This window comes from Primulina eburnea, chromosome 16 (genome assembly GCF_022965805.1).
Source record: "Primulina eburnea isolate SZY01 chromosome 16, ASM2296580v1, whole genome shotgun sequence".
Classification (NCBI taxonomy): domain Eukaryota; kingdom Viridiplantae; phylum Streptophyta; class Magnoliopsida; order Lamiales; family Gesneriaceae; genus Primulina; species Primulina eburnea.
The window spans coordinates 12832500-12904588 of NC_133116.1; the positions used below are offsets into that span (position 1 = coordinate 12832500).

Here is a 72089-nt window from a genome sequence, read left to right on the forward strand (position 1 = left end):
ATCATAGCTTTGGCTGATTGAATTCAAGTAAATTTATCATTCGTTCTATTATCAGATCTGTTTATTCTTTCGTTCCTTTTTCAGATATGTTTTTGTTCTAACGCTCTTCGTTGGTTTTGGAATTTTGGTGAATTTTTTTGTTGGGATTTTCGAGTCTTACTCAGTCTTGCAAAAAAAAAAAAAAATAAAGTACAAAAAATCCGAAAATTCACCATTATTTTTTTTTTGATATTTTGTTCTATTCTCAATTGTGAGTCATATTCAATTGTCTCTCAATATCAAAAAAAAATCTTCAAATTTATAGTCTACGCACTCCAAGTGAGTCGGTCACAATTGTTCACGAGTTGAACTTCATTGTTGATATTTACAAATAAAAAGCTTGAGCACCTTGAGGGAATCTCGAATTTGAGTGGAAATACTTGAGTGCGAGTGATTCTTCTGTGGAGTGACCGGTGAGTATTTGTTGTGAGCAAAAAAAAGGGGGAGATGAGAGACGAGCGAATTTTATTTGGAGTGACCGTGAGCATTCATGTGAGGAATATCTTTTATTTCTACTAAAGTTTTCTTGCAGGTACAAAATCTGAAAGTAACATGGAGAGGGATGTAGGAGATAGTTTGAACCAGGGGTTGTCTAAGATTCAAATGGATGCGTTGTTTGGACATTTTACTAGGATGATGAGGGTTGAGTTGGAGCGTTACATGAGAGGATGAGTAGGCTTGAAGTTAGTACTAGTGGAGATAAATCTAAGCCTAAAGACTTGGGTAGAGGAGAAGAACATGAAGAATATGATCTGGGAGGAGACGAGGTGAGCCAAAATGAAAATTGGGGTAGGAACGGACAAGGTAGAGGAAGAAGAGGAGCCGTACGGGGTAAATACGATGATAGGGAAGATGGTAACATGGGTAGTATTAAGATCAAGATTTCATCGTTCCATGGGAAATCTGACCCGGGAGCATATTTAGAGTGGGAAAAGAGGGTAGAGTTTGTGTTTGAATGTCACCACTACTCCGAACAAAAGAAGGTTAGGTTGGCGGTGGTTGATTTTCTAGACTACACTCTCATTTGGTGGGATCAACTAGTGACCACTAGGAGGAGATATAATGAGTGACACATTGAAACTAGGGATGAGATGAAGAGGGTCATGAAGAAGAGGTTTGTGCCCAATCACTATTATAGGGAGATGTTTAAGAGGCTACAAACTTTGAGACAATGAGTAAAGAGTGTCGAGCACTACTATAAAGTGATGGAAGTAGTCGTGATTAGGGCAAATATAGAGGAGGACAGTGAGGCGACGATGGCACGTTTTCCTTGTGGTTTGAACATGGAGATTCGAGATCAAGTGGAGCTTAGGCACTACTTGGATCTAGATGAGATGGTGCAAATGATCATAAAGGACGGAGCAACAACTCAAGAGGCGAGGAGTTGGCTACACCACTCAAATAGGGAATGAATCAACATCTTGGCATTCCAACATTGTCAAACGCGAAGAAGGAAAAGTGGTGGCCAAGACCAAAGTAGACATTAAGCAGGAGGCGCCTAAGCAAGGAGTGCAAGGTAAATCTGAAACTCTTCTTAATCGTTCTAGGGATATTAAATGTTTTAGGTGTCAAGGTTGGTCATAGTGCTAGCCAATGTCCTAATAAGAGGGTTATGATTTTGAATGGTTATGGTGAATATGAATCAGAAAGTGAGGGTGATGACGAGGGTGATGATAATGAGATGCATCCGTTAGAGGATCTTGATGAGGGATATGAGGCAGTTGTAGGTGAAGCACTATTGACTAGGCGGATCATGAGTGCCCAAGTCAAGGCGGAGGATACTAACCAGAGGGAGAACTTGTTCCACACTAGGTGTTTTGTAAATCAAAAGGTTTGAAATCTAATCATAGATGAGAGGAGTTGTACTAATGTGGCTAGTATTGAGATGGTGGAGAAATTGGGTTTACCTACATTGAAGCATCCTCAACCATATTGGCTTCAATGATTAAATGATTATGCGGAAGTGAATGTGAACAAACAAGTTTTGGTTTTTTTTCAATTGGGAAGTATGTTGATGAGGTGTTGTGTGATGTTGTGCCAATACATACTTGTCATTTTTTGTTAGGGAGACCATGGCAATATGATAGGCAAGTGACGCATGATGGGTTTAGGAATAGATATTATTTTGTACTAAAAAATGAACCTATTGTTTTACTTCCTATGTCCCCAAAGCAAGTGTTGAAGGACCAATTGAAAAAAAAAAAAAGAAGAAAGGCGAGGCCGAAAGAAAGAGTGAGCAAAAAGGTGATATGGCCTTTGAAAGAAAAAACGAAATGGCTGAAAAAAGAAGCGATCAAAAGAGTGAGACGGCCATACGAAAGAAAATGAGGGGAAAGAGGCCAAAATGAAAACGTATATGACCCAAAAGTGTGATTTGAAACAAATATTGCACACACATGATCCACTTGTGTTGATTCTTTATAAAGAGATCCTCTTGAACACAAGTGAAATAGCCGGGTCCCTTATGAGCATTGTTGTTTCACTTTTACAGGAGTTTGATGATATATTTCCAGAGGAGCTGCCTCAAGTATTACCACCATTGAGAGGAATTGAGCACCAAATTGATTTTGTGCCCGAGAGTGAATTGTCAAACTGCCCAGCTTATAGAAACAATCCGGAGGAAACTAAAGAGCTTCAACGTCAGGTAAGTGAGTTGTTAGATAGGGGTTTTGTGCGTGATTCCATGTCTCCTTGTGCTGTACCTTTTTTATTAGTTCCTAAGAAAGATGGCTCATGGCGTATGCGTGTAGATTGTAGGGCAATCAATAATATAACCATCAAGTATAGTCATCCCATACCTAGACTAGATGACATGTTAGATGAATTGCATGGTGCATGTATCTTTACTAAAATTTACTTGAAGAGTAGCTATCACCAGATTAGGATGAGGGAAGGTGATGAGTGGAAAACAACATTTAAAACTAAATATGGGTTATATGAGTGGATAGTTATGCCTTTTGGCTTATCTAACGCTCCTAGTACCTTTATGAGATTGTTGAATCATGTCTTGCGTTCTTACATAGGTTAATTTGTTGTGGTTTATTTTGATGATATCCTTGGGTATAGCAAAAATCTAGAAGAGCATGTTGATCACTTGAGAATTGTGCTAATCACACTAAGCGCTGAAAATTTATTAGCTAATCTTAAGAAATATGATTTTTATACAGACAAACTTGTCTTTCTTGGTTTCATTGTGAGTTCCTTGGGGATACAAGTTGATGAAGACAAGGTAAGTGCTATTCAAGATTGGCCAACGCCTACTACTGTTGGTCAAGTCCGAAGTTTTCATGTCCTTGCAACCTCCTATAGCAGGTTTGTAAAGGATTTTAGCACATTGGTAGCACCGATGACAACAGTGATAAAGAAGAACGTCCCATTCCATTGGGACGAAGAACAAGAGAAGTTGTTCAATATTATTAAGCAAAAATTAATTAACGCTCCTTTACTTGTTTTTCCTGACTTTGCTAATACATTTGAGATTGAATGTGATGCTTCAGGTGTAGGAATTGGCGGAGTCTTGACGCAAGGAGGACGGCTGATGGCGTAATTTAGAGAGAAACTCAATGGAGCATCCCTGAACTATCCCACGTATGACAAGGAGTTCTACGCGCTTGTGAGGACTCTAGAGACGTGGCAGCACTACTTGAGGCTTAAGGAGTTTGTGATTCATACGGATCATGAGTGCCTAAAGCACCTTAAGGGGCAATAGAAGCTGAACAAGCGGCATGCCAAATGGGTGGCATTCATAGAAACATTCCCCTACATAATCAAGTACAAACAAGGTAAGGAAAATGTAGTGGCCGACGCACTATCACGGAGGTACGTACTAATCTATACCTTGGAGTCAAAAAATTTGGGGTTTGAGCATGTGAAAGGGTTATATGTGCTAGATGATAATTTTAAGGATGTGTTTGAAACATGTAAGCATGGTTCACATGAAAAATTCTATTTGCATAATGGTTTCTCGTTTAAAGAAAATAAGTTGTGTATCCCTAAATCATTCATTCAGTGAGTTACTTTTAGGGAGGCACATGTGGGTGGTTTGATGGGACATTTTTGTGTGGCTAAAACTTTGAATGCTTTACACGAACATTTTTATTGGCCACATATGAAGCGTGATGTTGAATGAGTGTGTGAGAAGTGCATAACTTGTAGACAAGCTAAGTCTATAACACAACCACATGGGTTGTATACACCACTTCCCATCCCTAGTGAGTCTTAAGTTGATATTCTATGGATTTTGTTTTAGGGTTGCCTAGGACAAAGAAGGGGATGGATTCTATATTTGTTGTTGTGGATAGATTTTCGAAAATGACGCATTTTGTTGCTTGTCATAAAACTGATGATGCATCTAACATTGCGGAGTTGTTCTTTAGAGAAGTCGTTAGGTTGCATGGCATTCCTAGGACTATTGTTTCTGATCGTGATGTTAATTTTTTGAGTTATTTCTGGAAAACGTTGTGGGCTAAACTTGGCACAAAATTGTTGTATTCTACTAATTGTCATTCTCAAACGGATGGGCAAACTGAGGTTGTTAATAGAATTTTAGGAACACTTTTGCATGCTATACTTAAGAAGAACTTGAAAATTGGGAAGAATGCTTATCGTTTGTTGAGTTTGCTTATAATCGTAGTGTGCATTCTACTATAAATTATTCTCCATTTGAGATTGTTTATGGTTTTAATCATTTGACTACATTGGATTTGATGTCTTCACTTGTGAGTGAAAGGTTAAACATGGATGTAAAAAGAAGACTGAATTTGTGAGGATTTTGCATGAAAATGTCAAGGCCAACATAGAGAAGAAAAATGAGCAATATACCAAGCAAGCCAACAAGAGAAAGAAAAAGGTGGTGTTTGAAAAGGGTGATTGGGTGTGACTACACTTGCGGAAGGAAAAGTCCCTTGAGAATAGGGATGGCAATTTTCCCCACGGTTTTGGGGCCCCGCGGGGAAAACCCGAAACGGGGATGGGGATCCCCGATTTTTTCGGGTTTGGTTTCGGGTTCGGGGATTTTTTTAAATCCCCGATGTAGTTCGGGGCGGGTATGAGATTATTATCCCCATCCTCGAAATCCCCGAACCCGTCCCGAAAATAATATCAAATAATAAAATAATAGTATTATTAGTACTAATAATATAATAATATTATTATTTTTTAAAATATTAATAATAATATTATTATTAATTTTGATATTGTCATTAATATTAATATTATCTCTAATAATAATAGATAATAATAAATTTTGGTTTGAGAAAATCTTCGAATCCATCATCGTCTTGCCATATTAATATTTTTGAAACGGGGATGGGGACGGGGATGGGATGTTGATCTCCGAAGTTTCGGATAAGTTTCGAAAAAGCGGGGAATGGGGGTGGGGATGGAATTCGGGGATGGGATGGGATGGGGATAGCAAACTCGCCCACGCCCCTGACCATTTCCATCCCTACTTGAGAAGTGACGTTCAAAGCTACTACCTAGGGGTGATGGACCATTTCAAGTCCTCGGAAGGATCAATGACAATGCCTACAAACTCGATCTACCAGGTGAGTATAACGTCAATTCTACTTTTAATGTTAGTGATATTTCTTTGTTTGATGTATGTAGCGCCTTTACCCGAGCCACTACTAAACAGACTAATAAACATGCAACATTAAACTTAATAACAAAAATTAAACAGCGGAAACCAAATACTTAATCATCTTACGACCCAAATGAAAAACAAAACAATAACGGCAGTCTTAAACATTAACACAACCATAACAAATACATGATTCTAAACGAGAAAACGATAAACCACAGAAAACCTCCACTGGATCACCACCGAAAACCCAACTGTTCTAGTCACTGCCCTGGTCGTCCGAACCGTCCTACCTAAGACCTGCCCCGTGGAATGGGGTGCCCAAGATGAAAACAAGGACGTGAGCGACAATCGCCCAATACGAGAATGTACGAGTATACAAACTGATATGATGCATGCAAAATGCAATATGCTCGGTTATCAAGGATCAAGTCAAGAATCTCATGCTCAGTCTAGAGGTGCCTGAGTATGTAGTCTCTGATCTGCCCTAGGCATGTTTTGGCTCCCACACTTATCATCAAGACGTGGACCTGCAACGTCCAGGTCATCAGAGCCCGCGGGTCCCGTCGGACACTGTAGCTCTCGATGCCCCATCGTCCACAATACAGAATAGGGCTGAGCGGCCCCAACAAACGAGGTATATCTCAAAAGATATCAGGCTCAACATGATATGTCATGCATAATATGCCAAAACAGTAAACATGTATCATGCAACAGATAAATATGCAACACATAAGTGTGTATACTACGCTTGGATATCTTAGTCAGTACATCACGTACCTCACTAAAATAATCTGACAGAAAGCTCTGAACCTAGACAATACCAACATAATGAAATCACTAACAAACCAGATCAAACATGCTACAAAGATCTCCCCGATGATCCTTAAATCACTATCTAAGGATTTAGGATTATACCTGCGTCCGTCGTTAGCCCGTTGATGATGTCTCGATCTCAGTTCACCAACCCTCCTCGAGTCGACACTGCTCCGAAACTTCCCGACACCAAAGTGCCCTGGAAACTGGCTAGAAAACCTAAGGTACAACTAGAGCTCTCTCTGAAGAATGCGGTGAAGAAAACAAAAGAATCGGCTTCCATTTATAGGTTGCATCCGCACTATTCCAGAAAATCCAAACCAATCTTATCTGCCACGTGTCAGAATCTCATTGGTCTAGTTGGATTTCTCGAGATAATGTAATCCGAAGTAGGTCGGGTTAGCCATTTAAAATTCGGTGGATACCAACAGCTTAATCCCGAATTATCAATTCCTTAATAATACTTAATTAACAACTCATTAATTATGTCTTAATTAATACTTCATTCAAAATAAGAATTCGGGTCATTACATCCTCCCCTCCTTACAAAGATTTCGTCCTCGAAATCAAAACTGAAGTACAATACAACTGAATAAATACAACTCAAAACAAATGAGGATACTCTGAGCGCATACGACTCTCTAACTCCCAAGTCGCTTCTGCAGTACCTCGGCATTGCCATTGCACTAGAACAAGTGGAATGGTCTTGTTTCTGAGCTTCTTTTCTTTCCTATCCAGGATTAAAAGCGGCTGCTCAACATAAGTAAAGTCTTCTTCAAGTTGAACATCTGTCGGACTAAGAACGTGCGACTCATCTGCTACATACCGTCGTAGCAACGATACATGAAAGACATTATGAATGCTGGACAAATACGGCGGTAAAGCCAATCGGTACGCCAAATTTCCAACACATTCCAAGATCTCAAAAGGTCCGATGAATCTTGGGGCTAATTTTCCCTTGAGTCCAAATCTCATCACTCTGCGGAACGGTGAAACTTTAAGGAAAACTTTTTCCCCTGACTGAAACTGTAGAGGTCTACGCTTGGTATTCGCGTAACTCGATTGACGATCTTGTGCAGTTTTAATTCTCTTCTTGATCAATTCCACTACGTCAATCGCTTGTTGCACTAATTCAGGTCCTTGCACTTTTCGTTCTCCTACTTCGTCCCAAAACAAAGGAGTACGGCAACGTCTACCATACAATGCTTCGAACGGAGCCATACCAATGCTACTGTGGTAGCTATTGTTATATGAAAACTCCACAAGCGGCAGATGATCATGCCATGCTGGTCCAAAATCCAAAGCACAAGCACGCAACATGTCCTCGAGTGTCTGAATAGTCCTCTCAGACTGACCATCGGTCTTTGGATGATAGGCAGTACTCAGACTCAATGTCGTTCCCAACGCTTTTTGAAAACTTCCCCAGAACCTTGAGGTAAAGCGTGGATCTCTATCACTGACTATACTTGTTGGCACACCATGATATTTAAGAATCTCTTGGATGTATAGTCTTGCCATGCGATCGAAACCATATTCCCGACTATACGGAATGAAATGTGCTGACTTAGTTAGTCGGTCCACAACAACCCAAATTGCATCACAATTCTTAGAAGACAGTGGCAAGTGGGTGACAAAATCCATCGTTACATGCTCCCACTTCCACTCAAGGATAGGAAGATTCTGAAGTAATCCTCCTGGTCGTCGATGTTCAACTTTCACTTGCTGACAAACCAAACACTTGGCTACAAACTGGTAAACACTTCTCTTCATACCTTTCCACCAAAACTTGGTCTTCAAATCCTTATACATTTTCATGCTTCCAGGGTGGATACTCAACTTACTCCTATGAGCTTGAGATAAAATCTCATCTCTCAATTTAGAATCTTCTGGAACTGCGATTCTTCTTGACAAACACAAGGTTCCATCTTTTTGGAATGCAAAGCCAGATGTGTTGTCTCCGTTAGCTAACCTTGCTAACTTTTCCACCTTCGGATCAGAAAACTGAGCTTCTCTGATTTTGGCAAACAATATCGGTTCAGATAAAATGCTCGTTACTCGAATGTGTTCCATTCATTTCTTATGACGGAAGTGAAATCCCAGATAACAACAATCTTGGATTACACTTGATATGAAACTTGTCTTAAGTGCAGATAATCTCACCTTGCGACTAAGAGCATCAGCTGTAAGATTCGCTGATCCTGGATGATACTTGATTTCGCAATCCTAATCCTTTAACAAATCCATCCATCTTCTTTGGCGCATATTCAACCCTGCTTGAGTGAAGATATACTTCAAACTCTTGTGATCTGTAAAGATCTCAAATCTCTCTCCATAGAGATAATGTCGCCAAATCTTTAAAGCAAACACAATCGCTGCCAATTCCAGATCATGAACTGGATAATTCTTTTCATGCTTCTTCAACTGTCTGGATGCATATGCAATCACATGACCATTCTGGGTTAAAACGCACCCAAAGTCCTTGAAGTGACGCGTCAGTGTACACAATGTACCCTCCTGATCCAGATGACAGAGCTAAAACTGGTGCAGTTGTCAAACGTTGACGCAGTTCATTGAAACTATTATCACAATCATGAGTCCATTCGAACTGCACATTCTTACAGGTCAGTTGAGTCAATGGTTTGGCAATCTGAGAAAATCCTGAAATGAATCTCCGGTAATAACCTGCCAAACCTAGAAAACTTCTTATCTCTTGAGCTGATTCCGGTCGTGCCCAACTCAACACTGCTTCGATCTTGCTAGGTTCCACTGATATCCCATCTTTGGATATAACATGTCCCAAGAAGACAACTCTGTCGAGCCAAAACTCGCACTTGTTCAACTTAGCATACAGTTGGTGATTCCTTAAGGTTAACAACACAATCCTTAAATGTTGTGCATGCTCTTCAAGGCTACGAGAGTATAGCAGTATGTCATCAATAAAGACAATGACAAACTTGTCAAGATACTCCTGGAATACTCGGTTCATCAAATCCATAAATACTGCTGGAGCATTCGTCAAACCAAACGGCATCACTAGAAACTCATAATGCCCATACCTTGTTCGAAATGCAGTCTTAGGGATATCACGTTGATGAACTCGAAGTTGATGATATACAGACCGTAAATCGATCTTCGAGTACACTGAAGTCCCTTGCAGTTGATCAAACAAATCATCAATCCGGGGTAACGGATATTTTATTCTTGACTGTTAATCGGTTCAACTGCCGATAATCTATGCAAAGTCGCATAGACCCATCCTTCTTTTTAACGAACAACACTGATGCTCCCCAGGGAGACACACTGGGTCTAATGTACCCTTTGTCAAGAAGATCTTGTAACTGTTGTTTCAACTCTTTCATCTCTGTTGGTGCCAATCTATAAGGCGCTCTGGAGATAGGTGCGGTTCCTGGTACCAACTCTATCTCTGCTTCCACTTCCCTCTCTGGAGGAAATCCAGGAATTTCATCGGGGAAAACATCAGGAAATTCATTGACAACTGGAATGTTGTTCACGTCGATTACATCATTTGATACGTCAACAGCATAAATGAGGTATCCTTCTCCTCCTTTTGCTAAAGCCCGTTGTGCCTTTACAGCAGACACTACTGGCATTGGTGGTCGAGCTCCCTCACCGAAAAAGAACCAATTCTCGTCTCCTTAACAGTCTACTACAAGTCGCTTAGCTAAAACCTCTTGTCCCATCGGTGTAGACAACGACAAAAAAACATCTAATGACACGTAGGGTAGTTTATGCTTCTTAACAAACATTGATGCTATGAATGAATGCGATGCCCCAGTGTCAATCAATACATATGCAGGAATACCACATAAAAGAAAATTACCTGCAATGACTCTCTCGTTATGCTCCTCAGCTTGCTCTTGGTTTAAGGCAAACACTTGCCCCTGAACTCGTGGGCGTTGCTGAGATCCTTGTGACATTCCTCCACGACGAGAACCTTGAGCAGGAAAACCTTTCTGTTGAATAGTGGCCTCAGACTGTTTTCCACTATAAGACCCTGTCATAGAACCTCCGCCTCCACTCTGATTCTCCAAATTAGGGCAATCCCTCTTCATGTGACCAAAACCACCACAATTGAAACATGCACCTGTTGCTCTTCGACAATTCTCCGTCGGGTGATTGCCTCCGCAGTGGCCACATTGCATCTTTTTCCTGCCAAAGCTGTGCTCCCCTCCAGAATCGGAAGAAGAAGAAGATACAGACTTCTTGAAAGACTGACCCCTTGGTCCCAACGAACTAGAACTTTTGCTAGCTTGCATAGCATTCCTCCTAGAAATACTGATCTCGGCTTGACGACAACGATTCACTAATCCTTCGTACAAAATAGGATCATCACAGACAGAAACCCGGTCAAAAATCTCCTGGTTCAAAACATTCAAAAAGTGAGAATATTTTGCTGCAGAATTCTCACTAATGTGAGGAGCGTATGGCAACAGATCTGTAAAACGCTTCTGATAATCCTCAATGTTCGAATCTCCTTGCTTAATGGTCAACAGTTCCATCTCCTTCGCCGGACGAAGAGCTGGTAGAAAGTGATGATTGATGAAGGCCTGACGGAAATGTTCCCAACGAATCCGCCCATGCTGCTGAACTAGAATGGCAGAAACAGGTTTCCACCATTTCCGAGCTTTTCCTTGGATCATGAAATCAGCTACCTCCATCTTCTCATCCTCGTCATAGTGCATCACTCGAAAACACTTCTCCATGATATCAACCCAAGCTTCAGCAACATCAGCATTCTCATCTCCGGTCAACGGTGGAGGTCCAATCTTCATGAAATCCATAATGTTGACACGGTTCCTACGTCTCCTTTCATCATGATCTCGGTGACGCCTTCCGTCACGATCTCTACGACGATGTTCTCGGCTAGCCTCATCGTCGCCATAACGGCCATGTCCCACACTATCGTGATTGCTTCCATCTCCTGACATCTGAAAGGAAACTAAAATCAACTTTTAAATCCTCAAAACAAAATTACTAATGTCCCAAAAATCTTTGCATGCTCTGATACCACCAAATGTATAGCCCTTACCCGAGCCACTACTAAACAGACTAATAAACATGCAACATTAAACTTAATAACAACAATTAAACAGCGGAAACCAAATACTTAATCATATTACAACCCAAATGAAAAACAAAACATTAACGGCAGTCTTAAACATTAACACAACCATAACAAATACATGATTCTAAACGAGAAAACGATAAACCACAGAAAACCTCCACTGGATCACCACCGAAAACCCAACTGCTCTAGCCACTGCCCTGGTCGTCCGAACCGTCCAACCTAAGACCTGCCCCGTGGAATGGGGTGCCCAAGATGAAAACAAGGACGTGAGCGACAATCGCCCAATACGAGAATGTACGAGTATACAAACTGATATGATGCATGCAAAATGCAATATGCTCGGATATCAAGGATCAAGTCAAGAATCTCATGCTCAGTCTAGAGGCGCCTGAGTGTGTAGTCTCTGATCTACCCTAGGCATGTTTTGGCTCCCACACTCATCATCAAGACGTGGACCTGCAATGTCCAGGTCATCAGAGCCCGCGGGTCCCGTCGGACACTGTAGCTCTCGATGCCCCATCGTCCACAATACAGAATAGGGCTGAGCGGCCCCAACAAACGAGGTATATCTCAAAAGATATCAGGCTCAACATGATATGTCATGCATAATATGCCAAAGCAGTAAACATGTATCATGCAACAGATAAATATGCAACACATAAGTGTGTATACTACGCTTGGATATATTAGTCAGTACATCACGTACCTCACTAAAACAATCTGACAGAAAGCTCTGAACCTAGACAATACAAACATAATGAAATCACTAACAAACCAGATCAAACATGCTACAAAGATCTCCCTAATGATCCTTAAATCACTATCTAAGGATTTAGGATTATACCTGCGTCCGTCGTTAGCCCGCTGATGTTGTCTCGATCTCAGTTCACCGACCCTCCTCGAGTGGACACTAGCTCCGAAACTTCCCGACACCAAAGTACCCTAGAAACTGGCTAGAAAACCTAAGGTACAACTAGAGCTCTCTCTGAAGAATGCGGTGAAGAAAACAAAAGAACCGGATTCCATTTATAGGCTGCATCCGCACTATTACAGAAAATCCGAACCAATCTTATCTGCCACGTGTCAGAATCTCATTGGTCTAGTTGGATTTCTCGAGATAATGTAATTCGAAGTAGGTCGGGTTATCCATTTAAAATTAGGTGGATACCAACAGCTTAATCCCGAATTATCAATTCCTTAATAATACTTAATTAACAACTCATTAATTATGTCTTAATTAATACTTCATTCAAAATAAGAATTCGGGTCATTACAATGTAGGTGATGAACAAGATTTGAGGAAAAATCCTTTTCAAGAAGGGGAGGATAATGTGAACACGGATGGTGAAGCTCCAAAGAAAGCACAAGATCCTATAGAGTTGCCGGAGGGACCAATCACAAGAGGACGACTGAAGAGATTCAAGGAGGCACTACAGGGAGTTATGAGAAATCAAAAAGGACTTACAAGCAAGGTGCAGAGTGCCGAAGGGTTCGTGATGCATCTTAACAAGTTTGAGAGTCATATGAATGTTATTCAAGTGGTAAATGATGAGGAGTCCAGAAGCCTTGGAGCCCGAGCGGCCAAATCTTACCGCCCGAGCGCCACACTTACTGTTGAAGGAAGATTTCTATAACACTCCGTGCTCGAGCGACCAAATCTTACCTCCTGAACACCAAAACTCTAGAACACTCGGTGCTCGAGCGGTCAAATTCTACCGCCCGAGAGCGAATATTCCAGAATACCTGCCACTCAAGCGGCCAAACCCTACCGCCCGAGCGCGCCTAGCTGCAAAGAAAATACTTGTTTCCTAGTTTAGAGTTTTAATGGTTTTGGAAACTAGATTTTTCATATCTTGTTTATTTTGTAAGCATCCCAGTACAAAAGCATGAGTATACAAGCCTATATGAAATGCACATGCTATGATATGATACCAGGGTAGTCAAGAAACAGGAGTCACAAAAGATCTCAATATGCTCAGTCTAGAGGCGCCAAGTGGATAGTGCCGCGCGGTACTCCTCTGGGTCACTGCATCCACTACAAGATCAGACGTGGACCTAAAATGTCCCGGATCACCGAAGCCCTCCGGACCCGTCGGCCACTGTGTACTCTCGGTGTCCATGCGTCCACAAGACAGGGCTGAGCGGCCCCACAAGATATAGCTTATCTCGAAAGAGATACAGCTCAACAATAAAGGCTATCTCGAAAGAGATACGGCTCAAGATGAAATGTAACATGCAGTAATAAACGTGACATAATAGCATGCATCATATGACATAAATCAATGCACCAAATAATCATGCAACACATATAAGAATGTATACTCGACCAGGATATCTCGGATAGTACTTTCGTACCTCAAACCAGCAGATCCTAACAATCCGCCCTAGAATCAAGCCTGCGTCCGCAGCCCACTGATGTCGCTATCTCCCAACTAGAGCACAGCTCCGCTACAAAACCAGTAGCTCCCCGCTAGTGCCTGAACCTCGGGAAAAGACTAGAAACCAATCGGAAACGACTAAAATGCTCTGGAACGCTCGGACTTGGCGAGTAAGAAGTGAAGCCTCGCGCCTCTATTTTTAGCAACCGTTCGGACGATCCGATCCACTTCGGAAGCTCCGATCCGGTACACTTCGGACGATCGAACCCTGCATGTCTCTACGTGTCCAGCCACCTGCTCGGACGATCCGAACCCTGATCGGACGATCCGAATCCTGTATGTCTTCCATGTTCATCCACCCTGTCTCGACGATCCGAATCCTGATCGGACGATCTGACCCTGATCGGACGATCCTAAACCTTTTCGGTCCTTCGATCCACCGAAATATAATTAATCCATATTAACTCAAATTAGGCATCGGAATTACTCACATATATGCATGAATTTTGAGCATTATTTTCATATTTTTGATTATTGAATTGATTGTTCTCGAGTTTCTCTGAAACAACCCAAAAGCTTCTTCCTTTGAATTTAAAATCAAACTTATCAAAGTTTACTTTGTGACGTTTGTCGATGGTTTTACGCGGATTGTCAAGGGCTTGTTCTTTGAAAGTTCGTTCGAATTTCGGGTGTTTTCTTTGTGAATATTTGTTGCTAAAATTTTCATGGTTTAGAGGTGAAAATCATGCACACACTTGATTCAAAGGATCGGGACACAACACAAAGTCTTTTTAACGTTATTGAATTGAGGGCGCAGTTTGAATAATCGTGTTTGCTTTTCGTTCGTACGAAGATTCATATCAACTATTGTGCAAAATATTCACCATCCTCAAGGTCCAAAAAAGAAATATCTTGCAATGAAAAAAGAGTCCTACAGGAAAGATGTGGAGTTGGCATTTAGCGTTCTTCAATCACGATTTGCAATTATGTCATCCCCAACACGTGCTTGGAAGAAACATCGTTTAAACTATCAAACATCTTTTCATTTTGACTCTCGGATACAAATAACCACCGCTTCAAATCTATATCCTTCATATTGATAGTTAATTTTTATGTTTCGATCATTAATGGCCATTATTTTATTTGCAGATGCGAAACCTGATTCTAAAATAATGAAATTGCTTCATTAGACTTCAAAATTGTCTATTTTAAAAAAAATCATTCATTCTCAATCGATTTAAAAAGAATTATCCAACCTCGCCACCGAATATCGAACATTGGTAATGTTTGCACGTGCTCACTAAAAATTTGCAAAAGAAAAACAAATAATATTTTTTTAAATATTTGCAAATACTACCATAGTATTGTAAAATCGAAAGCTAAATTACAGAGCAAGTTGAGTTTAACTTTTGGTTAACTTGATCATATTGCAGGCAAAGGTCCTTAAATCTGGGTTGGAATTATTGGTGACAGACAAAGAATTGAATTGGTAGGCAGGATTTGTTGAATATTACATATAGAAGGAAACTGCTGATACGCGGTTTCACACTTGACGGGGAGCTACCTCCCCTCATTCTGAAATCATCATTTCATCGAGTTTCTCTCATCTTATAGCATTTGAGTGGTTAGTTCTATAATATTTAAGAGGTGTTTGTTCTCTAGTATTAAGAGAAATAGTGTTCTATTACACCATAAAATATTATAGTGGAATATTTTTAATCTCGTCCATGGTTTTTACCCTAATAATTTTTTGGGAGTTTTCCACGTAAATCTCCGTGTCTAATTTATTCTTTATTTTCATATTATTATATCAAGTTGCCGCACGTGGGACCAAAAAATGGTATCAGAGCCTTGGTTTAAAATTTCTTAAAATTCTAAGTATGCTATATGGTTGTAGCTTAGACTGATCTTCTACATACGAATTTTTTTTTAAAGATTTTTTGTTAAGGCGAGATTATTGTGTCCAGTATACTAAATTGTTGCAGACATAATGGCGGGCAGGTGCGAGATAACAAAGTTCAATGGAAGCAATTTTATGTTGTAAAAAATAAAGACACAAGAAGTTTTTAAAAAAGAAAATTGATTGGAGGCTATTGGAGATAGACCGATGGAAATGACGGACAAGAGAAAGTGGAATGAGATGAATGATAATGTTGTTGTCAATTTACACTTGGCTATAGCATTGTCAAATATCTCTGACATAAAAAGAGAAAAAGTTATCTGGAATACTCTGACAAAGATGTACGAGGTCAAGTCACTACACAACAAGATTTTCCTAAAGAAAAGGCTTTATACTCTTTGGATGGCAGAACCCTCATCGATGACTGACCATATAAATACACTAAATACTCTATTTGCCCAACTCACTTCAATGGAGCATAAAATAGAGGAAAATGAATGTGTGGAGCATCTGCTTCAAAGTTTACCAGATTCATATGATCAACTATCATCAACTTAAACAACAATATTCTTATGGGCTCTCTAAAATTCGACGATGTCTTAACTGCGGTTTTGGGAAAATAAAGTCGGCGCAAGAATAAGGAAGATAGGTTGGTAAAATCGAAGCATGCAGAGGCTTTATCGATGATAAGAGAAAGAATCATGGATCATGAGTCCAGTGGGAGCCAAAGACGAGGTAGACCGAAGTTGAGAAGTAAGAAGAAAAATATTTACTTCTGTAAATGTGGCGGTAAAGGGAATTTCAAGAAAGAGTATACGAGCATCGAAAAAAATATCAAGGAAATATGTCCAGTACTTCAGGTGGTGGTGACATATTATTCAGTAAAGCGGCAACAGTTGTAGAAGGCAGACACAAATTTTGTGACACGTGGATTAAGGATTTAGGAGTGACGTGGCACATGATGTCTCGGAGAGAATGATTTGATAATTATGAACCAGTCTCAGGGGGATCTGTATTCATGGAAAATGTTCATGCATTGGAAATATCTGGGGTCGGTACTATAAAATAAAATTTTTGATGAAAGCATTCGCAACATACAGGAGGTACGACATGTGAAGGAACTGACAAAAAATATTTTGTCCTTGTGACAATTGGATGATATCGGATGCAAAACCCGTATCGAGAACGAGACCATGAAAATTTTGAAGTGTGCGCTTGTGGTTATGAAGGCATAAAAGTTGCTGAAAATCTGTATGTACTTTTGGGAGAAACACACAAAGAGGCGGAACTAGCTATTGCATCAATTGGTTCAGGAGAAGAATCAACGGTGTTATGGCATAGAAAGCTCGTGCATATGTCAAAACGAGTGTTGAAAATTCTCTCAGAACGGAAGCTGTTGTCGGGACTTAAAAAAGTGCCATTACCCTTTTGTGAGCATTGTGTTACCAGTAAACAACACAGATTAAAGTATAACACTTCTACTACCAGAAATAAAAGCATATTGGAGCTGAGTCATTCGGATGTTTGGCAAGCACCAGTTGTATCCCTAGGAGGAGCGAGATACTTTATCTCGTTCATTAATGATTTCTCTAAGAGATGTTGGGTGTATCCAATCAAGAAGAAATAAGATGTTTTCCATATCTTCAAAGATTTCAAAGAGCGAGTTGAATTTTATTCTGAAAAGAAAATCAATTGTTTGAAAACAGACAATGAAGGAGAATATACCATTAACGAGTTTGATTCATTTTGTCAACATGAGGGCATCAAAAGACAATTCACAACGGCTTACACACCTCAATAGAATGGAGCGGCGAAGCGGATGAAAAGGACCTTGTTGGACAGATCAACAGCCATGTTGAGGACTGAGGGTCTAGACAAGTCATTTTGGGCGGAAACATTCGAAACCACTTGTTATATTATCAATCGTTCACCTTCAGTGGAGATTAATCTGAAGAATCTGATGAAGATGTGGACCGGGAAGCCGGCAAATCATTCTCATTTGCATACGTTTGAAAGTCATGTGTACGTTCTATACAATGAGCAAGAAAGATCGAAGTTGGATTCAAAATAAAAAAAATGCATATTTTTGGGTTATGCTGATGGAGTAAAGGGGTTTCCCTTGTGGGATCCTACTGTCCACAAGCTTGTCATCAGCAGGGATGTTATCTTCGAGGATGATAAAAAACAAGTAGACAAATGTACATTAAATTCAGAAACTACTATATTTAATGTAGAAAATAAGACGGACGAATGTCAAATTTATTGTGAAGCAGTACCAGAGCACGAAAAACAAGAACATGTTGAGTTCGGGGTTTCCAATGCGAGGCAGTCAACTCGAGACATAAGACCACCTAGTTCGTTTTCAGATTATGTCACTGAAAAAAATATTACATATTGTTTATTATCAGAGGATGGTGAGCCATCGAATTTTCATGAGGCTACTCAAAACTTGTATGTACAAGAAGAGCTGGAGGAATTAGAAAAAAATAAAACTTGTGGATCTTGTTACACTATCACGAGAGAAGAAAGCCATTGGTAACAGATGAGTTTATAAGATAAAGCGTAATGACAATAATCAAGTGGAGCGGTATCATGCTATATTGGTGGTAAAAGTCTATGCTCAGAAATAAGGCATTGACTTCAATGAGATATTTTCTCTTGTGGTTCAGCTTACAATAGTCGAAGTAGTGTTGGCATTATGTACGGTGTTTGACCTACATCTAGAACAGCTAGATGTGAAGACGACATTTTTTCTTGGAGATCTTGAAAAAGAAATTTATAAGCTCCAGTCAAAAGGTTTTGCAGAAAAAGGCAAAGAGAACCTAGGTTTGCATGTTGAACAAATCTCTATACAGTCTCAAATAGGCGCCGAGGTGTTGGTACAAGAGACTTTATTCCTATATCATGAGCCTTGGATACAACAGACTGAGTGCAGACCCTTGTACATATTTCAAGAGGTCTGGTGATGATTATATTATTTTCCTGTTGTATGTGGACGACATGTTGGTAGTAGGACCCAACAAAGATCAGGTACAAGGATTGAAGGCACAATTGGCTAGGGAATTTGATATGAAATACTTGGGACTAGCAAACCAGATTCTAGGGATGCAAGTTCACCGAGACAGAAGTAATAGAAAGATTTGGCGTTCCAAGAAAAATTATTTGAATAAAGTCTTGCAACGCTTCAATATGCAAGATAGTAAGCCAATTTCGACCCCTTTTCCTGTTAACTTCAAGTTATCCTCTGAAATGCGTCCTAGCAGTGAAGCATAGAGGATGGAGATATCTCAAATACCATATGCATCAGCAGTGGAAAGTTTGATATTCGCCATGATATGTACAAGACCGGACATTGCTCAAGCAATGGGAGCAGTTAGTCGGTATATGGTGAATCTTGAAAGAGAGCATTGTAGTACTGTTAAGAGGATCCTTAGATACATTAAGAGTACCTCAAATGCTGTATTATGTTATCGAGGATTAGATTTTACACTCAGGGGCTATGTCGATTCAGATTATGCAGGTGATCCTGATAAGAGAAAATCTACTATTGGTTATGTGTTTACACTTGCAGGGGGAGCTGTAAGCTGGGTTTCAAAACTGCAAACAGTTGTGGACATTATCTATAATGGAGGCAGCATACACGGCAACTACTCAAGCTTGCAAGGAGGAAATATGGATTAAAATGTTATTGGAGGAGATTTGACACAAACAAAAGAATGTTTATTTGTTTTGTGACAGTCAAAATACCTTGCACATTGCAAGGAATCCAACATTTCATTCTAGGATAAAACACATTGGAGTCCAATTTCACTTCGTACAAAAAGTAGTAGAAGAACGAAGTGTTGTGTTGGAACATTTTATGTTCGCAATCTTCATTTTGATGTTAACAAAACTTGCTATTTTGTTACTAATGGTTTATCGTAGTGAGCAGGATACTGTAACTGATCGGAAGCCGAACTGATCAGTTATCTCGCCTAACTGAAGCTTTCGAGAATGCCAACTGATAGTGTCAACTGATTGCCCAAGCTGAATCAATCCAACTGATGTATCGAAGAACACTTGAAGCGATTGATCAGTTGTTAGGTAATTCAGCAGAAGATCTTTAGAAGCTCGGTCAGCTGATGAAGTGCTCAACTGATGGAAAGTCCAACTGACTAGTTCAACTGAACCATTGTAACCAATTAAGCTGAAGAGCCAACTGATTTCACCAGACCAGTTCAATGCATCAGTCAGGAATCAATCAGTATGGAAAACACAACAAAGCTTATTCAATGGAATCCAGTTGTGCACACTGGGTAAATTATATGTACTATCTGTAGTACAATTAATGGACGTTACAGCAAAGATTAAAGCCGAGAGATTCCTAGAGACTTGTCGGAAAAGTCGTGAAACAAAGTCCTAGGAACGAATTCAAGCTGCAACAGATACAATTATCGAGTCTCACTCTACGATCAGTTTCCTGCCTAAATATAGAAGATCAGGTTGAGACGAAAAAAAGAGAGAGGAAAATCAAGAAGAGAGAGCATATCAAGAACACATCAATTCAAGTGAGAAAAGAGCACGCTCAATGCTTATCAGCTTTCAAGAAGCAATGAGACCAGAGAGACACTTCAACGTGTTATCAGCTTAGTTTAGAAGCTCTTTTCCCTCAGTGTGTTGGAACACCTTTCTGGTTATTCCTTGTTCAGTTTCCACACACACACACACACTCACTCACTCTCAAATACTTTCTTGCACAAAGACGTTAAACTTGTGTATGTAGTCTTTGACACACAGACGTTAAAAAAGTGTTAGCTGAAAGGTGCTGCCTTCAGTCTAGGCTAGGAGTTCAGTTGAGGCAAGTAGTGTAAGTTCTAAGTGAGTGGGTTTGTACAAGTAGTTGTATAAATCAAAGTCTTTTAGTGGATCCTACCCGATGTGGTAGAAGAGGTAACGTAGGAGCAGTTGAAGTCTTTGAACATCCATAAACATATCTTGTGTACTTAAATGATTAACTGTTGTTTTCAAACTAACTTGATCAGTTGGAGCATCCGCCAGTTCAGTTTTCACCATAACTGAACTGACATATGTTACAACCGATTCTTTGCTTTTCAGTTATTCAGTTTACAAAAGTTAAAATGTTTTCTAATATAACAAGTTTCTTCACGAAGAATTACTTCGAGTTTCTTCGGCTTGGTTTTTAAAAGCAAACTCGATTTAATTCATCGGTGTTAACATTCTTAGAACACGAGCTATTGCAACTCATTCGAGAATATAGTGTTTGAAGCATCTTCGAAGGTGCTAGCACACGATCCTCATGTCGATATACAAAATATCCATACAAAGAATAACATAGCTAATGTTCTGACCAAACCAATAAACATTGAAAAGTTGGAGTGGTGTAGATCCTCAAGTGGCCTAGTTGAAACGTAAACATCAGATAATGACAAGATTGAAAGGAAGTGAGGAGATGTTTGATTATCAATAGAATTTTCAAGTGGGAGAAATATTGGCAAAGATCATTAAATGTAGGTTGGAATTATTGGTGACAGACAAAGAATTGAATTGGTAGGCAGGCTTTGTTGAACATTAAATATTGAAGGAAACTGCTGATACGCGGTCTCACACTGACGGAGAACTCTATAAATAGAGTTCACTACTCTCATTCTGAAATTATCACTTCATCGAGTTTCTCTCATTTTATAACATTTGAGTTCTTAATTCTATAATATTTGTGATGTGTTTGTTCTCCTGTATTAAGAGTGTGTATTCTATTTAAAGCACAGTGAGTGGTTGTAAACAATAAAATATTACATATAAATTATTTTCATCTTGCCCGTTGTTTTTACCCTAATAATTTTTTGAAGATTTCCACGAAAATCTCAGTGTCCAATTTATTCTTTATTTTTATATTCTTATCTCAAGTTATCGTAAGTGGAACCAACACATATCAATTATTAAATACTCAGGCTTAGTTTGGTTGAGCTGATAGGACAAATGAAATGATTAGTACCAAAATGATTAAGTATTTGATATACCAAGATTTGTTAGGTTTGTTTCTATCCTTTGTTTCGTTTGGTTAGTTTTTTAAGACTGGGACTTGCTAACTATTTATTTGTGTACTACCAGAAATACCCCTCGCTATTTTCATTTTTAAACTAAGACCTATTTCATCTACCCCACTCCTCTTCTTGTCGTTCCCACAACAAAACCCTAGCCGTCCACACTGCGCATTGTTGTGGTAACCTTTAACCAAACATGTGGAGGATTTAAAGTCGATTCTGCAGGTGTTAAATGGGGCGACATTGCGAGAGTATGTAAGTTAGCACACATTGCGTACAAGGAATTTTGATAACAACCATCTCGAGGAAGTGTGAGTAATTGTTCGAAAATTAGACAATTTTTTAGATTTACGACCGTGTGTGGATATCCGTAATTTCGTTTTATGGAATTTTTTTAGAAATTCTTCGTAGCATGGTATATGATAAATTCTGATAATTGTTTACAATATTTTAGAGTCACGGTGTTGTTGGTTTTAAGATTTCATATGATTTTTAACTCGTTCCTGGAAGGATTTATGCTGAATTTTGAGATCCTTATGGTATGCGAGGATTATGTTTGTATGTTCATTGGGTTGGATTGATGGACATTTAAAAAATTTTACATTGCTACTGATTTTCTTGTTTCCCTACGCTAACTTCCATTGCAATTGACGTTAATTTTTCAAAAGTGGCTACAGTCCATCTGAAGGTTGCCTAATGTTTGTAGACAATTTGTACTTCGTACCAGGTTTCTTATCTCTTTAACTTGAACCCTTTCCATGTTAATTTGTTTGCCAATCATGGCATATTAAATCTGAATCAATGCCTTTAAACGTGGCTTTTGACTTTGTTCCTGTTTCTGTAAATGTGGGAATGTGTTAGTTTCAACAACCTAGCAGTAAAGTATTTTTAACATGTTTCTCCATTGAAGATCGAAACTTGTTTACAATTTTCTTGGTCTGCTGAAGTTTATGGTATTGCGAAAAAAGTAATTCCGTTTCACATGTAATTTAGTCCGATATGTCTACATATGTAACTCATTTAGGAAATCACTGAATGATTCTTTAGCGTATCTTTCATGGATTTGAAGACACCACCGCAATGCGAGTGCGGCAATGGGTTTATGGTTTTACGTGAAGCTGGTCCGCATTCGACACGACCCGGCCACTATTACTTTTTATGTCCAGCCGGGTTGAAACATCGTAACCGATTCTTTTGGTACGATGAGTATGAAAAAGTATCTTCAAGCAATGAACCATCATCTAACATCGAGATGGGTTCAAAATCGTCGCAAAATCCTCCTTCCCCTTTTCTCAAGCGTCGGCACACAGAAGGATACACTGCATCTGGTAGTTCACAGTCTTATAATTTGCAGAATGCTGATACACTTGACACGGAACAACACGTCCGAACCAACTCAGTTACTGCCTCCACCACATCAGCTCCATCAAATGATCCAGTGGATCACAACCCTCTATCTGTCGAACAAGCTTGTTGTTGCTTTGGTTGCATTTGTTCAATATTGTGTTTAATGATGTTCTTCATCCTTGTTATTGTAATCAGTAAGTAAGAAAAAATTTGTGTGTATGTTTGTTATGTTGTGAAATTGTTGTGTGAAATGTTGTCCACGTTGATGATTCATATTGTTTGTTTTGTCGACTTTTATTTTTTTTTGCTTACGAGCTACAAAAACACTTGGTATTGTAATTATTTGCTGCTTCTAGTAGTTGTAATACTCTACTACTTTGTTATTGTACATGTTTTGACGTTCAACATCGTTCCGAATGTATTTTGTTCGTTAAATCTATCTTCGTAGCTGCTTAAGTCAGTGTTATTTCATTTGTAACCCCAAATACACACCGTGCAGTGAAGCGATGCTGAGATGACAGTAACAACCTCATTCTCACATTTTAAGATGTATAGATTTCGTTTTAATATGCAGTGTATCGTGTTTTATATAACTGTTTGTACTTCACTATCCACGGGGACTCGGAAAAATTATTCGAAAAGATTAAGGTGCATCAAGCTTTTGCGGATGAGCTTCTTTTTTTCGGCTGCAAAGTGAAGTGCATCTGCCATTTTGCTGCATGCGAAGGTGAATTCTATTGTTATGTATGGTTGTGGGGATAAGAACATTTAGCACACACTTTCATCTCGTTTGTGTGCACCTTCGCCGTTGGTATTTCAGGCCAAGTGGTGGGATTGATGTGATTGGCTTTAAATGCATTTGTGAGTATTTAGGCTAATTTTCGGGTCCAGTTCCACAGTTTTGGAATGAAGGATATTGAATGCAAACAGCTGCCTATGTATAGTGGTTGACCTACACTGCCACTACACCAAATCATTTTATTTTCTGTTTGTTTCAGGATACGACATTTAATTTGGGAGAGTTGTGAGCCTTTAATTCGCTTCATCTTCTACTTAAGGCAATATTTGAGATTCAATTTGATTGTCATATTTGTCTCACTAAACAGAAACAATATTTTTTCTCAGCTACGAAGATGTCCGTCACTTGCCACAGTGGGTCTCAAGCTTCTGTGAACAGCAACTATGTAGTACCCCTCATATCACTGTTATCAGATGACGAAGGCGATGGTCTTGATCATCCTCCAGCACCTGCGACGGGGAAGGAAACGGGTGGTTTGGTTCCTCCTCTTTCGACTAAGGAAACATCATCAACCAAGAAGCCTAAAGACCCTGTGGCAGACATGTATTTGAAAGAACTAATGAAACATCTAACAAGCAAGAAGCGTGGCTGGAATGCAGACACGCGTTCGACGAAGAAGCGTGCTGCGGAAGAGAAATGTGTACCGGTTGTCGTCATTGACTCTTCAAGCGAGTCAAGTGGGTAATCATGTAAGCTTTGGGCATCATGTGAATTGGTCTTGCAGCCACCCTTTTGTTGTTTTGCAGTGTTTTATAGTTGTATATGTAGTCGACGGTTTGGTGGTGAAGACTATTTCGCTAGTGTCATGTGCCACTGTAATGAAATGATGCTATGAAACATGCACATTTTAAAATATTTTGTTGTTTATGAAAATGAGTAGCCCATATGTTTCGTACATGTACTACAAATATTTTGTGCTGTTTAACAATATTCATTTTATGTATCATCCACAATTATTCTCGGAACAATATAATTTTCGTACACGGACAAATAGAAAAAAAGTACTGGTATCAGATATGTGTGTTCATTTCAGAAGTTTGGTAAAAAAATTTGGTGCAAATATGTTGGGACTTTCGTAATTCCCTGCCTTAAAGATTTCACGAATGGCTAACAAGGGGAGAGGGCCAATGCATAGCTCCAAATTTCAGTATCTTTATTAATCCCTTCGGCAAACACAAGAGTCGCACAAATCAATTCAAATCAAACACATGACTCTGAAGCAGCAAGGTTGGTAACAAAGTTTGCGATGCATACAAATTCAGCAACTCCTCAAAATACAGGCAACAAAATGAAATATTACCCCAAAAGTGACACATGATAATTCATAACCTCAACCTCCTCGTAGCAACCGTCTGGCTAAGCTCAATCTGCCGCCCTCACCCAAGCGCAAGAACAGTGATAATTTTGCAGGGTTCTCCACCAATTCTTCAATAACCATAACTTTCTCGTCTTCGGTCAACTCAGGAATTGTTTCCATAACCTTTAACACATTGTCTTGGTCATTGCGCATCTTCTCATGGACGGCTTCCTTTTGTGTTGCTAATTGTTTGATGAGGTCAGTCATCGTGTCTTTGGTGATGGTTGCAAAATTATTTATGGCTTCCACTATCGCATCGTCAGCAGCATCTACAATTTTTCGTTTCTTACTCTTTGATTGCGCAGCAGATGTGGGTCGAGAGGACGGTGTGACATTTACAGAGATGGACTCATCACCTCCCTCACGAACAGAGAACAATGCGTCCAGATTCATACCTGTATCGTTAGCCACTTCAGGTGTCATGGTAAGAACCTCTTGAACTGCAGCAACAAAATGTTCAGCTTTCTCCCCGGTTGCCCGATCATTACCGAAGATTTCGCACCAATCATGGTAATATGTCCACCTTTTGTGTCTCATTGACCGTGCGTTGTGGTCTGCCTACGAATATAATATCACCTCGTAACGACATAACTTATTCTTATGCAATAACAAAAGACAGGTAATGTTGGAAAAAAACATACCTTTATCAGCGCATCCCATATTTCGTTTGAAGCTTCAATGGTCTTCTCTGTGTCGTTCCATCCGACTCCACTTTTACTCAGTAGTGTCACTAAAGATCCGTACAATTTCTTCCACACATGAACTTTAGAGTTAATATGTGGGTTCCCACGTATATTTGTGTCAGGAAATGCAACTTTCATTCGATTCTCAAGGAAAGCTAAATAGCCAGGCCGAAATCCGTTTCCGCTTTTCCAACCTTCTGCCGACGCCTCTTTCAGTGATTGTATTAGACACTCTTCTTCACGTTCACTCCAACTACGTCTTGTCTTATCAGCTTTTTTGCCTTTGCCAACAAAGCTCTCGGATGTTGCAAAACTATCCAGAACTAGGATGTTGCCACTGCCTGTAGTCCTGTACCTGGTAGTAATACACCACAATGGTTAGCCATGTCATACTAGTTCATATTACATACCATCACGGTTCGTAGTAAACAAGAACTATATAATTGGTTTGACTAAATTGTAAGCAAATGACATCAAGCATTCAAGTTACGTACAAATAAAAATCAGTAACATCAAATGTGACAAGTACTTGAATGCCAAAGTTATAACGAAACATTTACAAACAATGTAATTATTTAGGTTAGATTCATCCACATAGACATAGCAAGGTTCTCCCGCCAACTATCCCAATCATCCGACGCTTCCAAGCTAGTGATGAAATCATCTTGCATCTCAATCACTGGACTGACTACGTCATCGTTCACTTCTTCGATTGGATCGTCGGGCATCTCAGACCTGATGAAGTTATGCAACAACATACACGCCATTATGATTCTGTTCTGTGTTCTTAGTGGATAGAACGAAGGACTTCGAAGTATGGCCCATCTTTTTTTCAACAGACCGAATGCTCTCTCGATTATGTTTCGGGCTTGCGAGTGTCTCCAGTTAAATAACTCCTTAAAATTCTGTGGCCCATTTGCACGGTTTCCCCAAGCATCCCTATGATATCGTACTCGCCTGTAAGGAGTCAAGAACCCCTCTACATTGGGATATCCATTGTCACATAGGTAATAACAGCCTACAAATAAGAAATTAGTTAACAACGTTTGCGAACACTATTTTAAAAACAAGTGTACTGAATTCACAGTTAATAATAGCACGAAAAGAAGATCAGAACCTCTTGGAATTTTCAGTGTATCGTCACGAGTCACTGCATCTTTAAGAACCCTGGCATCAGCGGCAGATCCCTCCCACCCCGTAAGTGCATATATGAACTTCATGTCACGGTCGCAAACCCCAAGGACGTTGACTGCGATAGTACCTTTTCTTGTTCTATATCGTGCCTTGTCCACGGTAGGTACATGTACACTTACATACGTTCCGTCTAATGCACCAAGACATCCCTGTACAATTTAACATTAATAACTTCAATAAAATGTATCCATGAAAAAGGAGTAATGTGTGTATCTACTCTGTTTATTTTGGGACATTACCTTGAACCATTTCCAAGTTTCGTTTGTGCAAGTCTCGTCGATTGGAGATGGTTTAACAAGTAGTAAAGGATGTAGCATGAGAATGCATTGTAGCACTTGATGGAAATGGGTGCTGATTGTATGGCCACTACGTACGTAGTCATGTCCAACAACTCTATTTTTCTTGTGATGAGCCAGGACAGAGAGAAACATGCTCACCTTCTCTTCAACACGGACATATCTAGACTCGACTAGTCCTCCAACATTAGTTAGCAAATAACACAAGCGTAGAAATGCATTCCTGTTCATTCGCAAGTTCAGCACACATTGAACGTCTCCTAGCTCGATAATCCTGTGCAAATGGTTCATTTGCACGCGTATTCTTTCTGTCATGCTATAGGCCATTGTTCTGGTACGCTTGTTGCAACGTCGTTGTGCACGTAACTTCATTATATGTCGTCTCACGAGTAACATAACCAACAATGCTCGACACATTATTTGGTGCAGCAACACAAACACAGTAATGTGTGTACGCATAATGGGCAGCTAAGGAAGATACTTCAGCAAGAAATAAAATTCAACTTCGGGTTAACAATGAAATATAGAAACGGAAAAAAAAAAGGAATCACAAGTACTGAAGATACTAACTGTTGTCTAACATCTAATTTATTGTGTACGGATGAATGGTTACAAGTGGTTAACAATGAACTTTAGAACAAAAAAAAAAAAGAATCAGAAGTACTGAAAATACTAAGTGAGGTTTAAGAAATAATTTATTGTTTACAAGTGCTTGGGTAGAAAGACGTTAACACATTCTTCCAACAGTGTGAAACTTGCATTACGATCAGCTTTAATTTAATGCCCAAAACAAAAGCTTGAAAATATTACTTAGAATTCCAGTACTCAGAAATTCGACATTGTAGTAAGTAAAAAAACAAGAGATGTTTACTCCGCTTTGGTCTTAATGTGCGATGTTGTTATGTAAATGAGATGGAGAAGATGCTTTACAGAATATAAACGTTACAAAACATAAATACAAGTAGTACAGGCAAACAAATACAGTACAAACACTGAACAACGCAAAATTGCAATCAACGATTGGAAACCACAAAGGAGACAACCAACATCGTTTTTCCGAAAGCAGGATAATTAAAGAGATGTCGTTTACCAAGACCGTCACAGCCTCCTCACAACTGTCGAACTTCGCAGGAGACACCAGCAAATTTGAACCTACAAAAACTTAATTTCGAACACAGCTTACAAAACGTAAGCGATGAGAGAGGTCGTGGAAGAAATGTTTACCTGATTTCTGAGGTGTCCACAGCACACAACGAAAACCTAGCACATCGTTTCTGTTAATAGTACGATGTCCTCAAGATGAAGGATGAATTATTGTTGGGGCTTTCGAGGGTAATTTGGGGAAATGCCGCTTTGATAGGGACAAGGATTAATAATCTGGGCCTGATGTGAGGGTTTATTTTAACCCACTTTGTATAGCCTTATCCATTGGAGAAGACATTAGGTGGGTTTAGTAAAAAATACACCAAACAATTGACTAAAGTAAAAAAATCACCTTAATCCTAATGAATCCACCGTACCAAACTAAGCGTCAATGTTTTGATAATCTCTCGTCTGATGTTGATACTGTTTGTTTTAAAAAATAATAAACTGGAAAAATTTATAAAAATGGAGGAAAACATCACAATTTATTTCTATCATTGCTTAAAACATTAGAATTTTTTTTAAAATGTAAACCATTAGAAGTTGAGTGAGTCTTATGTGAGACCATCTCACGGATCATAATCTGTGAGACGGGTCAACCCTATCCATATTCACAATAAAAAATTATACTCTTAGCATAAAAAATAATACTTTTTCATTGGTGACCCAAATAAGAGATCCGTCTCACAAATACGATCCGTGAGACCGTCTCACACAAGTTTTTGCCTTAGAAGTTTGTTACACAGAAAGTCCGGAAGCTGTATTTCATCTCTCAATTCATAGGACTTTCCATATTATTGTAGACAATTTTTTAAAGAGTTGCCTACATTGTAGATAACATATACTCTATTTTTCCAAAAATGAAAATACAATGAGAAGTAATGTTCAAACAATCCCCTGAACAAGAGCACCAGTGATCAATCTGTGGTTCAACACAGCCTCTGCAATCGGCCTCTGTCGAAAGTCTTGATTTAGCATGGCCTGCACCAATTTATAGACTGAAAAACATGAGCGACCGCTAGGATTTCAAAATAAACGCCTAATGATTCTAGCAATAGTAATATCTTCCATGTATTCAGAAGAACAGTAAAATGAACCTGAAGCAACTCCCAACCAGCGTGGTCATCGAGATCTAGAAATTTAACAGCTTCAACCAAGCGGTCATCGGCTAGACAATATCTGTGAAAGAGCAAGCAAACAAGCCTTGATGCAACCAAGGAGAAGTGTCCAGAACTTGAATATGTGGAGAGAAATATGATAATGTGGTGGATTTTGAAAGCAAGAAGAATCAGCAGGCTTTTGATTCTATTTCATTCCGGGGTTGGTCCTAGTTTCATTTTCCAGTGAAAAAAGCTATTACGAAGATTGAGTTGGACTGAAGGTGCACTTGTAAGTTCAAAAGGCCACATTACTCGAGACAGGTATATGAAAGAAATTGTAGTCCTCACAAATATAAAATTTCAGGTTTTAAGTCTGCGTGTTCTTCGTGAACTCAAAACACCATGATAAAGTGGAAGATGGTCCACATTCAGAAAGACTGAACATTGTAGTCATAGATATTTGTGATTTCACATGTCATTGCCAAATGTCAAGGCAAACAACATGTGCACAACTTACTCTCTCATAGCTTCAATATCAAGTCGGAATGTGTTCTCTAAAAGCCTCTGCAAATTTATTGCATGAATTATTAAAACAGCAACAAAAAATCCAGTTGTTGAATTTAGAAAGAACATGAACTTAAAATGCATGCATGACTTACTCGCAAGGAAAGGCTGTCCATGACTCCTGTTTCACAAAATGGAACAAAAGCTAAGTACGCAAAAAGAAGCCCTGCTTCGTATCTGTAAAGAGCCAAAAATGTATCAGAGTCTAGATAAATCTTTCAGAAAAAAATAGCTTGTCCCCTGTATTTGGAGAATAAGGTACATGTCATCTGCTATTCCAAAGGCTCGCTTCTCCAAAGGTGTGAAAGCAGCAGCAGCAGTTGCCCTTCTCCATAGTCCTTCAGATAGCATCGAACGTTCAGCAAGCTCCGAATACCTAGAAAGTAACAATTTTCCCCTCTTAGAACTAGGTTAAGCCAAATTATAGGCCATCTGAACGACTACAAATTATTAGAATAGGGATCCTCCTATCTCTGTATAATTTCTGGGCTCAAGATCCTTAAAGAGAGAAATAATCTCCAATCCTTTGATCTGGAACTTCCTCATTAATGCTAATGTGTTTATTGTGCCAGGTCAAGAATGTAACATTCTGGCCTTGGCAGGTGAGGCCGACCTAATCTTATGGTTTTGGGACAAGATGACAGTGACTAACATGTAGTAAATCCCACCATGGTCACATGTTGTAACATTCTCCATCCAAAACATTTTGTTTCCAAGCTTTTCTGTTGGCACCCTCTCCAAGTCTTACGACAAATTAGGCAAACAAGCATATGATTTAATTCATGCATTCATATTCACAAGTGCCGTATCGGTCCTCACTCGAGTTTCATGTTGCAGAACCGTATTAGGTGGCTATCACTTCTATAGGTGGAATTGAATTCCGAGACATATAAAATGATAATAGACTTATATTTTGCCTCAAGTGCAGGTGCTGAATACTAAAAAGAGACTAAATTCCAAGGCTTGTGAGAATTTACAATTTCAAGCCAGTACCAATTATGCACAAATCCGCATTATATGTTAAGCTATTGTGATGGCTAATTAGGTATAAATATTGGGGAAAAACTATTTCTCTCCTCCGAAAAATCCCACAGAAACAAGGTGACTAATCCAGTTAGTTCTAAGTAAAAAGGACTGAAATTCTGGCTAAGATCAACAGGCATACAATGTGTGCTTAACTTAATAATCTATATTAATGCATACCTTATATCAACTGAAAAGGCAAGATCTCGAAGCTGTGGAACTAGATAAGTAGCTTCTTTCTCAACCATTGTACTACCATTTGCAAAACAGACAGCTACATAATGTTCAGATGAGAAGAAAGATAAATTCTGGAAAGAACAAAAAATAGCAGTTCAACTGAAATATTGGATCTATACTTGACAACAACAGAAACAGGTCCAAGACTTTGGTGCAATCTGTCACGGTCGTGCATGTAAGCCAGGCCTCTCATAGCACCCTGAAGAAGTTTAGCAACATACTTCCTTCTACGCTTGAATATTTCATCTTTCGCGTAAGGGTTCCAAGAATTTTGATCTCCATGTTCGCGAGCCTTGGACAACTTCTCACTCGTGACTTTTGCATAGTCAGCAGCAGTGTACTTTCCATCATTCCGGAAAGCAAGCCACTGTCGAAAATATGGGATATATAAGGTTTCTACAAATATAAGCACGAAAAAACAGTTCATCAGGCAGCTGAATATCAGGGATAGACACCTGTTCACCAGTTTTTGTCTCAAACCCTCCCAGAAGCATCAGGATATTCTGGCAGACTATGGCATTAGAACTGCCCTGCATGCAAGTATACATAAAGTAGTTAAAGGAAGGTCCATAGAGTTTAAATTCATCAGAGAGTGGGATTCAGATCAATGTTTAAACTAGAACCAAAAATTACTTGTAGGGAGGCATGGGCACTCAGCTCATTGGCAGCCATCAAGTCAGACTCGATTCCACCAACTTGTTTTCCAGGATATACCTTCATGACATCATCGTGTCAGCTTGGTCCGAGAAATTAGAGGAAACAGTACCTAGAATCTATAGCGTGACAGTGCAATTTTGCAAGAATTTTTCGTTGAGCTCACACTCCCATATGGCATCATATTCCAAAATATTAACAGGGAAGCATGGCCTAAATACTGATGTCAATATTTAGTGAATAAACAAATCACCTTAAAAATAACAGGAGTTCGTCTAAGCGGACCTTGAACTATTCTTCCTTCATAAAGCCTGCAAATAGCTGTCACATGCTCTATAAGCGGCAAGCATTTTGTTAAATCACATTCATGTTCATGCAGAAGAAACACAAAATAAAAAACTATCGTCAGCACCTGATCTTCACATCCCCTTCCCCAATATCTTGAACTCGCAATTTTCCCGCATCAGGGGCAGAAAATTCCAGGTTCATCGGGGATTGCAAACCACCCGAGTAACTGATTATGAGGAAAACTCTTGAGTAAATGCTTCAAAAAGTACATATATTCATTTCTAATCAATCTGATCACTTTTCAACAGTACCGAATAATTTTAAAAATGTTGTTGATTTATGTGTACCGATACAGTAGTGGTAACAATTGACGATAACAACAGCAAAAATGATTAGGAAAACAGGATGAATCAGTTGACAAACCTGGTTACATTAAGGAATCCATAGATTGGCTGACGATAACAACAGCAAAAATGATTAGGAAAAAGGATGAATCAGTTGAAAAACCTGGTTACATTAAGGAATCCATAGCTGCCAATCAACCTTCCAACCTCGAAAGAATCAGGATTCGTGATCAGGCTGGCATTACAGCATCTCGAAACCATCGGGCGACGGTTCTTCGGGGCCGAATTGGGGCTCAGTCCTCCTCCTCTAAAGAAGGAAACACTAGAATAAACACCGGACGCTGATACAACCATTTCTCTCTTCAGGGAGACCAACTGAGTATGGCGCCACTGAAATGAAGGATATGGTGGTAACGTGGTTGGTTCCAAAAGGAAGGCCAATTACTTGATATTGATCTAAGTTAATATAACTCAGGAAAGTGTGCTAATAACTACTCAGGAAAGTGTGCTAATAACTCTTTGGAAGAGGTATTTTATTTGACCATTTATGTTTTCATGTGTGTTGATTATTGTAATGTCCGAAATTTAATTATTGTAATTAGAATTGAGGTTATAGGAACTCAAATGAAGAAGTAGGGCATCGTTACATTTTACACCAAGATGTTGGGCCGAACATCTGGCGCCTCAGCGGTAAATTATGACCGCCCGAGCGCTAGTGTTCAACATGAAGAGGAATCGGCAGAAAGTATTGCGCCCGAGCGGTAATTTTTGACCGCCCGAGCGCCAGGAGATGTTCAATTGAACATCTTGACAGAACATGCCGCGCCCGAGCGGTAATTTACGACCACCCGAGCGCCGCCTGGAAATCATGGAAAATGAGCCACGTTTCTTTACATGCACGTTTGATATATATTAAGTCATCTTTCCTCATAATCAGAAAAGAAACAAGCGAGAGTTCCCTGGAAATTCTTTAAACATCTTGCATCATAGAATTGAGGTTTTGCAAGATCCAGCTACCCGGTTTTAAATCCGATTTCAGTATCGTGTTTTTACCAACAAGAGCTTCGACAGGACGTAAGTATTACTATGTTTTGAAATGGTTTGGAAATATGTTATTGTTAGAATTGAATAGAATTCATATATGTTGTTCTCGAAATATTAGACATCGTAGAATCGAAACCGGATTGAAGAATAGATACTGTACGGAATTATTATGATTTTTAGAAAGAATTGATTGAGAGTTGATATCAGACTTGTATCGTTCCTGATTACGAATGGAGATTTGACTATTGTTATGTGTTCTGGATATACTGACCAGTATATAAACGAAGTCAGATCGAAGAACAGATTGGGTATGGAATTGTTATGAATTTTTGATTATATGGACTGAAACCCGAACAGATTTAGATTATTGATTGATTACATATTGTATCGGATATGGGTTATGATTTGTAATTGATATTTGTAGATATGGTATTTACGGGGATATTGAGATTGTGCCGTTATGTCGATGATTTGAATTAAATTCAGATTAATCAGATTCAGTAGTGACTTCGATTATATTGTGATATCGTCAATATGGATTAGATTGTGTCTTGATTCAATATTGATCAGATTATGTTTTGATTTGTGTATTGATCAGAACAGGCTTTGAGTTAAGTGGTATATTGACACGGTCTATGTGATACTGTTATTTCAGATTTGATATGGACAGACTCAACTTCGTCAGACCGTGAAGATAAAGGTATAAATCAATGTTGAGTTGGGATTGCACAACTCGAGTGAGGTTTGACTCGAGTTTTCCTAAATCACATACTTTATAGTATTGCATGGATATTTGCAATAGATGTATTAAAATGCTTGTTTTCTTGATTGATAGATACCAGGTATTAGACGAGTGATCTTGTGACAGAAGTGCCTGATAGTGGCGGGATCGCCACGGGCACATTGCACGATGTCACAAGATAGTGTCGTACTCTTGTGACAGAAGCGCCTGATAGTGGCGGGATCGCTACGGGCACATTGCACGATGTCACAAGATAGGATATTGGCGATAGGGTCATAGTCCATGACGGTTAGATCAGGACACTAGATGTTTAGTTATATCGACGTGGATAGAACTGGAGTCTTTTCTATTACTGTTGGTCGATATAGGAATACCCACATCTGGAAACCGAGATCCCTAGACTAGGATGGAGTCTAGTCTGAGTCGTGGAGTCACGAGTACGATTGAGCGTCTATATTGAATCATGTTGGTTATGTTCCTGAATATGGTACATGTTGATTTATGTTCCTGATGATGATACATGTTTAGAATAGGATTTATTCTGGATATGGATTTATAATATGATTTGGATACATGTTATGAATGTCTGTTATATGCGTTTATATTGATTATATTATTGCATGTATATATGATTTATACTGAGAATGTAATTCTCACCGGAGTTATCCGGCTGTTGTCTTGTTTGTATGTGTGCATGGCAACAGGTGGGATAAGATCAGGGTCAGGAAGAGAACGAGGCTGGACTAGATAGCGTGGAGATTCGGGCTTCGAAGCAACTTAGGATTCAGCACTGACATATAGCTGAACCTAGTGAACTCTTGTAGATAACACAAGATTTGTATGTTTATGTTTAATACGTAATTTGAAGTAAATTACATTACGTTTCCGCTTTTATTTTAAAAAAAAATTTAGACTTGTTTATTATAATTTATTAAATAATTCCTAAGAATGATTAAAATTGGAATTAGCGTCCGCGTCCCCACAACAGGTGGTATCAGAGCATTAGGTTCCAGAACAATAGGTTCTAGAACTGTTGGTACTTTTGACCGATATAGAAGCTAGTGAGCGGGGTAGAATGAGTTTTCTTTCCTTGCATGTGAGTGCTAGCATGTGATTTATTATAATGTTGAATTACATTGTGTATGCTAGCATGATATTATGTTTTACTGCTTTTAAATACATGTTACCTGAATATCTGAGTTGATTTGGTAATGTGTATTATTTGAGATTGGATTAGGTAAGCTGATCGGAATTGGGATTGAGACGGATTTGTCTCATGTTACCGCTAACATCTGTGATTATCAGATATACTGTAATGCCCGAGATTTGAGTTTGATGCTTTTGAATTGTTTTATATTATGAATAAAGCGATGGAAGAACAGACGTGGAGAAGCGACGTTGCAAATTGAGTTTTTGGCAAAAAGGCCTACACCCGCGCTACCATTATGGACCACTCCCGCGGTGAGTGGGCAGTAGGGGTACCATTTTGACTAAAGAACCAGCGCACCCACGCTACGAGTGTTACCGCACCCGCGACGTCGACAGCAAACCCGCGGTGCAACACACAGCGTACCCGCGGTCGCTTATTCTGGAAAATGGGATGGGATGCCGTGAGCTGAGCGTACCCGCGGTGCAAAGGTGAGCGCACCTACGGTGCTACGTGCTGCATGAAAAATAAGCCACATGTTTTACATGCAGTTGAGATATATATATATATATATATATATATATATATGTGTGTGTGTGTGTGTGTGTGTGTGTGTGTGTGTGTGTGTGTGTGACCATTTCGGTTTCCTTCAGAAAGATAGCAGGAACGAAGCAAATTCAGAAGAAATCCTTGAAACTTCATCGTATGTTAGATTCTTGATTTTACAAGATCCGTTAATCAGAATTTGAATCCGAACGCAGAATTGTGCTCCTCTCTTTGATAGATTCGCAAGGACGTAAGTTTTATTACGTTTTAAGATGATTTGAAATTATGATGTTGATAGAATTGAATATGATTCATATATGTTGTTCTCGAGACAGTAGACATCTTATAATCGAAACCGGACTGAAGAACAGATGCTGTATGGAATTATTATGATTTTCAGAAGATATTGATTGAGATTGATATCAGATTGGTATTGTTACTGATTATCAATTGAGGGTTGATTATTATCATATGTTCTGGATATCCTGATCAGTATATATTTGTTGGAAATCTTATTCCGGAGTTTGACAAATTAACCAACTGAACCAAGTAACTGAATCAAGCAACTGATTTACGCATCGAAGTTACTAATTGGTTACGTAACTGATCATTCAGATACTATTTAAGCGCCTCAACCATCAATCAGTAAAGTGTGTTCCTAACTGAACACGTCATCAATTGATTGCAACAACCGACATATAGTACAGTCTAACTGCAACAGTAGTAGTGGAACGCCGCATATCAGAAAGTTGCAGTGTACGATCTGTCAGAGAATATCGACGTGGCAAACAACGGCTGTTATTCAAATAAATGTTACCGTTGAAACAGAAGCCTATAAATAGTCGAAGAGAGCAGCTGAAGAACTACCGAATTTCTGAACTACTCATTTTACTTGCTGTTACTCTGCGAAAATATTCTCTCAACTTCAAATCAAAGCTCAAGCTTATCAGTTTTATCAGTAGCATTCAGGCTACGTTTTGAGCTAGAAAAAAACACTTTGTAATCTTTGATAAATTGTACAAGTTGTGCTAAGATCAGTTGTGATCTGTAAAAGAGTTGTTAACTAAGAGTTTCAGTTTTGGCAATAGATAAGTCCAAACTGAAGTGGGTCAGTACACGTTACTGTATTTGATCAAAGTCTTTTAGTGTATATCCTATCTTTGTGATAGAAGGGGTGACGTAGGAGTTATTCAAGTCTCCGAACATCCAGAAACATTTCCTGTGTTATTTACTTTCAGTTATTCATTCTATCTTTCAGTCAGTTAGTTTTCCGCAACTGTTTTATTCAGTTTAACTGATTGATATCGACCGACGAGATACTTGAGTCAGTTTGTAACAAAACTGAACCCAACCTTTCGAAGAAGTTTTAATCTAGCAAGTGTTTATTCAACCCCCCCCCCTTCTAAACACTTTCACCTTGAGTTAACCGATCCTATCAAGTGGTATCAGAGCGAAGTTTATCTTGTCTTAGAACATATTCTCTCAACTGATTCAGTATGTCTTCTTTCAACAAAATTCCTATGTTTTCCAGGGAAGACTTTGACGACTGGAAAATCAGAATGCAGGCTCATTTAGCTGCACAAGATGATGATATGTGGTACGTCATAACTGACGGGCCAATGAAAATTCTGAAAGCAAACACAGCAGTTGCCATCACCGAAGGGGCACCTCATAGAATCGAAAAACCCAGAGATGAGTGGACTGCTGAAGATAAAAGAAAAGCAAACCTTGACAATGTAGCCAAGGACATACTGTATAAAACACTGGACAAGATAACGTTCAGTAAGATCAAGATGTGCAAGACAGGAAAAGAGATATGGGAAAAGCTGATTCAGTTATGCGAGAGAAATGAGCAAACAAAGGAAAACAATTTTTCTGTTGCTGTACAGAAGTTTGACAACATCAAAATGAAAGCTGGAGAATCAATGCTTGAATATGATGAAAGAACCAGTGGAATCATAAATGAACTGAATGCACTTGGAAAAGTGTATACAAATAAAGAAGTGGCTCTCAAGATTATCAGAGGACTTCCCAGGGAATGGGATGTCAAGACAATGGCCATGAGGGAATCAAAAGACTTGAACAAAGTTGAAATTCATGATTTGTTTGCTGATCTAAAAGCTTATGAGTTTGAGTTACAAACTCGAGGAGAAGCAGAACCATCAACACCTTCATCAACTACTGCTCTAACTGCTATAAGAACAGAACCAACTGGCTCAGTTGAAAAAGCTGCAGATCAATTGAGCAATGATGCTATGTCATTGTTTATCAGAAAGTTTGGTAGATTCACGTGGAAGAATCAGGGAAATTTTCAGAAGAGCTACCAAAGAAATAACTCCAGAGAAGATTCAAACGCTTGCTATAACTGTGGAAAGCCAGGACATTTCATTACTGACTGCCCAAAACCAAAGAAGGACAGTCAAGTCTCAACTGAACGGAAAAAGAAATCATATGAGCACAAAAGGAGACCTAAGGATGAAAGGAAAACCTATAAAAAGAAGCATGAAGTGCTAGTAGCTGAAGAAAGCAAAGCCAAATGGGCAGAGACTGACAGTGATGAGTCAGAAGCAGAAACTTCATACAGTTCTAGTGAAGAAGAGGAAGAAGTCAAGTGTCTGATGGCTGATGAGACAGAAGATCAATCAGACAATCAGCAGGTATTCGACTTTAGCTCAACTGATTTCACTAGAGAAGAGCTTATTTCGACTCTTCATGACATGGTCAGCGAGTATCAAAAGCTTGCTCTATCATTTGATAAAGCCAGAGCAAAGCAAGATGATCCCTTGGACAACAATACTAAAACTGATCAGTCAGTTGATATGTTGAGTCTAAAAAGGGAAATTGCTGAGCTCAATGCTGAAAAGAGCATGAATCAATTGTTGATTCAAAAATTGATATTTGAAAATGCAAAGCACAACGAGCTCATTCAGGCTTGGAATAAATCTTCAGCAGCTCTAACTGATATTCAAAATTCGCAAAAATCAGTTGCTGACAAGACTGGACTAGGATTCAGTAGTCAAAGTGAGATGTCTTCCAATGATACTCAGCCACAACTGAATATGGGCAAAGGAAAATTCATTCGCTTTGTCAAATCAGTCGTGGAACAAGAACAGCTTGAACCAAGTAAACTGATTGAACCGCCCATTGAGAACAAGAACAAGGCAAATAGATATGGTATTGGATATAGTCCAAACGTTTCAACTGACTCTCGTGGTCAAACATCGAAAAGAATTTCAAAACGATTTTCAAATGAATACTCCAACTACTATAACTGTAAGCCTGTTCAGAAACGATATCGGCCGAACAATCAGTTGGGAAAGACAAAATCACATATTGTTTCACCTATGCATCACACACAAAGCACACACAAAACGAGAAGGACCATATGGAATACAGCAACTGGACGGTCAGTCAGACTGATCCAAGTTTGGATTCCTAAAGGACTAATCAACTTTGGACCCAAATAAACAAAGGGTACCACAATCTTATTTTGTATTTGACTGCAGGTAACAGGTACAAGCACTGGATCTATATGGTATCTAGACAGTGGATGTTCACGCCACATGACAGGAGATTCAAGGTTATTATCTCAACTAGTCAAATATACTGGACCAAAGATTAGTTTTGGAGACAACTCGAAAGGTACAACTGTGGGTAAGGGTAAGCTTATCCATGGTAATTTTGTCATTAATAATGTTTTATTAGTTGAAAATCTCCAGTATAATCTGATAAGCATCAGTCAGTTATGCAATAATGGATTTTCAGTTCAATTTGACAAACTCATTTGCTCAGTCAAAAACTCAACTGATGAGATCATTCTAACTGGCAAAAGATGTGGAAACACATACAAAGTCAGCTGGAATGATCAACCCTATGCACCAGTGTGTCTTATTGCTTCAAAATCTTCGAAAAACTGGTTATGGCATAAGAAGTTAAACCACTTGAATTTCAAATCCATTGCATATTTGAGTAAACATGATCTTGTTACTGGGCTGCCCAAAATGGATTTTACAAAAAACAAAATTTGCTCAGCATGTCAGTTTGGCAAACAAATCAAATCTTCTTTTAAGTACAAGGGTCGTAAATCTTCTTCCCGTTGCTTAGAGCTGTTACATATGGATCTCTTTGGTCCAATACCGGTGATGAGCTTAGGGGGAATGAAATACACCTTGGTGGTTGTAGATGATTTTTCTAGATTCACTTGGGTCATTTTTCTCAAGACCAAAGACCAAACTGCTGCTCAACTGATCAAGCTTTTCAAAAGATTATCAAATGAAAAATCAGTTGGAATTGACAGAATCAGATCCAATCGAGGAACTGAATTCATCAATCAAATTCTTTCAAATTATTTAGAGAATACTGGAATCAAACATGAACTCTCAGCAGCAAGAACTCCTCAGCAAAATGGTGTAGCTGAAAGGAGAAATCGAACACTTAAGGAAGCTGCTAGAACAATGCTTGCTGATTCTAGTATCTCTCAAAGGTTTTGGGCAGAAGCAGTGAACACTGCGTGTTACACTCAAAACAGATCAATGATTAATAAGAATCATTTGAAAACACCGTATGAGATCTGGCATGGAAGAAAAAGTGTGGTTTCTTATTTTAAAATATTCGGCTGCAGATGTTTTATACTTGACAATGGTAAAACTCATTTAAAAGCTTTTGATGCTAAATCTGCAGAAGGAATATTTCTCGGTTATTCATCAGTAAGTAAAGCTTACAGAGTCTTCAACAAAAACACTTTAAATGTTGAAGAATCCATTCATGTTGTTTTTTGATGAAACTGTACTAACTGATAAGCCAACTGATACAGTTGAGCTAGCTGACAGATTTACAGATATCAGTTTGGAAGATGATGATGAAGAAAATATTCATATGAATCAAAGCAATCTCCAAACACCTGAACCTGAGATATTAGATCAGGCTGTTGAATTGGAAGCTAATCAGTTAGTAGAACAAACAAATGAGATTCAGTTGCCAACTGAAACAGCTCCAACTGAAACTGAAACCAATCAGTTACCTACTGAAGCAGTTACCAATTTGGAATCAACAAATGTTGAACTCAGATGGAAGAAATCACATCCTCCAGAATTGGTGATAGGTAATCCATCTGATCCGGTAAGAACGAGAAATCAAATGCTTAACTTATTCATTCATTCAGCTTTTGTATCTCAACTGGAACCAAAGAAAACTGATGAAGCTCTTGCTGATCCTAACTGGATAAATGCTATGCAAGAAGAGCTAAATCAGTTTATCCATAATAATGTCTGGAACTTAGTTCCAAGACCAATGTCAAAAACTGTTATAGGTACAAAATGGGTATACAGGAACAAACTGAACGAGGATGGTTCAGTTGTGCGCAACAAAGCAAGGCTAGTTGCACAAGGATACAGGCAGGAAGAAGGAATTGATTATGATGAGACATATGCACCAGTTGCAAGACTGGAAGCAATAAGAATATTCCTGGCCTATGCATCATTCAAAAATTTCAAAGTGTACCAGATGGATGTTAAAAGCGCATTTCTGAATGGACAGTTGCAGGAAGAAGTCTTTGTTGAACAACCTCCAGGTTTTGTTAATCATCACCTTCCTGATCATGTCTATCATTTGAACAAAGCCTTATATGGTCTTAAACAAGCTCCAAGAGCTTGGTACGAAACTCTTTCAAAATTTCTAACTGATCATGATTTTTCTGATGGATCAGTTGATAAGACGTTGTTCAAATTTTCTAAGAATGATCATATCTTACTTGTTCAAATTTATGTTGATGATATCATATTTGGGTCAACTAACCCCAAATTATGTGAGAAATTCGCTAAGTTGATGCAGGAAAAATTCGAAATGAGCATGATGGGTGAACTGACATTCTTTCTTGGATTACAAGTGAAACAATTGGATTCAGGCACCTTCATCAGTCAAACAAAATATACAAAGAAATTGCTAAAGAAATTTGGCATGGAATCGTGTTCAGCTGCAAGCACTCCCATGAGCTCATCAGTTAAACTAGACACTGATCAAGGGGGAATATCAGTTGAGACGACGCTTTACAGAGGTTTAATAGGAATCTACGCATCTTCAGAAATGGCGAATCAAACACCAGCATACATAATGAATGCAATGGCGATAAATTTTGGATCCATTCTATCCTTTGGGGACACTGAAGTAAAGAAAGTATTTCAGAAACTAGATACAGCTGGATTGAAGAAATTCTTGGGCCAATATTCTCAGGAAATATACGTAAAGGAGATTCAAGAATTCTATTCTTCTGGGCAAATCAATGATGCTGGAGAAATTGTTTCAATAATCAACAACCAACAACTGATCATATCCGAGGATTCATTCGGAGAAGCCTTTCTACTGCCATCTGATGGCATGACACTTCTATCAGAGGTAAAAACATCAGACATAGAGGAAATGCAAACTAAACTGTCAACTGATGGGCAGAAGATTAAAGTCTCAGACCCAAAGAAGGAACTCAAGCAAGAGGTACAGTTGTTAGCAGATGTTGTTGCAAAGGGTCTTCTCGCTAAAGCAGGTTCTTTCGCTGCTTTGACCCTCGAGAAATTTCAAGCCATGGCGATCATCATGACGGAACGGAAGTTTAACTGGAAACATATTCTGTTTACAATTTTGAAGAATATGTTTGTCTCACCGAAACAGTCTAAAGGATTTGCTGTGCAGATCAGTTATTTGATGAAAGTCAAAAGTTTGGTGGGTAATGATTCTGAGACAACGGCAAAGTTCAAGGTCTTTAATGCCAAAAACACCCAGCCCATCAAAATCAAATTGGATATCTCCCCTGTTAACTTTATTGCAGTAAAGAAGGAGATAGGAGATCAACAGACTGCTCCAAAATCAGTTAAGCAGGCCAAGTCTTTGGCTCAATCGAAATCAGTTAAGAGAAAACTGATAATAACTGAATCTGAGTCCGAGGAAACTCCTTTCCCTACAATATCAAAGAAACCAAGGACTCGTAAGTCCAAACCAGCAAAATTTCAGGTCAATATTCTAGCTGAAAAGGCTCCCTCTTCCAGTACTCAAAAGCCCATTGAAGCAGTGCCCTTAAAAGTGGTTATTCCGGGCCAAACTGAAAAATCAGTCTTGATCAAAGCTCCTCTGACTAAGGTCAAGACCCCTGCTGTATTAGCCCAGGCTAGGCCAAAGGGTATTTCAATTATTGAAAGGGTTGAAACAACGAATACTGGACTTGATATTCCTCATATATTAAGTTCAGACAAGGGAAAAGAGAAGCTGATTGAAGAACCCAGACCCACCAACTCCATTCAAACTCACATTGATCTTGTATGGGAACAAGTCAATGATTTTGCTGCTACACAACTTGTGGCATATGATAGCTGGACAGCCTTCAGGACAGAAGTTTTTGCTAAACAACTGAAGAAAAAGTCCCAACTGGACAAATTTATTAAGTTGGAAAACATCGTTCTCAAAACTGTCAAGGCAGCTACAATTGTCCAGGCTCTGCATCGCAGAAATTATTTCTTTGATCAAGTAAGGGCCAAGAAGTTGGCTCAGATTTTGGAATCTCTGAAAACGAACTACACTCCCACTGATCCAACTGCTTATTCCGATAGAGCCGTGATCACTCAGCTGGATACTGATCTAATCGGAATTCAATCACAAATCAAATTTTGGGAATTAGATCAGGAATTGGTATTTCACAAAGGCACGTCTGCTGATAATGACAGCAATACAGAGATGGTGACTGCGGAACCACAGCAGCAAACTATAAACACTGAACAAGTTTTTCCTTCAACTGAACTGCCAGTTCAGACTTCACCAACTGCTGAAAAACAACTATACTCTGAGGCTGATCTCTCTTTTGCCACCATCGATGAAATAATCCAGACAGTATTGCAAGAATCTCCGAAGGATGCTCTTAGAACTGATTCAGTTGATCACTCCGTTGATCACTCTATTCCACAAGATTCTACATTAGCTCAGCTAGATGTATCTGCTGAGAAGTTGTCTCCAACTGAAGTGCCAGTGACCGAAACTGATCAATCTAAAGAGGTACCAGTTGTAGAGACCACTGGATCGCCTACTCTTCACATTCTCTCTTCACCTCATTCAGTACAGGCAGAGATTGTTACAACTGATGTCAACATTTCTCATGAGATGGACAAGACTGATAAATCGTTGATCATTTTTGATCAAACTACAAAAGGATCAGATTTCTCTCATCCTCCAGAAGTCTCAGACATGGATCTAGTTCTTAAAGAGATCCAAAATATGCAGAATAACATGAACACAATGGTGACAGCAATGACGAATATGCAAAACACTCAGCTGTCCCACACCTTGAAACAAGATCAGTCTCATGAATTCACTAAAGAGCAATTGACTGTAATACAGGCGGACATTCGTTTATTAACTACAGCAGTCCTCGAAGTTCAAAAATTCAAAGGAATAGCTGCTTGTATTACTACTTCTCAGAAGTCTTCTAACAGTAAAGTTGATGAAGTTCAGACACTTATGTCCAGGAAAATGGATGCGCTACAGCTGCTCATCCAGACTTCAATCGAAAATTTTTCTACCTCCATCTCCGTTCTATCAAATCACGTGCAGAAATTATCAGTTCAAGTAGCCCTGTTTGACAAAAAGGGGGAAGAACTGAAAGAGCTAATCAAGGATGAACTGAAAGAACTACTGAAGAAACAGAGAGAAGCCTAAATCTCTTGTTTATTGTATGATTCAGTTGACTAGTGAATATTTTATCTGAAATGAGAATCTATTCAGTTTATGTTATCTACAATGGAGTCAGTTACTATTTCCTATGTTACTAAGTTTTGTCAAACACCATAAAGGGGGAAATTGTTGGAAATCTTATTCCGGAGTTTGACAAATTAACCAACTGAACCAAGTAACTGAATCAAGCAACTGATTTACGCATCGAAGTTACTAACTGGTTACGTAACTGATCATTCAGCTACTATTTAAGCGCCTCAACCATCAATCAGTAAAGTGTGTTCCTAACTGAACACGTCATCAATTGATTGCAACAACCGACATATAGTACAGTCTAACTGCAACAGTAGTAGTGGAACGCCGCATATCAGAAAGTTGCAGTGTACGATCTGTCAGAGAATATCGACGTGGCAAACAACGGCTGTTATTCAAATAAATGTTACCGTTGAAACAGAAGCCTATAAATAGTCGAAGAGAGCAGCTGAAGAACTACCGAATTTCTGAACTACTCATTTTACTTGCTGTTACTCTGCGAAAATATTCTCTCAACTTCAAATCAAAGCTCAAGCTTATCAGTTTTATCAGTAGCATTCAGGCTACGTTTTGAGCTAGAAAAAAACACTTTGTAATCTTTGATAAATTGTACAAGTTGTGCTAAGATCAGTTGTGATCTGTAAAAGAGTTGTTAACTAAGAGTTTCAGTTTTGGCAATAGATAAGTCCAAACTGAAGTGGGTCAGTACACGTTACTGTATTTGATCAAAGTCTTTTAGTGTATATCCTATCTTTGTGATAGAAGGGGTGACGTAGGAGTTATTCAAGTCTCCGAACATCCAGAAACATTTCCTGTGTTAATTACTTTCAGTTATTCATTCTATCTTTCAGTCAGTTAGTTTTCCGCAACTGTTTTATTCAGTTTAACTGATTGATATCGACCGACGAGATACTTGAGTCAGTTTGTAACAAAACTGAACCCAACCTTTCGAAGAAGTTTTAATCTAGCAAGTGTTTATTCAACCCCCCCCCCCCTTCTAAACACTTTCACCTTGAGTTAACCGATCCTATCAATATTTTAAGTCAGATCGAAGAACGGACTGTTATACAATTGTTATGATTTTTTTTGAATAAATACGATCGAGATTGTACAGATTGGAGATTATGATCTGTTATTGTTGAGATTATGATTTTTATTGATATTGTCATTTCCAGATTTTGGTATGGACAGATTGGAATACGAGACTTCGTCTTCATCAGACCGAGAAGACAAAGGTATAAATCGATGTTAATTGGGAGATCGACTTGAGTTAGATTCTACTCGAGTTTCCCTAAATCACATACTTGTATGATATTGTTTTTATACCTTTATGTTTTAATGATTATGTTTATTCTATTGAATTAGAAAGTAGAAAGGAGAGAGCTATTGAGTGAGAGTCACTGACAGAGGGGCCAGACTATGACAGACTTGTCACTGACCATTGCACATTGTCAGAATAGGATTAGTCTTGGTAGATACTCCAAGACACCGGACGTTTGGTCATATCGACGTGATTATGAGTAGAGTCGCTCCTATCATAGATATTCGATATAGCGAGGGCCAAAGTCCGTAAATAAGAACGTACCGCCACCACGATCGGTGTAGTAGGTGGGAGACTTGTTACGTTCTTATTCACCGGGATCCCTAGATTAGAATGAGAGATGAGTTGAGTCTTAGATGTTGAGACTAGAATTTGATTTACAGATCTGTATGGATTTATGTTTCGTAGATTACGATTCATTTTTTATTTACAGTTTGGTGGTGATACATGTTGTTCGATTATGCCATGTGATAAGATTTAATTCATGCTTTTATATCAGTTATATGATTGCATGTATACATGTTTTATACTGGGATTTATTCTCACCGGAGTTTCCGGCTGTTGTCTTGTCTGTATGTGTGCATGACAGCAGGTGGGGCAGGATCAGGGTCAAGAAGATGATGAGAGATCGAGATTAGAGTGGTGATTCCGGACTTTGATGTAGATATGTTTTATTACTTGGTTGTAGTAGTTGAACTAGACGCATGTTGTACAAGAGTTGTATTTCCATACTGATATGTATATTCGTTAAATTCCATTACCTTCCGCACTTGCATTTTAAAAAGAAAAAATTTTAGACCATGTTTATCTTAATTGATAATTAAATCCCAAAGATGATTAAGAAGATGATTAGCGTTCGGGTCCCCACAACAGGTGGTATCAGAGCATTAGGTCCTAGAGTAGTAGGTTCCTTAGACTAAGATAGAGGAGAATGAGCGGGGTAGATTGAGTTCTCTTTCCTACTTTTGATTGCTAGCATGAGATTTATTTTAATGTTGACTTACATTGTGTATGCTAGCATGATACTATGATTTACTGCTTTGAAATACATGTGTACCTGATTATCTGATGTGAATTGTTAATATGTATTATTGAGTATGAATCAGATCTGATTCTTGATCAGCACTAAGATGATCAGAGGAGGATTGAAAACAGGTTTGTGTATTTTATTACTAATGCTTTTGGTAATCAGATATACCTTCCAGAAAGAGGTAGTACTTCGACTAGTCAGATGGATGTGTCAGAAATTTTGATAGAAACAGAGTTGAAGAGGTTTCAGTCGTTTCAACCGCCGATTTTAAAGGGTACTGAGACGCCAGTAGATTGTGAGAATTGGCTTGAAGACATAGAAATGCTATTTGAATTTCTTGGTTTCACAGATGATTGTAGAGTTACACTGATTGGGAACCAGCTACAGGAGATTGCAAGGAGTTGGTGGCTAAAAACAAAAGAAGCATTGGAACAAAGTAGTTCCCTGATTACGTGGAAAATTTTTAAGGTTGAATTCTATCAAAGATTTTTCCCCGTATCATACAGACAAGACAAAAGTGGAGAGTTTTCAAATTTGAGACAGGGTCACTTGAGTATTGATGAGTATTTGGGCCAGTTCTTTACCTTTCTACGTTTTGTCCCTCATTTGGCTAGAAATGATGAAGCCCTATCTGATCAGTTCATTCGGGGATTGAATCCGGAGATACGTACATTGGTGAATGTGAAACGATCGATTAATTTTGCTGATACATTGAACAGAGCCAAAAGAGCAGAAACAGTTTTGATGGGAAAAAAAGGGAGCATCATATGATCTTCCAGCACCGAGTTCACAGCAACTTCCTTCCAGAGTTGAGATTGGCAGCAGCAGTGGTGAAAAGAAAGAACAGCTGAAAATTCGGAAGAAACAGTTTAAGAAGTTGGGAAGTGGACCGAGTGGTTCATCTAGCTCCAGTGTTTCCAGCCCGAGTTATACTGGAGTATATTGCAGAACTTGTGGAGGGAGACATCCCACAGAGCAATTCCAGGGAGTGACTGGTAGTTGCAATATCTGTAGACAGCCGGGGCATTTTGCTAGAATTTGTCCACAGAGAGTTTCCCGAAGATTTTAGGGAGCAGAATCATCTGGTGGCAATGACCGAGGAACAGACCTAGGACACACCGCAGGTACTGTTCTTTTATGACTATATTGCATATGTATTGATATATACTAATGCATTCCATACGATTATCTTGGACTGAATTGCATTGAGATATGCCCTATCTGTTGGGTTTGGTTGTACTGTAGTATTGATTTCTTTATCTTTTGGGAGAAATGTTGATATCAGTGAATTATGTAGAATATTGTATACTACAGTAAGATGAGAATGAGATCGAATTAGATTGTGTTGTACTTGTGTTTACTGATTTGATTGCATTATTGACATTGATATGATGACCAAGTACAGAGATATTGTAGAATTTGTCCAAGAGATGGTAAGATTCAGAACAGAGATGGCTGATGAGTGAAGATACCACGGTAAGGATTCTAGATTTAGAATCCCTTTGATATTTGTATTGTCTATGACTCGATTATTACAGAAAGGAGCAGATAGCATCCTTATGTATTCAGTAGATGTACTGAAATCGAGCCTAGCATTGACAGATTTACCAGTGATGTACGAGTTGGCTGACGGTTGCCAGATAAGATTTCGAGTTTACCTTATATCAGGGAGATTGATTTTAGCCTTGATTCGATACCAGCATATGATTGACTGAACTGAATATCTGATCAGAAATGTCAGAAATTTATTTTTGTCTGAGTTAGCAGATTATCTTATACGATTGTTGTTTTGTATCTGATTGAGTATTGTTATTGTTCTGAAGCAGTATTTGATACAGATTGTGTTGTTTGGGGCCATATTGTAATTACAGATGGTATAGCAGTTGATCTGAGCGACATGAAGACGTGATTGATTATTCAGAATCAACAGTATTGCCAGAAATTACAATTTATGAGTTCCTAGATCAGTATTGGTGATTGACATTTCAAATCTGATTTAATATTACTGTTGTTCTGAATCAGTGTTTGATACAGATTATGATGAATGTTGAGATTATATACAGTTCAAACCTAAGCAGAGCTGAATTCGAGAATTACAGCAGTTCAGAAATGTGATCAGAATATTCAGAATTTGATTTTGATAGTCAGAACAGAGTACCGATCAGAATACAGGTAGGTAATACTTTATTTTATTTAATTAACTGATTGCTTGTGCTGCATATTTCGAATTTGAAATGACAGATAGGGTCAGAAGCGCACAAAAATGGATTCAGTATTCGTTCAGGTAACAGAAAGTGTATGATAATTCAAACAGACAGTTTTGATGCAAACGGAATAAATCCGTTGTGGAAGAAGTTGTAATGATATATCTGAATTGCCGATAAATAAAGACAGAAAGATAGAAATCAGAAGACCTATCACAGAATTATTTATTCTAAATAGAAATGGGAGTACATTTCTATGGATTTCGTAATGAAATTACTGCCATCCTTTCAAGATGTTGATGGGATATGATTGTGATTGATAGATTGTTCAATCTAATTCTGTTAGTTCATACAAGATAACGTACAAATAACACCAGACGACAGAGATTGATGTCAGAGAAATGATCAGATTGAACAGAATGTTAAAGTAGATTATATCAGATTGTGATTTTTAATTGATTTTGTACTTGTGGCAGAATATACCCTGAGTCCTTTCACATATTATTCACAGACTGACAGATAGCCAGAGTGTGTTATCCAGATATTAAAAGATATCTGTGGAGCTGTAGTGCTGGATACTAGCACTAGTTGATATGACATATTGTCATTCTATGAATTATAGTATGATACTACTGGATACTAGCACTAGTTGATATGACATATTGTTATTCTATGAATTATAGTATGATAATAGCCATCAGAGGAGTAATGAGATAGTTAAAGATGAGGCATTATACAGTGAATACCTCAGATTTCATTTATGTGGGAATGATATGGCGGTGATACATGAGCTTCAATTTTTCTAGGAGCAGAAATCTGATAAAGAAAATGAAACTGATTCCAAAGAAAATAAAAATAGCTCAGAATAGATAGATTAAAGAAGCCAACGTCGGATGATGACTGTTGGTATTCGAAGCCAAAGATTGAATATATCCTTGACTGGAATTAAAAGAATTGGTAGCAGATGGTGATATTGAATTATTATGAGCTGTTGATGAATATATACAGATATTGGATAGCCAGTGTTTTGAAATTGATGCTATCAGAGTACATCTGTATTATTAGTCAAGATTAGAAGCAGAAGTTCGTAAAAGAAAGCTACTTCAGAACGAAGACTATTCCACGTGGGAAGTTAATGAAGTCATCAGGGCAATAAAGAAGCTAAATTGGGAGATTGAATCAGACATGAGACAAAGATTCCCCAAGTTAGTTACTGATGTGAGTTTCTATTTAGCTTCTGCTATTACACCTTCTTATTGATATGATGTGTTTTGATGGCCTGTGAGTTCGAGGACGAACTCATATCTAAGAGGGGGAGAAATGTAATGCCCGAGATTTGAGTTTGATGCTTTTGAATTGATTTATATTATGAATAAAGCGATGGAAGAACAGACGTGGAGAAGCGACGTTGCAAATTGAGTTTTTGAAAAAGAGGGCCGCAACCGCGCTACCATTATGGACCGCTCCCGCGGTGAGTGGGCAGTAGGGGTACCATTTTGACTAGAGAACCAGCACACCCACGCTACGAGTGTTACCGCACCCGCGACGTTGACAGCGCACCCGCGGTCGTTTATTCTGGAAAATGGGATGGGATGCCATGAGCTGAGCGCACCCGCGGTGCAAAGGTGAGCGCACCTGCGGTGCTACGTGCAGTATGAAAAATAAGCCACATGTTTTACATGCAGTTGAGATATATATATATATATATATATATATATATATATATGTGTGTGTGTGTGTGTGTGTGTGTGTGTGTGTGTATCCATTTCGGTTTCCTTCAGAAAGACTGCAGGAACGAAGCAAATTCAGAAGAAATCCTTGAAACTTCATCGTATGTTAGATTCTTGATTTTACAAGATCCGTTAATCAGAATTTGAATCCGAACGCAGAATTGTGCTCCTCTCTTTGATAGATTCGCAAGGACGTAAGTTTTATTACATTTTAAGATGATTTGAAATTATGATTTTGATAGAATTGAATATGATTCATATATGTTGTTCTCGAGACAGTAGACATCTTATAATCGAAACCGGACTGAAGAACAGATGCTGTATGGAATTATTATGATTTTCGGAAGATATTGATTGAGATTGATATCAGATTGGTATTGTTACTGATTATGAATTGAGGGTTCATTATTATCATATGTTCTGGATATATTGATCAGTATATATTTGAAGTCAGATCGAAGAACGGACTGTTTATACAATTGTTATGATTTTTTTGAATAAATACGATCGAGATTGTACAGATTGGAGATTATGATCTGTTATTGTTGAGATTATGATTTTTATTGATATTGTCATTTCCAGATTTTGGGTATGGACAGATTGGAATACGAGACTTCGTCTTCATCAGACCGAGAAGACAAAGGTATAAATCGATGTTAATTGGGAGATCGACTTGAGTTAGATTCTACTCGAGTTTCCCTAAATCACATACTTGTATGGTATTGTTTTTATACCTTTATGTTTTAATGATTATGTTTATTCTATTGAATTAGAAAGTAGAAAGGAGAGAGCTATTGAGTGAGAGTCACTGACAGAGGGGCCAGACTGTGACAGACTTGTCACTGACCATTGCACATTGTCAGAATAGGATTAGTCTTGGTAGATACTCCAAGACACCGGACGTTTGGTCATAGCGACGTGATTATGAGTAGAGTCGCTCCTATCATAGATATTCGATATAGCGAGGGCCAAAGTCCGTAAATAAGAATGTACCGCCACCACGATCGGTGTAGTAGGTGGGAGACTTGTTACGTTCTTATTCACTGGGATCCCTAGATTAGAATGAAAGATGAGTTGAGTCTTAGATGTTGAGATTAGAATTTGATTTACAGATCTGTATGGATTTATGTTTCGTAGATTACGATTCATGTTTTATTTACAGTTTGGTAGTGATACATGTTGTTTGATTATACTACATGTGATAAGATTTAATTCATGCTTTTATATCAGTTATATGATTGCATGTATACATGTTTTATACTGAGATTTATTCTCACCGGAGTTTCCGGCTGTTGTCTTGTCTGTATGTGTGCATGACAACAGGTGGGGCAGGATCAGGGTCAAGAAGATGATGAGAGATCGAGATTAGAGTGGTGATTCCGGACTTTGATGTAGATAGGTTTTATTACTTGGTTGTAGTAGTTGAACTTTAGTCTAGTTGAACTAGACGCATGTTGTACAAGAGTTGTATTTCCATACTGATATGTATATTCGTTAAATTCCATTACCTTCCGCACTTGCATTTTTAAAAGAAAAAATTTTAGAACCTGTTTATCTTAATTGATAATTAAATCCCAAAGATGATTAAGAAGATGATTAGCGTCCGGGTCCCCAGATATACCTCCTAGAAGAATTCCAAAACGAGGTAGTGCTTCAACTGACCAGATGGATGTGTTAGAAACTCTGATGGAAACACAGATAAAGAGGTTTCAGTCGTTTCAACCGCCAATTTTGAAGGGTAATGAGACGCCTGAGGAGTGTGAGAATTGGCTAGAGGATATAGAAATGTTATTTGAATTTCTCGGTTTTACAGATGATTGTAGAGTTAAACTGATCGGATTCCAGTTACGGGAAATTGCACGGAGTTGGTGGCTGGTAACCAAAGAAGCCCTAGAAAGCATAGTTCAGTGATTCCGTGGAGAATTTTTAAAGTTTAATTCTATCAAAGATTCTTCCTCGTATCATACCGACAGGATATAAGTGCAGAGTTTGCAAATTTAAGACAGGGTCAGTTAAATATTGATGAGTATTTGGCCCAGTTCTTCACCTTGCTACGTTTTGCCCCTCATGTGGCGAGGAATGATGTAGCTGTATTTGATCAGTTCATTCAGGGATTGAATCCGAAGATAGTTACATTGGTGAATGTGAAACAACCGAATAACTTTGCTGATACTCTGAACAGAGCCAAAAGAGCAGAAACAGTTTTGATGAGACAAAAGGAAGCTTCGTATGTTCTTCCAACACCGAGACCACAACAACTGCGTTCCAGAATCGAGATTGGTAGTAGCAGTGGTGGAAAGAAAGAACCGTTGAAAGCTCAAAAGAAGCAGTTTAAGAAGTTAGGGAGCGGTTCATCTAGCTACAGTGGTTCTAGACCGAGTTACACCGGAGTGTCTTGTAGAATTTGTGGAGGAAGGCATCCCACAGAGCAATGCCGAGGTGTATTTGGTAGTTGTCATGTTTTTCGACAACCAGGACACTTTGGTAAAGTCTGTCCACAGAGAGGTTCCCGAAGATTTCATGGAGCAGAATCATCTGGTGGTAGTGATCGAGGAACAGACCCAGGATACACGTGATGACATAGTGACATGTTACTGTTTTTTTATGATTATGTTGCATATGTATTGATATATATACTAATTCATTCCTTAAAATTATCTTTGACTGAGTTACATTGATATATGTTGTACCTGTTGGGTCTGTATTACTGTCGTATTGATCTTTGTACCTTTTGGGGAGAGAGTTTGAGATCGGTGAAATTCTGTGACATACAGTATACTGCAGTAATATGAGAATGAGATCGAGTTAGATTGTGTTGTAGCTTGTATTGCACTGGTGTTGTCTGATTTTGAACTGCATAATTGATAGTGTTATGCTGACCTAGTACAGAGCTATTGTAAATTCTTGCCAGGAGATGGTAAGATTCGGACCTGAAATGGCCGATGAACGAATGATATACGGTAAGGATTCTCGATTTTGAATTCCTTAATATCCGTATTATGTATGATTCGATGATTATCGAAAAAGAAGGGAGTAATTCCTTATGTGTTCAGTTGATTACTGAAATTGAGCATATCAGGAGCTGATTTGCCAATAGCAGGAGCATTGCTATAATTTTCCAGATTAAGATGTCGAGTTTCTTTATATCAGGAAGATTGATTTCAGCCTGGATTCGATATCAGGTACTGTTCTTATTTTAGAACTCTATACAGAATGACACCGATGGAGTTGAAATATCAGATAAAAGATTTATTAGTCGAGAGTTACATCTGATTAATTGTTCCTCTTTGGGATGTATCAGTTATGGTTGTGAGTTGATAAACTCTGTATTCAGAATATTTTTACGATTCTCTGATTAGTTGATCTATGATATTCCGGTATATTCGAAGAATATGACTGATTTGTTAAATATCCGAGTATTGCATGGAAGATTCGGAAAAACTGGAAAGTTATACACCGAAACTGTTGAATTGGGAATCTTGACTGAGACAGATTGTATTCAAGGCTTGTTACACCTGAAGACGATATATCTCAATATATCTATTGATCTGAGTACAGGGAAGCCATAATCAGTGGGTCGATAGTGACGTCAGTGTAAGATATTTGCAGTTTTATGAGTTTAGCTAGCTATTATTGATGACTGATGTTCTGAATTTGCTTTGAAATATCGCTTGTTCTGAATGAATATCTGAAATAGATAGTGGACAGTTGATAATTAGTACTGTACAGATTGAACCAGAACTGATACCGGAAAGTAAAGCAGTTCAGAAGTTTGATTAGAATGTTCAGAATGTTTAGAACTTGATTTCGATAGTCAGAACAAGATGTCAATCAAAATATCAGCGCACAGTAATCGATTTAGGATCCTTTCTGGTAGCAGAAAATGTATGATAATTCGAAAATATAGTTTTGATATAAACAGATAAAATCAGTTGTAGCAGAATTTGTACTGAAATGTCTGAATCGTTGATAGAGGAAGAAAGAAAGATAGAAACCAGGAGATTGGTTACATAAATTATGGATTTTTGAATAGAAATGGGAGTACATTTCTATGGATTTTGTGATGAAACTATCGCAATATTTTTATGATTGTGAGGTGATATGATTGTGCTTGACAGATTGCTCGAATCTGTATATGTTATTTTGTATAAGAAGATGTATAGACATGACCACACGACTGGGTTTTAAGTCAGAAAAGAGGACAGGTTGCACTGAATGCCAAAGTTGATTATATCAGACTGTGATTTTCGTTTGATTTTGTAATTTTGGCAGAGTATACAATAAACTTTTTCACTTATCGTCTATAGATCGACAGATAGTTGGAGTAACTATCCTGATACTGTAGGATATCCAGGAACTGTAGTGCTGGATTTTAGCACTAGTTGATACGATGTGTTGTCACTGTGTGAATGATTGTACAACAATAGCTAGCAGATGAATATTGAAATAGCTTCAGTCCAGGTATTGTACAGTGAGAACGGTAGATTTCCTTCGTATGAGAATAATATCTCCGAGATACCTGAGGTTGGATCAGATAGGATCAGAGATATGGTAAAGAAAATGAAACTAATTTAGAAAAAATAAAGACAGCTTAGAATAAATAGATTGAATATATCAACGTCGGATGATGTCTGTTGATATTTGAAGCTGGAAGATTGAATATAACCTTGATTGGAATTATCAGAGTTGATAGGAGATGTTAATGTTGATTTGTTATGAGCTGTTGATGGGTATATACGGATGTTGTATAGCAAGTATTGTAAGATTAATTCTGTTAGAGCTATTTCGAGTTGTACTATGAGATTATACTTCTTGAATGATTATTCCAGAGTAAAATCAAAGATTCGTGCAAGAAAGATATTTCTGGATGAAGACTATTCTGCTGTTGAAAGTACAATAAAGTCATTAGGGCACCGAAAAAGCTACCTGAAACACTGAGTCTGATATGAAGTAACGATGTTCAGAATATTTCATTGATGTGAGTTTCTAATTGATTTTGTTATACATTTCTTTCTTTATCTGATTTGGTTGCTTGTGATTTCGGGGACGAAATCATATCTAAGGGGGGAGAAATGTAATACCCGAAATTTAATTACTGTAATCAGACGTTGATTTATTGATAGAATTGTGGTTATTGGAACTCAAATGAAGAAGCAGGGCATCGTTACATTTTACACCAAGATGTTGGGCCGAACATCTGGCGCCCGAGCGGTAAATTATAACCGCCCGAGCGCCAGTGTTCAACATGAAATATCATTGGCAACATATTTTTGTCTTTTGGCGTTTCAAATGTTAGACCTTTGCTTCATGTTGAAATAATCAAAGCAAGTGGCTTCGGAATCAACTATGAAAAAATGACGATGCTAGAGATGTTGAAATTTGCACAGATCTTAATGATGAGAGGGTTGAAAACTGTGAAACTGAAGTATGTGGTTGTAATGAGAGAACATATGAATAATATTTTGATGGAGTATTTTTTGAGAATAACATAGACAATAAAATGAATGAGCACGAAAATATGGTGGATGAAATAGCAAAAATTGATAATGTGGTAACTGAAATAATTGAGGATGAATTTGTTGTGAATGAAGAGAATCATGTTGATGAGCTTACATTGTGTACAACACAGAATACACAAGTTGAATTTTCTTATCCTGAATAAGATGTACAAGATTCTACATACATATTTCACACCAAATAATCCCTCAACAGATGAGAATGTCACAAATGAATTTTCGTCATACTAAACAAGATGATCAAGCAGGAAAATGAATTTTCTAAGAAACCATCACTCACCCAAATGTCATCCCAAACCCCTTCGTACATATTTCACACCAAAGAATCCCTCATTTTCATATGGGCTTCGTTTAGGAGGAAATGAAAAATAAAAAGGACCCATCACATTTAAGCTCAAATCTTTATCAAACTGTCCATTTTGCCCATAGGTACACTTGCAACCATTAGTGACATTCTCGTATGTTCAATCAATCGGTTCTGTGTGTTATACAATATATTTCAGTCGGTGTAATGAGTAACCATACATTTTAGTTGGTCCAATACATACACAAAATCATTCATAGAAAATAAAATCTTTCGACCATACAATCACATCGACAAAATCATTTCAAATCTATAACATACATTCGAGAGACCGTCACATCAACATCAATTCAAGAGACTATCACATTGCACTGGTTCAAATGAACCGTTGTAAGGACCAGTATAACCAGGTGTTGTCAAAGTAGGTGTCTCGGGTATCTGTATGTATGGAGAGCGACAAAATTGAGACTTTGTACTCTTTCGAGCATCTACATATGGAAAACAGTGTTTCCGATACTAGTGCATATCGTGAAATCATAATTCCAAAAAAAAATAGAATAAAATAAAACACATACATTTTTGAATTACGAGGGATGGCTTGATTTCCTGTGGTAATGACTTGTCATTAGCAAATATAGCTGCTACATCAACCAGCAACTGTGAGGGTTGGTGCAGTGTCTTGTCGAAATGAAATCTTCGTAGTAGTCACGACTACTTCATTCACACTTATGTTCATGTCAGGTTCTGTAATCACATTTTACTCTGCACCAACTAAGCTAGCATATACAGCCTTTTCACCACCACATTCAGCGATAAAAGTCTTTTCTGTCTCACGTACAACTAAAATAAAGTATTGTATCATAATCAAATAAACAATTTTTTCAAATATATAATTTACAAACACTTACACATATTATTATTCTTTTTCTTGGACCGTGTGTAGAAAATTATATGTTTTCCAAATCATTGTCGTTTTTTGGACGATGGCTCGTCTACGATTCAATGAATTAATCAAGCTAAATAAAATTACATAAACATTTGAACTAAAAATGTGAAAATCAGGCATACAATGATGAGTGGTATTGTTAGATGGATCAAACATAACATCTCATTCATTAGGCTATACTTTGTTAACATCTTCAATGACCACGTCTTGCTCACGACTCACTCCTTCATTCAAGTCTCGAGTGAAAAAAGTTGCTTCTTTGACCGTGTTATCTATAATTTAACAAATTAAATATTGATAATAAAAAAACATACTACAATTTGGATTTAAAATAATACGTACCAAGATGTGTTAGAGGAGATGTGAATGGTTCAACGGTCGACTCTTGACCAAGAGTCACTCCTTGATTGAAAAAATATGTCTCTGGCTGATATACAATAAACAAACATATTATTATAATAGGATAAATAATTATCTCTAACATTTTAAAACTCACAAATCTTATATTTATGGGTCTTTTTTTCTTAGAGCGTGCAAAGACGGTGGGTTCATTCAAACTTCTTTTGGATGAACTTGAAATATTCAAAACTTTCATTATACGTTCAAGCTTGCTATCCAAATTTGCTATCCAAATTTTAAATCATATTTTCAAACTCCACAAACTTTTTTTCCACGTGCTCTTGTAAAGCTTTAACTTATCTATTAGTATTTGATTTGCCAATGACATCATCTCATTTGATTTTATGGGATTGTTTTTCTGGTGCTTTCTTGGCTGGATGAATTTTAAAATACCTTTTTGACTTATTTTTGGCACAAATGTTACTTTCTTGAACTTCTTGTTTCGATTGAATAGTCTCTTTAGATTCAAAAAGAGTGAGATTCCTAGTGCAATACAATGATTTTCCCTCCAACTGCAATGAATTAATATAGGAAAATTGAGAATCTATACAAGAATCTTCAATGAAAATATTTCTAATGTAAGGGCTATGTATCGTATTATTGTAAATCTTGTTTGATTATCGATAATTTATGAAATTGTTATGTGATTATGTGTATGACGTATATAATTGACAATGAAAGTGAGAAACTATGTGGTGATAATGAAAGATTGTATTAGAAATTGATTTGTGCTTGAAAAATATGCTGAACCGCAATAGAAAAATGACACATGTAACGTTTTTAGCATAATTAACTGAGTATTGGTCCATATGAAATGAAACCAATTTCATTGAAAAGCTAATAGATAGATCTAAAAATTTCATGTTGACTATTTTTGTTAATTCGGAAATAAGGATGTTGGCCCGAGCGCGAAATGTTACCGCTCGAGCGTGGAGCAATGAACACCCGGAGGACAGAACACCTCGCGCCCGAGCACGAGATTTTACCGCCGGAGTGCGGTGAAAATCAAATCCAGAGGGAAAAACACCTCGCGCTCGAGCGCGAGATGTTACCGCCCGAGCGCGGAAACGGTGGGGAGATAAGAATGAGTTTTCTTCTCATTTATTTCATTTCCTTTTCCACAACTTCGAGAGAAAAACGAGATTACTTGATTTCTATCGTACGAAATCACCTCGAAACACTATCAGAACTTGAAACAAGTTATACATTTGGAATCCTCGCATCGAGAGCTTTCTTTTGAGGTAAGTTTTTTCTAGTTTCAGCATATTTAATTATTGAAGTGCTGGAATAACATGTATTTGAAGTTGAGATTCATATATGTAGTAGAATCACCGACAATAAACAAAGTTTTGAAGTCGTAATTAAATTATGTTATGATTTCGATTTGATATGAATTTTCAAAATTTCAAAAGATATTTGAAACTTATATTGTTGATTTTGAATGATGTTATTAATTGAAATGAATATTTTATTGATGTAGATAGATTTTTATACTGATATATTCAAGCTACATCAACTGGAATGAAGAATTGAGCTATGTTACGATCGAGTAACATATGACAGATATCTGTATCATATGATATATGTTTGATTGATGTGATTGAGAATACATGTCTATATGCCTTATTTGTTGAGGTGATGTGGCATACATGATATACACGTTGAGCTATGATCCTTGGATACCTTGATATGATTAGATTTGATTTTGAGGTTTGTGAACATGATGATATGTTTGGCATTATGTGGCCCTTAATGGCCCTTAAAGCATAGTCATTAGTGGCCCCGTTGATATATTGAGATTTGAGATTTGATAGCGCTTTGTCGACGTTATCATACAGGTATCCCTGAGTGAGGCCGGTGTGCCAGCTCGATCATGATTTGATATCGATTTGTTTGATTCTAACATGTACTCAGTGAATGGGCATTTGACCTGATACCTCCACATACATGCATTGTATATCATATATCATTGTTTAGATACTTGTGGTATATATTGTGGTTGTTTCAGACTAAGGTGGTTGTTTCAGACTAAGCTTTGCTCACCCCAGAGGGGGCTGTTGTGGTCTTTGTATGTGGACAATGACAGGTACTCCAGGATATCAGGAGGCCGGAGAGGGTGCTTCTGGAGGTAGTCACAGTTTGGGCTGAGGTTTTATGCTTTCCCAGTATATATATGTATCTATATACCGAGGAATTCTCCGATGATATGATTGTTTGTATGTAATTGGTTTTGATTAGGTTTTGGTATGTTTTATGATGTGAGATGAAATACTATTTTTAATATTCAAATAAGATATTTTGGGCTCATTGTAAAGAAATTTTTAACTCGTTTTCCATTGTAATTAATTAACCCTAATCAGATTGCATTTTAATAACGATTAGGAGTTAGTGGCCCCACACAGCATGGTATCAGAGTATAGCTGGGAATACTCGATTGAGTCTTGTGTACACGTAATAGGCACAAATGAATTGTGTGTCTGTGTTTGATTTATTTGTATTACTTGCTCCTACTTGAATTAGTTTAGGTAATTCATTGATGAGATTGTTGATTTGAGATGACGATGATGTGAAATTAATATTTATATGTGATATTCATACTATATTTTGTAGATGGATTCCACAAATGAAACTGCGAGTAGGAGTACTGAGAGGATAGTTGGACAATTCGAAGGAATGTCCATGGATTTAGTGATGGCTAGATTCCAGGACTTGAAACCACTGAGGTTCTTTGGCACCGAGAGTGCAGAAAGAGTAGAGGCATGGTTAAAGGATATCGAGCACTTATTTAATATTGTTGAGTACTCCAAGCCTCGGAGAATGAAGCTTGCTTTGTATCATTTGAAAGACCGAGAGAAATCTTGGTGGGAAACCGCTGAAATTGGATTAAAAGAGGCCGGTGTTGAAGACACTTGGGATGTCTTCAAGGCCCAGTTTTTGGAGCAATATTCTCCTCCTTCGTATTATACTTCCCAAGAGAATGAATTCAATAGTCTACAGCAGGGAATAATGACTGTTGCAGAATATGCTTCGAAATTTTCTACTTTGTTGAAATATGAACCTCACGTAGCTGTGAATGCAAAAGCGAGATATAACAGGTTTGTGAATTGATTATATCCTGCTATATATACTTTTGTCATTTTAGGATTGCCTACGAGGTACGCAGAGGTAGTCGAACGAGCTAAGGCCGCCAAAGCTGGACTAAGGCGAGGAGGTCCTCAGTACGCTCCTTCACCTCAGTGTTAGTTTAGCAACCTACTTTGCGTCCAAGAGGTAAGAAGTTCAAGAAGACTGTTTCTGCTTCTTCATCTTCTTCGAGTTCGAGTGGATCCCAGAGAGGGGATTGCTCCTTATTGTAGCCATTGTGGATGTAAACATATTATCTAGTAGTGTCGAGGTATTTTAAGTACTTGTTTTCATTTTGGGCAGAAAGGTCATTTCTCTCGAGTATGTCCGAACATGGGTACGACTTCTTCCCAATCCCAGCCTAGATTTAGAGGTGGCCCCAATATGATGAAATATGTTGTTCCTATTCCTTTTTTTCAGCAGTCAAATGTTCCACGATAGTGAGGACTGGTTGTCAGACTACCCAAGGCCCTCCTCAAGTTCGAGTGTATGCCATGACTGAAGATCAGGCCAAAAAAGCTCTTGGTGGTGTGATTGCAGGTATTTGCATGCTTTGCGATTATCCTGCACGTATTTTATTTAATACAGGAGCATCTCACTCATTCATATCCCATGCATTTGTTGCATCGCATGATATTATGTGTAGTCCATTGTATGATACCTTATTGATAGCCACGACAGCAGGAAAGATTATTCTGTCTGAGAAAGTTGTGCATAATTGTGTATTAATATACGATGATAATGTGGTGTTCTTGAATTTTATTGTCCTCCCAATGCACGATTTTAATTGTATTGTTGGCATGGATATCTTGACAACAAATCGAGCTACTGTTGATTGTTTTCATGGAGTGGTTCAATTTCGACTTGTTGATGGACCCAAGTCGAATTTTTATGGAAAGGGCTCTCAAGCCAAAATTCCATTGGTATCCTCTTTGGAAATGTCTCGACTTTTGTTTAGCGGGGATGAGGGTTATCTTATCTGCACTATTGATGTTTCTAAGAAGGAGCCTTCTTTATCTGATATTCATGTTGCGAAAGAGTTCCCGGATGTATTTCCCGATGAGATTCCTGATTTTCCTCCTCGTCGAGAAGTTGAATTTAGTATTGATCTGGTACCTGGGACTGCGCCTATTTCTAAAGCTCCTTATCGCATGGCGCCATTAGAATTGAAAGAACAATTACAGGATATTCTTGATAAGGGATATATTCGACCGAGTGTATCAACTTGGGGAGCTCCAGTGCTATTTGTTCGAAAGAAATATGGTATTATGCGAATGTGTATCGATTATAGGCAACTGAATCGGGCTACTGTGAAAAATATGTACCCACTTCCTCGTATCGATGATTTATTTAATTAGCTTCAGGGTACTTCTGTATACCCTAAGATTGATCTTCGTTCTGGTTATCATAAAGTACGAGCTCGAGAAGAAGATGTGCCTAAAACTGCTTTTCGTACCAGGTATGGTCACTATGAGTTCTTGATTATGCCTTTCGATATCACGAATGCTCCTGCTGTATTTATGGATCTAATGAATCGTGTCTTTTGAGATTTTCTTGACTGATTCTTTATTTTTTTATTGATGATATTCTTGTATATTCGAAATCAAAAAAGAAACATGCTGAACATTTGAGACTGGTACTTCAAACTCTTCGCACTAGCCATTTATATGCTAAATTGTCCAAATGTGAATTCTGGATGGACAAAGTAGTATTTTTGGGCCACGTCATTTCGAGACATGGTATATCTGTTGATCCTGCGAAGGTTGAAGCTGTATTGAATTGGCCGAGACCTACGAAATCAAATCTGTAGCTACACAGGTTAGCTAGTTATTATTGTCGTTTTATCGAAGGATTTTCAAAAATAGCTAAACCTATTACTCAAATGACACAAAAAAAATCAGATAATCATTTGGTCAGATGAATGTGAAGCTAGTTTTCTTGAATTGAAGACGAGATTGACCACAGCACCTGTGCTTACTATTGCCTCAGGTACGGGAGGATTTGTAGTGTGTATAGATGCATTTGGTAAAAGTTTGGACTGTGTTCTGATGCAACATGGCAAGGTGGTTGCTTATGCATCTTGTCAATTAAAATCTCATGAAACTCGTTATCCTGTTCATGATCTTGAATTGACTGCCATTGTGTTTTCTTTGAAGATTTGGCGTCATTATTTGTACGGAGAAATGTTTGTTATCTATTCGGATCATAAGAGTCTAAAATATCTCTTTCTCAATATGATTTGAATATGAGGCAACGCAGGTAGATGAATCTCCTGAAGGACTTTGATTGTGAGATTCAATACAACCCTGGATCGGTGAATGTTACTGAGGATTCTCTTACCCGTAAAGTTCATGATTCTGTTTTAGCTTCTGTTAATGTCACCAAAGTACATGAGGATATATGTACTTCTGGTTGGACTTTTCACTCGAATTGGAATTCTATCATTGTTTCAGCATTGCAAATTGAGCCGAACTTGATATTTAAAATACGAAATGCCCAGCGAAGTGATGCTCAGATCCAGAAGTCGAAAGAACTTGTATCTGCAGGACATCAGTCTGAATTTCAGATTTCTTCTGATGGTTCTTTATGACTTAATGTCGGCTGGTAGTTCCTGATAATTATGATTTGAAATATGCCCTTCTTCGTGAAGCACACTATAAGAAATACAGTATCCACCCTGGAGGCCGAAAAATGTATTTGACATTGAGACCTAAATTCTAATGGAGACGTATGAAGAAGGACATCGCTGAATTCATTTCGAAATCTCATGTTTTCCAGCATGTGAAAACCGAGAGAATGAAACCTGGAGGATTACTCCATCAGTCTTGAAATCCCGAAACGGAACTGGTAACATATTGCTATGGATTTTGTGACTCGTTTACCTTGTTCGCCCAATGGCTGTGATGCTATTTGGATTAATAGAACGGCTTTTGAAATCTGCACATTTCATTCCGTATGAGCGGACTTATCTTATAAGAGAATGACCTGTTTATACATTGAGAATATTGTGAGACTGCTTGGTGTGCCAGTCTTGATTGTATCAGATCGTGATCCAAGATTTGCTTCTAAAATCTGGGGTAGTTTTCAAGTAGCTATGGGTACGCGTTTGGCTATGAGTACTACCTATCATCCTCAAATTGATGGCCAGACCGAGCGTACAATTCAAATATTAGAAGATATGTTACGTGCTATAGTGATGGATTTCAGAATGGGATGGCAATATGCCTTACCATTGGTTGAATTTTCTTATAATAATATCTTCCAAACAAGTATTGGTATGGCACCATTTGAAGCCTTATATGGGAGACGATGTAGGTTACCGTTATTCTGGGATGAAATTGGTGAAAGACAATTGACTGGACCTGAAAGGATACAAGATATGAATGATAAGGTTCAGTTGATTCGACAACGAATGAAAGCTTTTCAGGATCTTCAAACGAGTTATGCGAATAAACAAAGACGACCCTTAGAATTCCAAAAAGGTGAATAAAGTATTTTTGAAAATATCTCTCTTTAGAGGCACTGTTCGATTTGGCATGTGAGGGAAATTATCTCCTCGATATGTTGGTCCATACGAGATCCTTGATCGTGTTGGGGATCTTGCTTATCTGTTGGCATTGCCGCCATTTTTATCTGCCATTCACTACGTATTTCATGTTTCTATGCTGAGGAAATACAAACTAGATCCATCACATGTGCTCCAACCTAATGAAGTTGAACTTGATCCTTCACTTTCCTATGTTGTACAACCTGTTTGCATTATGATCGGAATGAGAAGATATTTTGTAACAAATCGATTCCTTTAGTTCGAGTACAATAGACACATCATGGTGTAGAAGAGTCAACTGAGGGAATTGGAGAGCAAGATGCGAGAATCATATCCACACTTATTTGATTCTATGCCACATGTTCCATTGTATTCAATGTATAATGATCCCTTTACTGATTTTAGTTTTGATATGTACTATAACTGGTGACGTACTGTATGTTTGCCAATGTTGTATATATGGACACTTGAGATTTCGAGGACGAAATCTTTTAAGTGGGGAATAAATGTAAGGGTCGTGTATCGTATTATCGTAAATCTTATGTTGATTATCAAAAAAATTTATGAAATTGTTATGTGATTATGTTTATGACGTATATAATTGACAATGAAAGTAAGAAAATAGGTGATGATAATGAAATATTATATTAGAAATTGATTTGTGCTTGAAAAATATGCTGAACCGCAATAGAAAAAAGTGACACGTGTTACGGTTTTTAGCATAATTAACTGAGTATTAGTCAAAATGAAATGAAACCAATTTAATTGAAAAGCTAATACATAGATCTACAAATTTCATGTTGACTATTTTTGTTAATTCGGAAATGAGGATGTTGGACAGAAAATCCCGCGCACGAGCACGAAATATTACTGCTCGAGTGCGGTTCAATGAACACCTGGAGGACTACCGCCCGAGCGCGGTGCAAATCAAATCCAGAGGGCAAAAAACCTTGCGCCCGAGCGCGGAAACGGTGGGGGAGATAAGAATGAGTTTTCTTCTCATTTCTTTCATTTCTTTTTCCAGAACTTCGAGAAATAAACGAGAGAACTTGATTTCTATTGTATGAAATCACCACAAAACACTATTTGAACTTGAAACAAGTTATATATTTGGAATTCTCGTGTCGAGAGCTTTCTTTTGAGGTAAGTTTCTTCTAGTTTTAGCAGCTCTAATTATTGAAGTGCTGGAATAACATGTATTTGAAGTTGAGATTCATATATGTAGTAGAATCACCGACAATAAACTAAGTTTTGAAGTCGGAATTGAATTATGTTATGATTTCGATTGGATATGGATTTCAAAGTTTCAAAAGATATTTGAAACTTATATTGTTGATTTTGAATAATGTTATTAATTGAAATGAATATATTATTGATGTAGATAGATTTTTACACTGATATCTTCAAGCTACATCAACTGAAATGAAGAATTGAGGTATGTTGTGACCGAGTAACATACGACATATATCTGTATCATATGATATATGTTTGATTGATGTGATTGAGAATACATGTCTATATGCCTTATTTGTAGAGTTGATGTGGCATACATGACATACACGTTGAGCTATGATCCTTGGATACCTTGATATGATCAGATTTGATTCTGGAGTTTGTGAACACGATGCTATGTTTGGCATATGTGGTCCTTAAAGCATAGTCATTAGTGGCCCCGTTGATTGATTGAGATTTGGGATTTGATAGCGCTTTGTCGACGTTATCATACGAGTATCCCAGACTGAGGCCAGTGTGTCAGCTCGAGCATTGATTTTATAGCTATTCGTTTGATTCTGACATGTGCTCAATGAATGGGCATTTGACCTGATACCTCCACGACATACATGCTTTGCATATCATATATCATTGTTTAGATACTTGTGGCATATATTGTGGTTGTTTCAGACTGAGCTTTGCTCACCCCAGAGGGGGCTATTGTGGTCTTTGTATGTGGACAATGATAGGTACTCCAGGATATCAGGAGGACGGAGAGGGTGCTTCTGGAGGTAGTCACAGTTTGGGCTGAGGTTTTATGTTTACCCAGTATATATATGTATCTATATACCTGGGCATGCTCCGATGATATGATTGTTCGTAGGTAGTTGGTTTTGATTAGGTGTTGGCATGTTTTATGATGTGAGATGAAATACTATTTTCAGTATTCAAATAAGATATTTTGGGATCATTGTAAAGAAATTTTTAACTCGTTTTCCGTTGTAATTAATTAACCCTAATCAGATTGTATTGTAATAACGAGTAGGAGTTAATGGCCCCACATCTAATATAAGGAATGATAGATTCTTGATTTGTAGGTGTCAAAATACTTCTAAAAATCCGTAAATTTAACATATTTTAAATTAGTAATATTAAAATAAAAAATATATTGATAAAACTAAATTATACGCTAAATACAATAACTTTTTTACCACTCTTTGATGCATATAAAATATCAATATATCTAGGAGATCTTTTTTTTTGGGCCATTTGTTTGAAATTATTGAAATATTTCATGTTCGCAACATTGATTTTGATATTAATAAAACTTGTTATTTTTTTTACAATAATTTTACATAAGTGCACAGAAACTGGAACTGATCATGATTCAAACTGATTAGTTATCAAGCACAAACTGAAGTTATCGAGACGCAAACTGAAAGCGCCAACTGATCGCCCAAACTAAACCAGTTCAACTGATTGTCTAGTTGATAGACAATTCAGCAAAAGGCCTTCAGAAGCCCGGCCAGCTGATGAAGAACTCAACTGATTAAGAGTCCAGATGACCAGTTCAACTGAAGCAGCGTGCAGCTCACGAGCCAACTAATTTCATCGAACTAGTTCAAGATCAGTTCAACTGACCAGTTCAGAACATCAATTAGGAATCAATCAGTTTGCAGAACACGACAAGCTTATTCAATGGGATCCAGTTGTGCGCACTGAGGAAAAGATTTTGTCCAGTCAAAGGACAATAATACACATTGCAGCAGTGCTTAAAGCCAAAATGTTCCAAAATGGCTGTCGAAAAATACAGACATATTTCGATGAACAGAAACAAAATGCAACAAATACAATAATTGAGTATCACTATACGATCAAGCTACACGCCTATAAATAAAATATGAAGATCGGTGAAGACAGTAGAACAATGAAAGTGTGTGAAGAAGAAGTGCACGCTCAAAGTCTTATCAGCTTACAAGAAGCAATCAGCTCAGTTGTGAGGGAACACTTCAACGTGTTATCAGCTTAGTATAGAAGCTCTTTTCTCTCAATGTGTGAGAACACCTTCCCAGTATATTCATTGTTCAGTTCTCACACACTCACATAATATCACTCATATATATCAGAGAGTAGAGCTTAAAAGATCAGTTTAGTGAGTTTTTCACAAAGACGTAAAACTTATGTATGTAGTCTTTGACACCTAGATGTTAAACAAGTGTTGGCTGGAAGGTGCTGCCTTTAGTCTAGGACTAGGAGTTCAGTTAGGCAATAGTGTAAGTCCTAAACTGAGTTAGTTTGTACAAAGTGTTGTATAAACCAAAGTCTTCCAGTGGAACCTACCCGAGGTGATAGAAGGGGTGACGTAGGAGCAGTTGAAGCCTCCGAACATCCATAAACGATTCTTGTGCATTTAACTGCTTAACTTTTGTTTAAAAACTGATTTGATCAGTTCAAGCTGTTATCAGTTCAGTAATCACCGTAACTGAACTGATATATGCAAGAACTGATCCCCCTTATTTCAATTATTCAGTTTACTCAAATTAAAAGCTTTAAACTAATTATCTTACTTAACAAAGTAATATTTCGAGTATTTTTCACTTAGTCTAAAACCAAACTCAATCTAATTCATCGATGTTTACATTCTTAGAACACGAGTTATTGCAGCTCATTGAGAATATTGTATTCGAAGCACCTTCAAAGGTGCCTGAACCGATCCTATCATAAATCCATTGACACATGCATGGTAGAGATGTATTGTCTCTTTTTTTGTTTCGCAAAACTCTCTCCAATGGCACAAACACATTCGTATGTAAGAATCTAAATTCAAAATTATAAAAACACATATAATCAACCATATTCTAAACACATGGAAAATTGCAAAAATATTTACTTACATGTAGCGGATAGATGAACCCAATCATATCATGAGTTCCATTGTTTGAAGACTTATTTTTTCTACTTTTTCGCTCAATAACTTTTTTTTTTCTTCGAATCACATTTTAAATCACAAACAGCTCGTTTTAAAGCTATTGTACACCAAGAGTACTCATTAAAAATATCAAAATCATCAATCAAGCTAAAAACCTTTTTATCAACTTGAGGATTCTTAACTGGTGTTATAGGCCACAATACACCACAGACAAAGTACAAACAAGCCATATTCACACTCTCTATACTCAACAACCCATCCATATTTTCAAATCCTTCAGCTTCGTCACAGATACTTTATTACTACCTTGAAAATATTTATCACAAAAGTCTGAAACTTCTAGTACTTCTTCAGGAAAATTATCAGAACAATCCAACCCTATTATCGATGCACACTGTAGTCTAGAAAACCTAATTGGTTTATCATTCACAACAAACCACATTCATCATCATCTGTTACATACATTTGTCTCATCACCATAAGCCATAAAATTTGACTAGATAAATTACAATATGCTGCATGCTTAATCAAATTGCCAAATTGAGTTTTTCAACCATGAAGTCCATGTCCTTCTCATTCAAGCAATCTAATATAAATTTCACTTACTTTTTGATATTTGGAATGTATACTAAACTTGCAACTAAAATATTTCTCCTCTGATAGTTGAGATTGAAGATTAACCTGAAAAAAATTCAAGACATCTAGTAATCTCAATTAATTAAATACTCAACTATATTGAAATTCTTGAAATTTATAGAGCAATACGAAAAATAAATATTTTTTATAAATAAATGAACATACCCAAATTTTGTGTGCGGTCATATCTGGTATTCTTTCTTCTATCAGCAAAAAGTTTCAAACAGAAGAGATCTTGATTGGAAAAAAAAAATCAACTTCAAAATTGGTGGAGGGAATGAAACATTTGATATTAAAAGATCAAGTTGAAGGGTTAGGAAATTCACATCCTGTGAGATTTTAATTAATCCACAAACAAACTGAAAAACCGAATAATATCTATTACCTATTACCTATATATTACCAGTTTCGAAGGTTCAAAGGCGAGACTTGAGAGCGGAGGTCATTGAAAAGTCAAATATTCGAAGGTGAAAGACGCAATTAATCAAAATTATCTAATAAAGTACTATAATATAAAATAAAAATAAATTATATAATAAACCTAGATAATCTAGGTCGGAGGATTGCGAGGGGAGACTGGAGCATGTTTGATGGGTGTCTATAATATTTGATAGTGTTCTTAGCCTGATATTGTTGTTATGATGTAAGGTCTAAAATTAAGACGACGTAATCCAACTGCATGCAAATCTAGGAAAAATGATAAATGGATAATTAATTGATTTATTGATTATGTGACATGCATGATTATATGTTAAATATTATTTATTTGTCATGATGCATTAAAATGTATTTTTAAAGGATGTTTGAGTTGCGATCAAGGAACGGAGACCGAGGGCTGAAAAACGTAAAATGTTTTTATTAAATAATTATTTTAATTGTTTAAAATATGATTGACGTTTTTTCATATTTTTTTGAAAATATGGGGTTTTGAGGTGATTTTATACGCCGGGACGTAAATTTTATAGGTGTTGGTTTTACAACAAAAGTACGAACTTTTTGACAACCCGACTATTAAATTCACAAACTTATTTAAACAAAACTATTATCATATTTTAATTAAATTCTAATTAAACATTAATGGGCCTAAATTATGCTTATTAGGCCTAACAAGATATCTAACTATAAAATATATAAACCCTCCCCCAAACCTAGACACTTTTGCACGCCTCAAATTTCAGAATTTTTGCACACCAATACACTAAAATACACGGCACACAACACCACAATTTGAAGAAGAAATAATCAAGAAAGCTTAAGGAGAATTCAAGCCAAGGTTATTGCCCCGTTCTTTGCAAATCGTCGACGAATAATCGTGCGTTAAATACGCAAAGGAACGTCTATTCTTTCCTTCAAAACATCATCACACCATATTACTTTTTATGCATGAAAACATGGAAAAACAAGTGCCACCTATTGGTATTTTCGTTTGTGTTTATATCATGAAGTTTCAAGCAAAGTTTTGACTCCCAAATTCATGTTTTTGTATGGTTTAAGGGCTGCCATGATATAGGTATTGATCAAGCATTGTTATACATGAATTTAGACTCCTAAAACGCCAACTAAACACCACACACGAAGCTGAACACAAACTGTAAGCAACTTGCTGTCAAGGGACACAAGGGGGTTCGGTTATGGGTTCTGTGGGGACCCGGGCTCTAACTCAATTCTCTTTGGATTAATTGGATCTTAGCTCAAAAATGTGGGTCAAAATTTTTCTTTTAATATCATAAATAATGTATATAAATCATACACCAGATCTATCTTAAATTTATTTCATTAAAAACACATACATGTCTTGTTCCAACATTATCATACCAACTAGTGTTTTTAGTACAACTACATATCACATATACAATCACTAGAAATCTTCTACTCCCGAAATCACCAAGCTATCTTGATCTCTCATCCTCGTCACGTTCTTCTGGACCCTGATCCTGTCCCCCCTGTTGTTATGCAGACATACAGACACAACAACAGCCGGAAACTCCGGTGAGAACAAATCCCAGTATAAAACATGTATACATGCATGTCATGCAATTTCATACAAAATCATAATACATAATTCAGTAATTATGACACATTAGTGAATACATATAAAACA

General features: G+C 37.8%; 3 protein-coding genes across 4 annotated transcripts; all 3 read right to left on the reverse strand.

Annotated features, from left to right (window-relative positions):
* Positions 1-9609: 9609 nt before the first annotated feature.
* Positions 9610-11385, reverse strand: LOC140816046 (uncharacterized). Its single transcript, XM_073175113.1, has 2 exons — positions 10278-11385; positions 9610-10091 (listed from the first exon to the last, which is right to left on the reverse strand). Exons 1-2 carry the CDS (start codon positions 11383-11385, stop codon positions 9610-9612), a joined length of 1590 nt encoding a protein of 529 aa, XP_073031214.1.
* A 13769-nt stretch (positions 11386-25154) lies between these two features.
* Positions 25155-26586, reverse strand: LOC140816047 (uncharacterized). Its single transcript, XM_073175114.1, has 3 exons — positions 26525-26586; positions 25989-26385; positions 25155-25905 (listed from the first exon to the last, which is right to left on the reverse strand). Exons 1-3 carry the CDS (start codon positions 26584-26586, stop codon positions 25321-25323), a joined length of 1044 nt encoding a protein of 347 aa, XP_073031215.1. The 3' UTR covers positions 25155-25320.
* Positions 26587-29403: 2817 nt separating this feature from the next.
* Positions 29404-33327, reverse strand: LOC140816583 (uncharacterized). 2 transcript variants are annotated; one of them, XM_073175934.1, is made up of 12 exons: positions 33037-33326; positions 32654-32755; positions 32495-32552; positions 32221-32301; positions 32043-32117; positions 31707-31954; positions 31531-31602; positions 30590-30703; positions 30423-30504; positions 30281-30327; positions 29761-29842; positions 29404-29644 (listed from the first exon to the last, which is right to left on the reverse strand). In XM_073175934.1, exons 1-12 carry the CDS (start codon positions 33225-33227, stop codon positions 29549-29551), a joined length of 1248 nt encoding a protein of 415 aa, XP_073032035.1. In that variant the 5' UTR covers positions 33228-33326; the 3' UTR covers positions 29404-29548. The 2 variants fall into 2 exon arrangements, with proteins under 2 accessions (XP_073032035.1, XP_073032036.1); XM_073175935.1 differs by having other exon boundaries at positions 29414-29644; positions 32953-33327.
* Positions 33328-72089: the final 38762 nt, after the last annotated feature.

Bases quoted from the DNA above. Each gene is read 5' to 3' on its own strand.
- LOC140816046 (XM_073175113.1), bottom strand. From the start codon at position 11,385: ATGTCAGGAGATGGAAGCAATCACGATAGTGTGGGACATGGCCGTTAT. The intron at 10,092-10,277 runs GTAATTTTCTTT...TAGACTGTTAAG, and splicing joins TAACGAGAGAGTCATTGCAG to GAGACGAGAATTGGTTCTTT.
- LOC140816047 (XM_073175114.1), bottom strand. From the start codon at position 26,586: ATGTTTCGTTATAACTTTGGCATTCAAGTACTTGTCACATTTGATGTT. The intron at 26,386-26,524 runs GTACGTAACTTG...TATTACTACCAG, and splicing joins GATGTTACTGATTTTTATTT to GTACAGGACTACAGGCAGTG. The intron at 25,906-25,988 runs GTATGTTTTTTT...TTATATTCGTAG, and splicing joins TATGGGATGCGCTGATAAAG to GCAGACCACAACGCACGGTC.
- LOC140816583 (XM_073175934.1), bottom strand. From the start codon at position 33,227: ATGGTTGTATCAGCGTCCGGTGTTTATTCTAGTGTTTCCTTCTTTAGA. The intron at 32,553-32,653 runs GTGCTGACGATA...AGCTATTTGCAG, and splicing joins GAAGGGGATGTGAAGATCAG to GCTTTATGAAGGAAGAATAG. The intron at 30,328-30,422 runs GTAAGTCATGCA...ATAAATTTGCAG, and splicing joins TGGACAGCCTTTCCTTGCGA to AGGCTTTTAGAGAACACATT.